Source organism: Brachycentrus maculatus, unplaced genomic scaffold (genome assembly GCF_059751285.1).
Source record: "Brachycentrus maculatus isolate JH-2025_06_01 unplaced genomic scaffold, ASM5975128v1 h1tg000317l, whole genome shotgun sequence".
Taxonomy (NCBI): domain Eukaryota; kingdom Metazoa; phylum Arthropoda; class Insecta; order Trichoptera; family Brachycentridae; genus Brachycentrus; species Brachycentrus maculatus.
In genome coordinates, this window is record NW_028281066.1 from 190,274 (window position 1) to 262,362 (window position 72,089).

A 72,089-nucleotide genomic window follows, 5' to 3' on the forward strand; every position below is an offset into this window, starting at 1 on the left:
TGTATCAGTCTGGAAAAAGAAGCGGCGAACTTCGAAAACGGTAGACATTATAATTATGTTCTAATAAAATATTTATAGTGATTTTAAAACAAAGTTTTATTTTAAGTAAAATTAAGTTGCTTTTTTTTTATTCAATTACCTGAAGTGAAAATTCGTTGTGTATTTCCGTATTTAATTTGTTTCCGTCGACAGTTGGAGGGATCTGCGGGTGCTCTGAAGCCAGCAAACTAATTATCGCTTGCTTAAATTTCAATTAAATATCTGAGGAACTTTCCATCCCCAGCCCTCTAGCGGGGTTTGTTGTTGTTTTCGTTTGTAGTTAGATTGAAAGGGGTTGGTGCCTATTCTATTTTTTGTTTAGGGTTGTTCATCTGTATATCTAAGCGATTCCCGTAAAACAACCACCTACGCTTCTTTAGGAGGCCCTCAAAATCCAAAGTATGAGAATTTCTTAGAGCACAAGGATGAAAGTTATTAATTTATAAACTTCATGATTAATTCAAGACTACAATTAAAGCTTTAGATTGAAAATATTTTTTTCAAATCGCAGAAGTTTAAACTCAAAAAATCATGTAAAACGTTGTGTGATAGATGTTCGAGTGGTGATATAAGGAAATAATGCAATTTACAACATTTTGAGTGTGTCCAAATACTTTTTCACAAATCTGATGAAAAAAATGAAAATGATTTTTTCTGGCGTTTCTCGTGTGCGTGATTATAATCAAGGATTCGGTACTCACATAGTAATTAAAGAGTTTCTGCCGAAGCTTCTTCTCATCTCACCAATAGATGTCTCTAGTGAAGTTCCAGTGATTCAAGAACAATGTTTTTAAATTGATTCATATAAACAGAACTTCCGAGAATTTGAGTGATGTGGTTGTCAATAATGGGTAGAATTGGTCAATGTTACACTGTGTAAAGTGATCACTTAAACCAGCCTATGACGGTCAGCCCTGTAAATGCCCAGACTTCCATATTCTTTTTCATCTTTGATGAGATGTCAAAAATAAAATGAAATAATGCAAAGCTAAGATAAGCATTACCGATTTTATTTTGTAAATCAAAAGCATTGTTACCTTTGTGGTATGGTAATATAACATTTTCCTTATCATTCATCGTTTATTTTTTGAAGTGGTATTACACACAATGAACGATGAATGATAGAGTGTTTCATTCTCGATTAAATTAAGAAAGGTGTATTGAAATGGTTTAGGCATGTAAATCGAATGAGTGAAGAAAGAATAGTAAAACAAGTTTATGTGGTGAATGTGGTTGGTTAGAAGCAAAGGAAGATCGGGGAATACTTAACTTTATCAAGAATTTAAAATACTTGAATGTCATCAGTTCAGGAGTAAAAAAAAATCGACTTAAGACCTGTCATGGTTGGTTGAGTGATCACTTAACGTACTTGTAACATTCACTATTCTACTCATGATTGACAAGCGCACTACTCAAATTTTGATAGTCATATAAACGAGATCTATCTTATGACTTTCCTTGATTAGATTCACAACAGTTGTGGTCCCGGGTTAGTGTCGCGGACTCTTAAGTCAGAGTTACCCGGTTCGAACCCCTCTACCACAATTTGATACCTATTTCTAATAATGAGTTGCTTAGCCTCACAGAAATAGTATGAAATTGAAATATTTGTACAAATAATAAAAACACAAATTTTTCTCTTTCTTTTTTTTAATTAAAAAAAAACAGCCATCTATGATTGGAATTAGAAAGCTTTTAAATAGTTTAATTGAAATCCATATCGTGTAAAAGTATTTTGACTTACTAAACATTGTGAAAGTAATAAGATTATATATACATATATATATATATATATATATATATATATATATATATATATATATATATATATATATATATATATATATATATATATATATATATAACCCTTATCTGCACCCAAATGGCGCATAGGGCACTGTCATATAAACGTAGTGTTATCTTGATCGTTTATACACGAAGGAAAAATGATCAGCCTTCCGCTTCAGGTACCAGTCCATGGTAATTTTGAATAAATATTACAGTGAAAAAATCACTAATATTTATTTTACCCCCCTTGGGAATCGAACCCGGAACCTCCAGAACGGTAGCCGAGTATGCTGACCATTACACTACGGAGGCGGACATAAGATTACATAAAACTTTATTTTTAAATGAGATAATGAAACCAAAATAAAACAGACGCGGAAAAATTCATTTTGTTGTTGTTTCATCCTTGAAATTTCCATTTAATAATTTCATTGCAAGTTCAAATTTCACAATTTAAAAAGCTTATTTATTCGTAAAGCAAAATTTCTTTTTGGCACACGTATATTTTTTAATACAGCAATTATGTGTCTACGACAGCTGACTTTCTAGCTTATGCGAAAGTAAAATACGATTCCAGCAAGATTATTTTAATTAAAAAGTTTCGAATGTTTTCAGGCATGCTGAAACTGGTTTTTAGATACTGAAAGATTGTTTCACTTGCGACAAGAAAAAGTTTCTTGAATTCAGTCAAGAACTGTAAAGATGTCATACTTAATTTTTAAATGAGAGAGAAAACAAAATTTTAACTTTACCGTTTGGTGTAGAAATTCCGAACCAAAATGACAAAATGACAAATAACTCGTTACGTTTTATTCGATTGACGTATCTGATGTTAGTCCTTTCGATTTTATGAAATAAATTATAATGACAATGAGCTGAACCTTAAAAATTACAAAACTTGAATAGTAGCTATTTTTTAATTAAACAATAACTTTTAACTTACTAACTAACCATCACTCAGTCTTTTCAAACATTCTTCGCCTCTTCCACATACAAAAATCGTTTCATACATAACTGCCTATTATTACGACTCCTGGCTGACCGGTTTCATGTATCTAATTTGGCATTCCTGATCATACCAAGTTTTTCTCGGTCATCTCCTGCTCCTTTTTATTGCTACATTCTCCTCATGAATTTGTTTTATCGTTATTTCCTCACTCATTTGTACACCATATCCATACATCTTAATTTTATAGATAATGCTTATCTCAGCCTTGCATTCTTTCCTAATTTCACAATTCGAACATCTATCATAAATCGTTTTGCCGCGCATAAGTCTAAGGGATCGCATTTTGACTCTATTCAGTCTACTTTTATCTTTCTTTTGCCGACTCTCTGTTTCGCTTCCATACATTGCATAGAAACAATAAATACCACTTTCGAAATTCGAGTAGTGTGGTTGTCAATCATTGGTAGAATAGTGAATGTTTCATTTGTATAAAGTATCCACTTACACCAGCCTTCTACGTTATCCCTGTAAATGCGCATACTTCACTATATATCGGTAGTGTAAAAGCAAAGGGGTATATTTGTTTCAGACAAAATTTTACAGGAGAGCGAAAACAAACTTGTGAAATTAAATAACTCATTTGTTTTATGTATTTTTATATGTGCATATCTTAATAAAACTAAATAAGTATTGCAACTACAGCTATATCCTTTTGCCAGATTATGGAATGCACTATTTAAGACATTTTGTGGAACAAACTTAGAAAATGAAAAATTTGACAGATATACCCCTTTGCCTTTACACTACCGATATCTTTATCTGTGTTGAGATCTTAATAAATGTCTTGATAAATATAACTACTCAATGGAGCTTTACTCAGATTTTGTGAACAAAAATTAGGATACAATAAAAATATTGTGATTTTTTTAACGCGTTTAGCGTTCATGTACTCTATGGCAAGCTTTATTTGTGGAGCTTTCATAGCTGACTTTAATGTATGAAACGCGATTCCGGGCTTTTTTTCAATTTCCGCTACGTCCCGGAAATAGGATTAGTGGTGAGGTCAGGTGTGTTGGATGAGGGAGGACGGAGATCAGTAAAAAATGAAATTGGAATGTTTAATTGAGTGGGGAAATTATATCTCGCAAATCGGATATCCGACTTTCCCAACTATTGAAGCGTTATTGGAGATTTTTAATTGAGATATCAGATATTGGGTTATTATCGAATTTCCACTTATTACAAAATCTTGTAATAACAATGTTATTAGCAAGTCATACATATTGAGAATCTGTATTGAAAATCAAAGAACGGTGGTATGGTTATGTAATTCTCAAAAATTTGACTGATTAATACTATTATTAGCATTAATCAGTCTTGATAAAGAAGCGGTTAGCTTCGATACTGGTAGACATTATTAAGTTATAATAAAATATTTGTTGTGATTTTGAAACAAAGTTACATTTTAATTATAAAATGGAAAATCACAAAATTAATGTTTCAAATATAAATTATAAAATTAAAATCTCACAAATGTGTTTTACTAAAACAAATGTGTGAAAATTTTTGTTTACATGTACTTTTAGGGAGATCTTTGATATTATTTCGACATGGAAAAATCACAAAATTAATGCTTCAAATATGAATTATAAAATTTGAATCTCAAAAATGTGCTGTATTCAAACGATTGTTTTAAAATTTTTGTTTACATGTACTTTTAGAGAGATCTTTGACGTTATTTCTACATCAAAAAAGTCAAAACAAATCGGATCGCATATTTGGTCACCATCCTTCTTTGAGAACGGATCAAATTCAGGGACCTTTCAATGACAAAGCATTCTGACCCTCCGTAATCAAAAAGCAAACTATACAAATAATTAAACGCCAGTTTCTTCGTCATTATTTTGATTAATGAATTTTGGGAGGCTGTAGAGCCGACAAACCCCAGGGAATTTCGGCACATGACAAGAAAACCAAAACATGTTGTCAGATGAGTCGGAAAGGGGATGGGGGTGTGTAGCCCGAGGGTGAAAGTTGGGAGAAAAATAGGTCTGTGACATTTTTGAATCAATATAAAAAAATGTATTGATTTTTGTTGGGTAATTTATCCAAAATTAAACAAGGTTAATTGGATTGAATTCTACACATATTTATGTATATCGTAGTCATACAGAAGAAAGTGACCAAGTGCATTGTTTTACAAAAACTTGATCATTGACTATTTGATATCTTACTAGCTAAATATTACCCTGAAAAAATCCCAAAGGATTTTAAACTTGGAAGTATAATATATTGACTAGTTAAAAATGACTAACTGCATTGGTGTTTATTTTCTTGCCTAGCAATAGTGACTTAAATGGCCCTCCTGAACATTATACGTTTTGGTAGTTGGTCATTTTCTCGTATACGACTACGATATGTTAATACGTGACGCGTTTCGCCTTATGAATACATTATCAAACACACACATTGAGTGTTTGAAAATGTCTTAATAAGACGAAACGCGTCACGTAATAATATATACATAAATAAATGTAGAATTCAATCCAATAAACCTTGTTTAATTTTGGATATATTACCCAAAAAATTCAACATGAAATTCTACCAACTGTCTGCAGTTACAATAAATAATGTATTGGTTGCTTTCAGACTGATTTCTTATATTATTAAGAGCCGAGTAATCTAGAATGACATTATATTCAATTCACCCTTCAGTACTTTCAAATATTTCAAAGCCCATCATAATATATCGTACTCACCACATTTGACAGTAGCTGTCAAGTTGCTGGAATTTCTTCGCTGAAAACGACAAGCATAATACAACATAATGTTGTTTGAAAGAAATATCGTTAGTTTTTTAGACCATAGATGGCGTATTATGTGAACAGTTTTTTGACAGATCCGCACCCAAGAAGTATAACATTTAAATATGCTTTCTTTTGAACTCATAAATACTTGACTTTATGTGTTTATGCTCTTGCCTTATCGATTATTGTGAAGAAAATGTGACTGAAAAAATATTATGAATTTTGCGTATTGTCCCCCTCAAATATTGGATTGTGCATCGCATTTAGTCGACAGGATATTAAATTGCTTAAGAAGAGTTGATTAGTTCTTTGCTCCGAAGTCTTGGAATGATAAATGTTCCATATACTTCTTCATGTATGTTGAGATATAAAAAAAAATGAATTCAATAAAGATTAACGCTTTGAGAATCGAGCCCGAAACATTCACCCAGAAAGTGGTTTAGCACTTCTCTACTAACGCGGTAAAAAGAAAGAAAAATTTGTAAAAAATGTTTTAAAATACATATATATCAACATTTTGAGTATGTCCAGATACTTGTTCACAAAATCTGGATTATCTCCAATTACAGGAGTTATTTTCATTTTATTTTTTGACATTTCATCAAAGATGAAGAAGAATATGGAATTCAGACTTATTCGTTAGACAGACAGATTATTTATTAGACAGACCATATTCTTCTTTATCTTTGATGAGATGTCAAAAAAATATTTTAAAAATAACTCTTGTAATCGGAGATAATCCAGAATTTGTGAACAAGTATTTGGACACACTCAAAATGTTGTAAATAAATAATCTGGTCAAATAATAAGCTTGAATAATAAAAATGAAAATGATATTTTCTGGTGTTTCTCATGTGTGTGATTACAATCCAGGATTCGGACCTCACATACTAATTAAAGAGTTTCTGCTCAATAAAAAGCTTCTTTCCATCTAACCAATAAATGTCTCTAGTGAAGTTCTAGTGATTCAAGAATAATAATGTTGTAAAATTGGCTCATATATATAGAACTTCCAAGAATTTGAGTGGTGTGGTTGTCAATAATAAGTAGAATTGGTGAATGTTACACGTGTGTAAATTGATCACTTTAACCAGCCTATGACGTCGTCAGCCTCGTAAATGCCCAGACTTCCATATTCTTGTTCATCTTTGATAAGATGTAAGAAAATAATACATATATATCAGTTTAAAATTAAAATAAGTTTCATTTAAAGTGTAAATCTCAATGTCGATACATTGTGTACCTTGTAAAGTTGAATTCATGTCTCCTGAAATCTGAAAATGCCCCTGAATAATCCATCCCCTCGGCCCTCACTGTTAGACCTATAAAGTGAATTGGTGCGCAAATAATCGCAAATGAGTTTTTTCATCCCCTGCCTCGGGCTACTCACCGCTCACGGTGGCGGTGCAACCCTCGCAGTACTCCCACCGCTTACTTGCGGCATTATTCTCATCACACACTCGACTTTACAGCCTGCAATCCTCTTTTTGTTGTCTGCAGAGCTTTACACGAATCCGTACAAACGATTGAAAAAATTGAATATTACAAGTGTAAAATGATTTTTTGTGCTTATATTGAATATATATGTAATGTTTCATCTCAAGTTGACACACCTAGGCTTGTTTGGAAAATGCCTCATGGGCTTGTTTGGAAAATAAGCGACGATGTGTGTACAGTGAACCTCCTTATAACGTTGACATAGGTACCGTGTTATCAAAGTGATGCTACAGGGGTTTGTTATTTTAAAATTGTATTTTAATTATAAGGGACTCGTTTTTGGTGAAAATAGTCAAAATGTAAAAAAAAAAATCCTCCTTTTAACGTGCCCTCCGAAACCGCGGTACCTATCTCAAAGTTTTAGGGGGGATTACTGTATTTTGTATACTTTTTCAAAATTCTGGGCCATAAATTTGAGTAGAAATATTATAAAGAATAATGTCACGAGACCCCACGTGCTCGTAAGGATTCTTCATTTGAATATTTAATGTGTTGTTGTCCTGTTGATGTCTCACGAAGTTAATGGCCTCCGAAGCTGGCGCCAGAAAGACGAACTCCTTGATAAATGTTTCAAACACAGCTTTCGAGGATTCGTGGCCTTTTTGGAATTTCACTTCATCATATATTATGCCATAGAGATGACGTTTATTATGCACGACTTCATTCATTTTTCTCCGTTATATATATATATATATATATATATATATATATATATATATATATATATATATATATATATATATATATATATATATATATGTAATAAAATAACTAGGTACCTACCTATACATTTTATTAAGTACTTACAAAAAGTACCTACATAAAACAGTTCTACCACCAGATGCCGCATGCGTCGCACAGAATTAAACAAAAGAGATCCGATAGGAAAAAATAACTGTCAGAATCAGATAGATAGATAGATAGATAGATATAAAAATTATTATAAAGATAAATTAAGAATAAACTTTAATTACAAAGCAACACATTGTTTATTTTATTATTATACACCCACTTTACATATTATTTACACTTAATTTTCAAAAGGAAAATATTACCACGTTATAAAACGACAATTTTGTTAATTGGAAATGGATTATGAAACATTAGATGTATTAAAACAATTACTACAATATGTTCGAAGTGAGAGAGAAAAATCAGAAGATGATCAAAGAAAACGATTAGAAGATAATCAAAGAAGACATGGAAATTTAAGAACTAGTGATAAAATTAAAAATAAAAATCATGTGAAAAAAATTTCTACAAAATATAAAATAAAATATACTCCAGAAAAGAAGAATTTCGAAGCAGATTTTATGAGCAGGAATCCAGTATTAGAATCGAAGGAAAATGCAAATGAACAATTAAAAGTTGTAAATTTGGTTAAATTAGAAGATATTTTAAAAGATCAGAATAAAAATGAAGACATACAAATAACACAAAAACAGTGCTTGAAAAATGAAAATAAAAATAAAGTAGAAAAAACTTCTACGAAAGATAAAATAAAATATACTCCAGGAAAGAAGAATTTAGAAGTAGATTGTCTAAGCAGGAATCCAGTATTAAAATCGAATGAAAATGCAGATGAACAATTAAAAGTTGTAAATTTGGTTAAATTAGAAGATATTTCAAAAGATCAGAATAAAAATGAAGACATACAAATAACACAGAAACAGTGCTTGAAAAATGAAAATAAAAATAAAGTAGAAAAAACTTCTACGAAAGATGAAATAAAATATACTCCAGGAAAGAAGAATTTAGAAGTAGATTGTCTAAGCCGGAATCCAGTTTTAGAATCGAATAAAAATGCAGATGAACAATTAAAAGTTGTACATTTGGTTATATTAGAAGATACTTTAAGAGATCTGAATAAAAATGAAGGAATTCAAAAGAAAAAAACAAATGGATTGAGAAAAACTGTGTCTACTTTAAAAGGGTCAAGAAAAAAAAAATACAAAAAAAGAAAGAAAGAAAAAAGAACGGAAAAAAAGAAAGAAAGAAAAAAAAAACAAGAAAGAAAAAAAAAAAAAAAAAAAAGAAGGAAAAAAAAGAAAGAAAGAAAAAAAAAAAAAACTTTATCATATCACTAAACTTATACCAGTCCCTTCACTACAAGAAGATGATCCGGAGGACGAGTGAAAATTTTACTATGAATTTTCATCCCCAAGGGGGGAGATGTAATAAAATAACTAGGTACCTACCTATACATTTTATTAAGTACTTACAAAAAGTACCTACATAAAACAGTTCTACCACCAGATGCCGCATGCGTCGCACAGAATTAAACAAAAGAGATCCGATAGGAAAAAATAACTGTCAGAATCAGATAGATAGATAGATAGATAGATATAAAAATTATTATAAAGATAAATTAAGAATAAACTTTAATTACAAAGCAACACATTGTTTATTTTATTATTATACACCCACTTTACATATTATTTACACTTAATTTTCAAAAGGAAAATATTACCACGTTATAAAAAAAATACAAAAAATTTTTATATATATTTATATATATATATATATATATATTTATATATATATATAAATATATATATAAATATATATATATATATATATATATATATATATATATATATATATATATTATATATATATATATATATATATATATATATATATATATATATATATATATATATTTATATATATATATATATATATATATATATATATATATATATATAGATATATATATATATATATATATATATATATATATATATATATATATATATATATATATATATATATATATATATATATATATATATGTACATGTAAAAAGAAAATTTATGTTCAGTAAAAATTCTCCTTTATAACGATGTGCCTTCGATAAATATTTATCCGAATTATCAAAAAGATTTACTGAAATTCCTTATCAAGTCGCGAGAGTGATGGAAAATGCCTGAAAAACATCATTAGATATCCACGAAATTGGTACTGCCATGTTTTCGAATCTAATTTCATCTCTCGCGAAATATTCGCAAGTTTAAAAGTGACTTATTGCTTACAGGGGCGAAAGTTTAAAATGAATTTTCGAAGAAAGCAAATCAATAGGAAACTTTCCCCTCACCAATATTTACTGGGTTTCTATTCAACTTCCTAATAAATTTCTTCAATTGTGATCAATTCAATGAAATCAGAACATTGATTGACTGGGTATACAAGACAATTTACATTTAGCTTATGTTAAATTAAGAAAATACATCAAACCAAATACAAATTTGAAGCACCCGTTTTTTATTCATTGATTTAGCTTTTTTCATCTTTCCATTTTTTATAAACATTTTACTATAACAATATAACAAGGCGTGTTTTGATGCATTTAGCGTTATTATCAAACATCGTGTTTCTTCGTGTAACTATGTATGAGACTAGTACTACAGTGGAACGACTCTCCTAAACTGTTAAGCCAGGTCCTTTTGTTTTGCTCCGTTTACCTTACCACTATATCTAACTAGACATTGGATTATTCATCCGACATCTTGATATTAAACGTGTCCCAACTTGAGATGAATCTATTGAATTATTACGCACATGTGAATGGGATCCGGATAATTACATATACTCGTATACAAATTTTAAAAACAAATGCTTCTTTATACAATAGATGCTCAATAATGGTGAAAATTATACAAGTGCATAAAATGATCACTTAAGCTAACCACATACCAGGTCGTTTGTCCTAAAATGCTCATACTTCCATCTTCTTTTATATAAAAATGATAGATCTTTTATCTCAAATTGAGTCACCTCTATTACAAATTATATCGACATGTTTCTTGAATGTTTTCCGTAGATACTTTGTGGCACATTTTATAAACTTTTTAAAATTAAACAACTTTATATTTAATGTTTTTTAATGATTTAGCATTTAATACACCCTGGTGATGACAAGGTTTTTGTCGAAACCGGTAGGTTAAATCTTATTAATAAAAAAGTAGTTAAAACAAAGTTGTTTAATTTTATAAAGTTTATATCGACGCGGTTTAAATCTCTTTAAAGATCAGGCGATCTTAATAGCTTTATTCATAAAAATATTCAATTATCAGAATGTAGCATAGTTTACTTAAATTAAAACTACGTCAAATTATTCCTTGAAAACTCACCAAGGGATGACCGTTTGAATCAATCAGACAAATAACAGGACGTGTTTCAATTAATCTCGTATTCAAACATTTCAAATTCAAACGAATACTTAGAAAGATATTTATCCTATTTAGACTCGCTCTAAATAAATTGTATAATTGGCGGCACTCGCCCCATACCCGGCCGACCACCCTAGGGGGATGTTTTCCTGTAAATTAAGTAGAATGATAGTTTCCCTGGAAGGTTAGTACTTTGGGTGACCCTGCCCTTTCAAACGGTATTATTAAATCACAGAAGAGATTTATCCATTTCATATTCTAATTATTGACGGTGTTTGAAACCTTAAATGATATTGTTGGAAATAAACATTAACTTTGTTCATAAATGATACGTCTATACTTTTTTTTATAATTATTGACCTTGTTTGAAACCTTAAACGAAATTGTTGGAAATATACATTTCTACAACTTTGTTCATAAAGAATACCTCTGTAAATTTTTTTTATTCTAGTTATTGACTTTGAACCTTGGATTATATATTTGGAAATATACATTTCTACAAAATTATTCATTAATGATAGCTCCGTACTTTTTTCCTAATTATCGACCTTGTTTGAAACCTTAAACGAAATTGTTGGAAATATACATTTCTACAACTTTGTTCATAAATGATACCGCTATACTTTTTGTTCTAGTTATTGACTTTGAACCTTGAATTTTATTGTTGGCAATGTACATTTCTACAACATTGTTCATGAATGATACCTCTGTACTTTTTATATTCTAATTATTGACCGTGTTTGAAACCATAAATGACATTGTTGGAAATATACATTTATTCAACATTGTTTATTGATGATACCTCTGCACTTTCTATATTCTAATTATTGACCCAGTTTAAACCTTAAATGATATCGTTGGAAATATACGTTTCTACAACTTTGTTCATAAATGATACCGCTATACTTTTTGTTCTAGTTATTGACTTTGAACCTTGAATTTTATTGTTGGCAATATACATTTCTACAACATTGTTCATGAATGATACCTCTGTACTTTTTATATTCTAATTATTGATCTTGTTTGAAACCATAAATGACATTGTTGGAAATATACATTTATTCAACATTGTTTATGAATGATACCTCTGCACTTTTTGAATTCTAATTATTGACCTAGTTCAAACCTTAAATGATATTGTTGGAAATATACATTTCTACAACTTTGTTTCTGGATGATACCTCTTTACTTTTGTATATTCTAATTATTTACTTTGTTTGGAACCTTAAATGATATTGTTGAAAAAATACACTCGACAACTTTGTTCATAGTGATGCCTCTTTACTCCATTTAACACAAAAACGTCAATGGGCAAAATGAAAGAGTACGTTATATAAACATATATGAGTGTATATGTGCATACTGTATGCTTATCGGTAGGACCAATAACTGTTTTATACAAACCAATATATATTGTACCTACGTGAATGGTATTGAAATATAATTTGAGTATTATCTTTCAAAACAGTATAATTTATAACATGTGCATAGAATGAGTGAAGAATGAATAGAGAACAAATTTATGAGGCGATTTCGGTTGTTAATAGAAGCAGAGGAAACCGAGTAAACTTGGCATGATTAAGTATTCCAAAATTTTGAAAGTGGTCAGGTATTTATGAGGTGATGCATGAATGTGGAAGAGGTGAAAAAAATTCGTATAGACAGATTGGTGTGGCGTTCTAGTACGTCTAGCTCCTTTTTCACTTATATGGAGAACACGCCCCTACATCCAAGAATTCAAACAGCTTCCTATTTTTCTTATTCACCTTACTAAGAATTTCTCACTGTTTCAAGTTTAGTACATATCCATTCCTGAAGATGACAAGGTTTCTGCCGAAATCATTTGATGAAATGAACAAAAAACAAAAGTGGTTAAAAATAATGTTTTAGTTTTATTTTATTAAGTTTTATAAAATGTGTCACAAGTCACAAAGTATCTGCAAAAAACGTTCAAGAAACCAATTTATAGTTTAAATTCAATAAAAAAATCTAAATTTTATTTTTTTATTGAAATAAATTGAATTTTTGAAATGATTAACACTTGTTTTTTAACACAGTTAATATTTACACCTGAAGATGGAAGCAGAGCTTCCGAAATTAGTCGTTATAATAAAATTAACTCAGCTGGTAAAAAATAAGTTTTTCTTTTAAAATTTCGTCATGTCTTACCACAAAGTGAATGCCGAATAACATATAAAATTTTAATTTAATTTAACGATGGAAAAGATTGAGGATAGCCCCACTATATTGAAAATTGTACTATCTAGTACATTAGGAAAATAGATAATATTATTTACTATCTTAATTATAATTTTATGAGTATTGATTTAAGCGTTCTTTATTACCTTTTTTATCTCTGCAAAACTTATCTACAGATGTTATAATATAATCAATTAATGGAATAATATCGTTAGAGATAGCATTAATATCTGTATTTAATTCACTTAGAAAATTTCGTGGCGGAAAAATAGTAGTATATCACGTATGTACGAAACAATCCTTCATGCTGATGTTGATCTGGCTTGAAATATTAAAAATAATATTCATTTACTAAATTGGTAAGTTACCATATTGTTTTATTTTAACATTTATTTTATTTTATTGTAAGTTTTATAAATTAATAATGTCAATTGAAAAATAAATGTTTTTAATTTTTCGGATACGAGTATGCTTTAAGAGAAGTGTTATTTATAAACATAAGAAAAAGAAAACACATAAAAACTCAATGAAATAATAATAACTTATACTCGTAAAATAAGAAATCGCAATGTGGTTAAATGGCTCAAATTAAAATAATAATACAAAAAAAAATACCTGTGTAAGAGACTACTTATGGGTTTATTAATGTAAACACGACTAGTTTCGAGAACTACATATGTTCTAATCAACAGATAAAAATACAAACTGAACTTTACAAACACTTTACAATTGTATTATTTTTACATTTAAATCATCATTTTGTTCTATAAGTCAATTAATTTTGATGTGATCTGACTTAAATTTGACATGATTATTTTCGAGACTAGTTAGAACTTTAGGTGTTCTAATCAACAGATAAAAATACAAACTGAACTTTACAAACACTTTACAATTGTATTATTTTTACATTTAAATCATCATTTTGTTCTATAAGTCAAGTAATTTTGATGTGATCTGACTTAAATTTGACATGATTATTTTCGAGACTAGTTAGAACTTTAGGTGTTCTAATCAACAGATAAAAATACAAACTGAACTTTACAAACACTTTACAATTGTATTATTTTTACATTTAAATCATCATTTTGTTCTATAAGTCAAGTAATTTTGATGTGATCTGACTTAAATTTGACATGATTATTTTCGAGACTAGTTAGAACTTTAGGTGTTCTAATCAACAGATAAAAATACAAACTGTACTTTACAAACACTTAACAATTTGATTATTTTTACATTTAAATCATCATTTTGTTCTATAAGTCAAGTAATTTTAATGTGATCTGACTTAAATTTGACATGATTATTTTCGAGACTAGTTAGAACTTTAGATGTTCTAATCAACAGATAAAAATACAAACTGAACTTTACAAACACTTTACAATTGTATTATTTTTACATTTAAATCATCATTTTGTTCTATAAGTCAAGTAATTTTAATGTGATCTGACTTAAATTTGACATGATTATTTCAATGTAAAAATAAAACACTTGTGTAGTATTTATTAAGTACAGTTTGTATTTTCACCTGTTGATGAAGAAGAACATCTATAGTTCTCGAAACTAGTCGTGTGTATGTATTAATAAAAATAAAATTGCTCTTACACAAGTGTTTTATATTCATGTTGAAATCTTAATATTTTGAACTACTAACATTGTGGTTTCCCAATTTAAAACGTTACTGAATAAAGTTACTTTTTTTGGTTGTTTTTTTCTAATATTTATATTCACATCTTATAACCCATATCCGCACTCAATGGTGTATAAGGCACTACATCACCAATGTAATAGTGATTCAATTGTTTCATATATAATGGTGAAGCGATAGTAAAAAATATTAAATAATTTTCATTATAAATTGAAGTTTTCCTTGGTAAATATCACTATCTCTCATATTTTTATGATGACACTAGTTTCCATGCATGATTATATGATGCGAAATGTATCGAAATATGTTTCACAATAGATTTTAAGAAAAAGTAGTATATACCAAGTAAAACATAACTTAAAAATGGATAGATTTTACCACAAAGTGACTGCCAAATCAATTAATGAAATTAAAGCATTTTCGTTGGATATATAATATGTTTAAATGTCGTTCGATGTAAGAAAATATACACAATGGTTTTAATATATTTTTTTTAAATACATATATGATATTGGTAATTGAATAAGAGAAGTGAATTTAAACTTTTTTAACTTTTTTTAATCACTGGTAGGATTATTTTTATTACATACTACCAGCATTATTATCAAAATCACTTGTTTATTTTCTCATACCGATTTTATTATCGTCCTTAGATCTTAAAGGAGAGAAAATGGCGAATAATAAATCAAAATTTAAGTTGACGTACTTCAGTATGAAGGGTTGGGCGGAGTCAATTCGCTACATTTTTGCATACGCCGGAGTTGAGTTTGAAGATGTGCGGATATGCCAACACGAGTGGCTTGCTGTCAAGAAAAGTGAGTGGCCTATTATATTATCTTGACACCTTGCATACAAATAAAAGGATCTCTGCCACATTAAAATTTTTGTCAATCTAACATAGATGACTGCTGTGGACTCAAATGTATTGTGTAATGAGATTGATCAGTCGGGTTGTGGTCCCGTGGTTATAGTCGCAGACTCTTGAGTCAGAGTTTCTGGGTTCGAACCCACTCTACTACAATTAGATACCTACTTTTCAAAATGAGCCGCTCAGGTAGACAGAAAAAGTATGAAATTGAAGTTTTTTTGTAAATAATAAAAACATAAATATTTCTCTGTCATCTAAAATGAAAAATAAATAAAAACATATCTAGGAGTCCCGAAAATTTTAGTAGTTTCAATGATACGTAGAATGGTGAATGTTGCACGTGTGCATTGTGATCACTTAACCAGCCAATGACAGATCATAAGCCCTGTAAATACCCAAACTTTTAATACAAGATGTCAAAAAAAAAAATATCATTCATTAATATGTTGAATTCTGTTATTTCTGAAACATACGAAATTTGTACATGATTTTTTTATGAAAAATTCTGTTTACTTAGAATATTACATAAGATATGAAAAATTGGATCAAAAGTCATTTATCGTAGAGGCACCTACCTCCACTTTGTTTTAAACTAACTTCTAAACTTAAATAATTATGTTTTCAGCATTTCCATATCATCAATTACCGGTACTTGAAGTAGATGGAAAAATTCTAAACCAATCCACAGCTATTGCAAGGTACCTGGGGAAAAGGTTCGGATTGGTCTCAGACGATCCCTTCAAAGAAGCTCTTTTAGAAGCTTTAATTGACAATCTTAAAGACATATATGGAAGTAAGTGTGTACTGAACAATTTATCAAGTTTTTATATCTCATTTTATATCTCTTATTATCAAAAGAAAATCCAGTATTACAAAAAGTAATGAAGAAAACTAGCGTTTACAATAGGAGACGCTTAATGCAACTAAAACAAAACAACTTAGTTATGGGAATTTAAAATTGCCTACAAAATGATATTTTCTGGCGCTATGCATCCCGTGACGAAGCATTCGTAGTATTTTATTCACAAAACTTCATACAATCAGCACCAATACATATGCGCCCTTTTTGTAGAAGGAACTAACTGTCTCTTTCAGTTATACAAGTCTCAATATAGGGCGAGAAGGAGAAAACCACAAAGACGATGATTGTGTCGTCGTTTTCCCAACCCATGCTCTTTGTTTTTTCTTTATTTTTAAAAACAGATAATTTTCAATGAAAACGAGAACTGCATATATTTATTTTTAGTAACATAATTAGAATCGTGAAAAAAATATGTTTTTGGATAGATAGCTTTGTTGCGTATCATAGTTTAAATGCGCATTTTTTCAAAGGCATTCTTTGGTTATAATAAATATTATTACATTTACCATCCTCACTTATACTGCTAAAAAATATATTACTTAATTCAGAATGTATCTCAGCTTTATCGAATTGAAAAAAGCTTTATACAACACAAATGTTTAAAAATTTTGAACTAATAAACGAAAGGAATCGAACAAAAGTAAAAATACCAGTAAACATTTTTTTTTAAATAATGTATCATGAACATTCTACAATGGGCAATATCATAAAAGTTACAGAAATATATAAAGTGATCACTGTAGCCAGCTTATTGACAGGTTTGCGGCCCTGGAATGTTCAGACTTCCATTTTCCTTCGTATAAAAAATAGATAGATGATTGTTCTCAGTTAGGATACCTTCAATATATGTACATACATATGTATATTCTTGTTTGTGCTTTTTTTAGTTTTACGAGAATCCTGGAGACTGAATACTCCAACAGCTCTGAAGGACAGGGAAGAAGCTGTTAAATTCGTCATGTCTAGATTTGAAGAAATTGCTTCGGAAGGATGTTTCTATGGATCTAAGGTTATAAATAGGCCAATTTTTCTAATCAATCCACATTTAAATCACTTTTAACTTCTAAGTATTTCCGTGTTAGTTTTTCGATCTCCAAATCACGGAAAACAAAGAATATGCGGATTTACTCAAAAATATCTTAAGTGCTTAAAAACAGCTTACAGTGTTAAAATATATCAAGTATATGAATTGATATCTCAACAGAAACAAAAAAAAACCTGTAGAAACATTTATTTACCACCTATCATTGACTAATTAAAGTGATTACTGTGCATAGTAATCACATTCACAGTTCTATAGCATGAAAATTGCAAAAAGGATTTTTCTGCCTTTTTTGTTATTTTATTCAGTTAAGAATCGCACCTTACTAATGGAAAGGGGTTTTACATACATAGATCTAATTGCTTTATGAAAAATTTCACAGATGGCGTCAAAAAGTTTACTCGCTTACAAAAAGACCCCAAATAATATGGTTTGATAGAATATTTCAGAAAATTAGTAGCATATATGTTCTCTTTCGGGTGAAATGCTGAACAGTGTTTAAATTAGTTACTATACTAACCAGTGACAGCTCGTAACCACTGCATTTTTCCCAAGACTTTAATATATATCACAACATTGTTAAAACCCCAAAAAAAATTACAACCCCTCGAGGGTTAAATCCAGCATTTGCGCTAAAAGATTGAGACGTATTCAAGATTTGAAAAACTTATTTTTTTTATTCTAAAAAACTGTTTTACATTGGACAATATAAACATAATTATTGTAAAATATCTATCAAGATTTCGTCATCATTGTATTTTTTTAGACAGTTTGATACAGAATGAATCGAACATTCATCGTTCACTTTGTGTAATACCATTTTAATCAATACAAAGTGAACGATGATTGATAAGGAGAGTGTTATATTACCATACCACAAAATTAACAATGCTTTTAAAATATACAAAAAATAAATAATGTTTGACGCCATGTGTGTAAATGAAAGTACCTAGTTAACGAGAATCCACTTTATTACTCTTAGAAAACTTTATTACTCTCTTTGCTTTTAATACATTTTTAAGGAAAATTCTATATAGATGTATCATGAAGTAATTATATTTTTTCCCACAGGTAACTTGGGTGGACATTTACTTCGCAGGATTTATAGATTTGGTGGATTCCATGTCTGGTGACATTCTTCGGCCATACCCAAACCTCTGTGCCCTCGTGGAAAATGTTAGAAGCAAGGAGAGTCTCCAGAAATACATAGCAAATAGACCAAAACCTGATGTTTGGGTTACCTAGACTGTTTAATTTAAATAATTAATAATAACCGTAATATAAAATGGATACATAGCAATGCACTGTTTGTTTTTTTTTCTTATACGATTTTTTCTTCGAAAACACAAGACACATTATGATATTGAAGGAAAATTAATACCATAGTACAAAAATAGTAAAGGACATAAACCAAGCTAGGACACAAAATACTGAACTCTCTTCTAGTGGAACGAAAGATCTGTTGACGACAGTCAACAGTCCACCTTCTCCTGATGAGTTTGACGTGGTTTTCTCCCAGCAATGAGCAAACGCTGAGAAGTTCTGATTGGCCCAGCTTAGATTATACCCCCTGTTCCCAACACAGCTTGAAATAAATTAATAAAAATTTATTTTGTATTTAAAAAGCATTGATAACTTTGTGTTATCGTAATAAAACAATCTACTTACCATCCATTGCTTACTTTGTGTAATACCACTTTTTTTAAACAATTATTTGTGACATTTTATTGGAAAATTATTCCATCATTAGGTCATTAAAATTAAAATTGAATTATTACGATTTTACATTTGTGTAAAAATAAAAAAAAAAAACAAAATGAAAAAGATAAAGACGACAAATGAATCACAGTGGGAATATTTTCGAAAGTGGACTCAAAGTTAAATTTATTTGGTTATTTATTATGAGTAAGTCTATTGATTGCTTTACTTATTTCAATTTTTCTAGATTATCTAAATAAAAATTAGTTAAAGGAAGTAAAAATCCACTTAATGATCTACATACAAACCTTGTACATAATAAGCAAGGTTAATAATAAATGCAAATCGTACTTTTGACTTGTTCAAATTATTTATTTGATCACTCAGTTTCATCACACTTTATGTGAAAAGTGATTATTTTTTCCGAATTTAAAATCTTAAAACATAAAATAACATCGGAAGATGCTCACAAAATCGGCGAAAAGACCTCGTCCAATCAGCAATTGTCATGAGACGGGATTCTATTCCTTGTGTTCCCATATACCGAAGGAGAGTGGGAATGAGACGTGAAAACCATCGCTCCCTCACCTATAGCGTTTTTTTTTATGGATATTCCTACGCCACACACTGGCAAATATAACATTATTTTTAACCCCTCATCAAAGATGAAGAAGAAAATGGGAGTTGGGGCATTTACGGGGCTGACGACCGTCATAGGCTGGTTTAAGTGATCACTTTACACACGTGTAACATTCACCAATTCTACACATTATTGACAAACACACTTCTCAAATTCTTGGAAGTTCTATATATATATATATATATATATATATATATATATATATATATATATATATATATATATATATATATATATATATATATATATATATATATATATATATATATATATATATATATATATATATATATATATATATATATATATATATATATATATATATATATATATATATATATATATATATATATATATATATATATATAAATATATATATATATATATATATATATATATATATATATATATATATTTATATATATATATATATATATAAATATATAAATATATATATATATATATATATATATATATATATATATATATATATATATATATATATATATATATATATATATATATATATATATATATATATTTATGTGAACCAATTTTGAAACATTGTTCTGAATCACTAAAACTTCACTAGAGACATCTATTGGTGAGATGAAAAGAAGCTTTTATTCAGCAGAAACTCTTTTATTAGTATGTGAGGTCCGAATCCTGGATTACATACCCAGACTTCCATATTCTTCTTCATCTTTGATGAGATGTTAAAAATAATTTGGAAATAACTCCTCTGATTGGAGATAATTCAGATTTTGTGAACAAGTATTTGGACACACTCAAAATGTTGTAGGCAAATATAATAGTTGATTTATATTGGTGACTTTATTCCTGATTTTCACAAAATATCTTTCGTGTGGCTGATAAGTGATAATCATTAAAAATATTTTTTTCATTCTATACATTCTAGAGGAATGCTTAAAATATGGACGCAGTATTTATTTTAATATTTAATAAGCAATGTGTTCCAGTTAAAAGGAAAGAAAATGTTAAAATTGTTTAAAGTTACCTACTTTCTAAAGTTGTTAAAGTCTTTAATATTGTACGTGAGATTGCTTTCAATTATATGGTTAGGGAACAACTAGTGGCACATATGTGTAAATGACACTAATTATTAAAAGACAAAAGCATTAACAAACAATCATTTAAATTTATCACAAAATAAATTTAATTTTTCAAATTGATCAACAAATAGGGAACTCCGAATCAATCAATAAAAAAATAAGTTATTTCAACCATGTCTAAATAAAAAGTTACTGCTTTGCCATTTCATAATAAAATATTGAATATTTAATAAACTTTTACTTTTAAAGTGTTATATTAACGTTATTTTTTATTTGCGTTTTATGGTTTGGTAAATAATTTTTAAAAAAAAACAGGTTTTCTTACAGATAGGTTCTAAAGCGTTGTCCTATGTAAAAATTTTAAAGTACTTACCTGAAGTGAGTGGAATCAATGAACCCAAAGTTCTACCAGAAATGCCTATATGTGGCAATGATGATCGAAAATTGGTTTTTACCTTTTGGATGACTGAACTTTTTTATCATTCAAAAAAATAAAAAGGCATTTTAAGTTGAATTTATTTTAATCAATTCAAAATAACATTATGTATTTGACTCAATCGTGATGAAATGGTATCTTCACTGGTCGCAGAATGGGCGCTTCTCCAAGTAGTTCTGGATGGAGGGCCTGGAGTTGATGGTCATCTTGATGTTGTTCAGGTTGGGGTAGTTGTCAAGAACTTCCTTCTTCATCCTGGTCTCCATGGTGTCGATGAACCCAGCAAAGTACGCGTCGGCCCATGTTGGCTAGAATACAAAAAATTAAATTGTTTTTCACAATTAAATATAAGATTGTAGGCATTTGATTTAGGTGCCATTGATTTTATTTAACCTACTCATCAAGAAACAATTAAATAAAAATGTATCAATTTTTTAATTTAATTATTGTTTCGGCATTAACTTTGTGGTAAGACATGTTACAATGATTAAAGAAAACACTTCGTTTTTTACCACTTGAGTTTTATTATAGACTACATGTTTCAGAAGTTAAACTTCCATCATTCAGGTCTGTATAATAACTAAAATATAAAATATAAAATTGTTCTATAAATAAGGAGAGGGGAAAATTGTTGTTCTTGTTAGCAATTATTTTTCGGAATTTGCAAATCATATAATAGATACTAATCACTCATTTCACTCTCATAAATTAAAATTATTACACCTTGTTCCATATAAAGGCCAAATTATGAATTATCTTGAAAATTTAGAAATACAAAAAAACCTGAATTCTAATAATAATTTATTAAATAATATATTGTTTCAAAAATCTACGCCATTGCTTTCAATTTTTCCTTTGTTTTCAAACTCCGTTCCTTGACTAACCCCTTCCCCTTACTTTCCCCTCTCCTTATTTATAGAACAATTTTATATTTTATATTTTAGTTATTATACAGACCTGAATTATGGAAGTTTAACTTCTGAAACATGTAGTCTATAATAAAACTCAAGTGGTAAAAAACGAAGGGTTTTCTTTAATCATTGTATCAATTTTTTAATGAGTCGGGAGTCCTTGCTCTCCGTCATGTGTCATCGACGAGTTTTTCAATATTTAGGAGACTTTTTCAAAGTTTTTCAAATAATAGCAAAGTTTATTACATTTTTAAACGCCACTTAGCATTGGTTTAAGACAACGAAGTGAGTTTTGCATTACATACCATTGGTCCATAGAAGAAACCTTCCTCAGCGATCATGTTGAACTTATTGAGGTAGAAAGCGAGGGTGCTGTGTTCAAAGTTGTCGGTTGATCCACCAGTTTGGGTAATCTGGTAAAGCTCTGCAAACGATTTTTATCATGTTTAAATTATATATGTTTTGTTAGTCGATCGTGGATAGAATGGGAAAGCTACACAGTGTATAAAGCGATCATTTAAACTAGCAGATGACAAGAGAAAGCCCTGTAAATACGCAGACTTCCATATTTTCATCTCAATAGAATATGTTTTGAGATATCTTGAAAATGCTAGTTAATACTTGTGTCCAAATACTTGTTCACAAATCTAGGATTTTTCCACTCCGTGGCTCGGATCTTAAACACATCCAAATAAAGGGTCTCTGCTAAATAAAAGCATTCTCAATCCAACATAGATGAATATTGTGAGCTCATATGTACTATCCTGAGATTGATCAATATATCAAGGTGTTCCAAAAACTTGAGTAGCGTGGTGGTCAATCACGTGTAAAATGGTGAAAGTTGTACGTGTATAAAGTGATCACTTAAAACATCAGATGACACGACAAAACCCTGTAACCCAAACTTCCATATTATCATCGAAATAGAATATATGTAGGTATTATGGTATCTTGAAAATGTTAGTTTTATTAGTATGTTTAAAAACCACTTACCAAAATTTTAGTATACCGGTTTTTAGGTATACCTAAGTCAACCAACACCACACCAGATACTCCTATGATGTGGTGTATAATATAATGTTTTTGGTGTGTAGTGGTTATCCTAATAGAGAAATGGTACTTGTTTGACTCGAAACCGATGGGGCAAACACTTGTGGTTTAAAGTTAAGTTTTTAGTGACGAAATATCAACATTTTGTGAGTTACTTATTGATTTTTAAATTCTTCGATTACCAAAATCATGGATCTAAGTGCATAATATAATTAAATGAAAAGGCTCAAAAAAATTTTAAGTCTTTTTTTTTAGTAGGTACTCCGTATTTAATTCGTTTCGGGTTGTGGTCCTTTGGTTAGTGTTGCGGACTCTTGAGTCAGAGTCTCGATTATAACCCACTCTACAATTTGATACTTATTTTTAATAATAAACCGCTTAGGCACACAGAAATAAGTATCAAATTGAAGTATTTTTGTAAATAATTGAAAAAAACACAAATATAAATCTTTTTTTAAATAATAAAAACTTTGGAGGATATATATTTTTATTTGTCTTGTTTATGAAATATACGACATGGCATTGGCAAGTTTAGTGATCACTTTATACACTATGCAACCTTCTCATTCATTTGTAAAGAATAATGCACATGTGGAAATTAATCTGTTCATTAGCCATGGGAATGTGTCAAATCAAGTGAAACTTAATGTGTATGTTCTCAAATAATGTATAAAAGAAAGTGTAATTCAACACTCTCCTTATCATTCATCGTACACAAAGTGAACGATGAATGATAAGGAGGGTATTATATTACCACACCACAAAGTTAACAATGCTTTTAATGTACATAAAATAGTGTTTAAAAGTATCGTGAAATTAGGAAATATAATATTATGACGTGTGTACACGTCACTAATATGTATAAAATTGGTCCTTTGTCTCAAATTCGCCAAAGTTTACATTTTGTCTGACACAATTTTTTGATAAATTTATTTATATCTGTATTGATTTAATCTTACTTTGGTGCAAGTCCATCATGTGAGCCACCAGGGCGTCCAGCTGGGCACACTTGACGTCGTCGTCAGGCATCAGGCCGAAGGTCTTCCCGAGGTACCTAGCGATGGCAGAGGACTGGGTGAGGAGGAAGGCGTCTCCGGTGTCCAGTACTGGCAGCTGGGCGAAGGGTTGTTCTGGAAGAAAAAATATGGCTCAAATATAATTTTTAAACAAAATGCTAGGTCTTATCTTGATAGTCCGCCTCCATCCACAGCGTAGTTGTTGGCGCGTTTAGCTACTGTGCTGGAGGTCCCGAATTCAATTCCCATGGTGTCGAAATAATTATGAGATATTTAACTATTATGTTTATTTAATACTACATGCATGAAGTGAAATGAAAATTTTATATTCTAACATTATTATAATGATTCTCATTGTCATAAAAGCCAAATAAATCGTTTTTAAATTACCCAATAGTTCTGTACTGGGAACAGTGTGAATGGTGCACTGAAATCAGTTTTAACAAATAAAAACCTATCAGCAAAAACTAAACTGGCAGTACACAACGGAGTCCTGGTTTCAACTATTGTATGGAAGTGAAACACGGAGTTGGTAAAAGAAGGATGAAAGACTGAATGCAGTCGAAATGGAAGTCGCGACATTTTATTTTATTTGTTCGGGAATTGTACAGCTTTACATTAAAAAAAAGCATATAATAAACAATAGTTACATTAACAATAATAAACATTACATTACATTAAGAAAAAATTGTTTCATTAATACAAATAAAGCCAATTAAACAACTCCACATTTATTTTATAATAACTATTAAAAAACATTCAGAGATTTAAAAAAAAAGTATGGTATAAAAAAATAGATTTCGCAGGAAGGAGAAGGATATCAAAAACCATACGGTATTTAAAAATGATGCGGAATGCACAGTAGATTTTAAGAAATAGTGGTATTTACTTAGTAAAATTTAATTGAAAAGGGATAGGTTTTACTACAAAGTGCCAAATCAATGAATGATTATTTTATATATTTTTTTAAAGGAATAACCCGCAAAGCTTCTATTTTAGATGCTTGTCTGCATGTAGAATAGTAAAGATAGTGAAGGTAAATATGAAAAATGCATTTGCAAATACCCAGACCAATTGAAATTAAATCTTTCTTGAATTAATTTTGCACTTGGCGGGTCCGCGAATCGAATCCGCGATGTCAGTTTCGCAGTCGAGCGTCTACCCAACTACGCCACGGCGCCTGTCCATCATTAGTTATTATCAATCGTAAGTTTGATAACGTTCTCGTTTGACTGTGAAATATCTAATATGTAATGCATATACATACATACGTATATCAAACAGGTAAATATATGATAAGTTCTAGAACAAACATTTAGAAATGTGCCCAGTCACGGTGAATAGGGAATACAGAATAACGTATTTCATATGATGATGATTCACGTGTTCTACTCATACAATCTTCAGTAATTTTTCCTCAAAGCGTTCCTACTGCTGCCTATATCCTACATACACCATGAACTTTTATATAGGGTGTTTTTTTATAGAGGTTTGGTTTCCATACCCTGTCAATTCGGCAGTTGGCAGTTGATTTGTAGTCAGTACGTTTTGCCATTTCACCATGAATAGACTGAATGACCATTATTACGCATCGTAGGTTCGGTGAATGCGCCGAAAACAATAATCAGCTTGATCCTCTTTTTCAACACAAAATTTCGGTGTGCTTTATGGGCATCTGGAATCATTGGCCCATATTTTTTAAATTACGATGCAGGTCAGAATGTTACTGTCAATGAAGAGCGCTACAGAACCACGATTACTGACTTCTTTGTACCTCAGTTGATTGTCATAGATGTGACAGAGCTGTGGTTTCAACAAAATGGCGCAACATGCCACGCGGCAGGTGCCACCATCAATTATTTATATACCCCTAAAAAAACACTCTATACAACATTCATAGGTAGATAAACATGCTAGTCCTGAGTTAATGTTGTGCAATTTTTCAACTCGCACTCACGTACATCACACGACTGGTAATCAAGAATCTTGATTATCACTGTCGTCGCAGAAGCTCAACCTTTAAAGAAATATTTTTTGTAGTTTTTTTAAGTGGAACTTCAAGGATGTGTCACTTTTATATGGCACATTTCGTTACACGAAAGAGAAGAATGATGTCAAATAGAGAGAAAGCGAAAAGAGAGCTGGAGCGTATGGTCTAACGTTTGTGGCGTAGTTATTATTTCAAATTGATAACAAAAAATATTTTAAGGAATAACCCGCAAAGCCTTTACTTTTAGAAGCTTCTCTCTGTAGGTAGAATAGTAAGGATAGGCAAGGTAAATATGAAAAATACATCACATTTACCCAGACCAATTGAAAATAAATATTTTTTAAATTTATTTTGCACTTGGCGGGTCCGCGATGTCAGTTTCGCAGTCGATGCACAGTAAAAAGTTCAATAAGTCTCTTGATATTTATTTTTGATATATTGTATTATATTTTTAAACTTTAAAAGCGTTCTCCTGAAAAATCAAGTTTTTTGATTTATGATGTTCTTGAAAGGGGCGAACGAAATGTCTAGCAAATTAATTAAATTATTAAAAAGGACGTTAGTGATAATGAATAACTTTATGATTTTATTTCTTAAAAATACGTTGCCTAAATGTTGTGCACCCCTGGCTTGACTTGTTAAGCTATTTCGGTGGTATATAATAACGCACGAAATAACTCGATAATCAGTTTGTCAGAGCAGTCAGTGGCAGGTTGACGTCGTTTCAGTGTCACTTATTCAGTGAGTTCAGGTTCAAGGCCATTTATATTATTATGATTGTGTAACATGTTTTTGAATGAGTTATTTTTCATTTTCAAATAACATTTGTTATTCTTGCTTAGTAAAATCGATTGAAGCTCTGTTAAATCATTTGCCGTTAAAATGTCAATCATTTCAACTTTTTTATTTATTTAAGAGCTCGGAAAATTCGGTGCCTGGTTAAGAATCAAAAATCCATATCGTCAAATATTCAGGAGACACAAATATATATATTTATTTTTTAATTAATCAATATATTTTCAGCATTTTCTTACTTTTTTTATTGAAACATTTATTTGCTAACTCTGTATACACATATATAATACATACATATATACACTCATTAAAAAAACCTAAACATTGTTGACATTTTTTGCAGACATTTGTCACCAAGCCACACCTTATGTGTTTGTCGGTAGAGACAAATCGTCAATTTTTTTTAAATTTATCATCAAGCATGTTTTATCATTCATTTGTTAAACTGGACATTCGACTGTTTTGATCCATGATTTTTTATTTTGCGCATACTAATTGATCAGTAAATAATTTCAATTATTCTGTGAAATTTATTTTAATTTTCATGGCGTTTTAATACAAACGTGTTTGAATATCATATTCATGATATCCAAATAATTTTATTTTGCTCACGGTTTCGCTATAAAATTGGTGACATCCGGTCATAAGATTGCCTGAGAATTTCGTTAATTTGGTTTTAAAAGGATGTGTTGTTTGGCTAATGAAGCAGGATGCTCAATTCTAGAAAAAATACAACTTCAAGGTTTTAAAACATTATTATAATACCTGTGTATCTATAACTATGTAATTAAACACTTGTAAAAGTTTTATTTTATTACACGAAAATTTCACGAAAATTACACGAAAGTTTCGAAAATCACAGATGTTTTTATCTGCAGGTGAAAACATCTGTAGTTTTCTAAACTAGTTGTGTGTAATGAAATAAAACTCATTATGTGGTATTGTACAAGGGTTAATTTTTTTTTAAATAATCAACATGTTTTTCCACAAAGTTAAAACTATGTTTGTCATAACTTTGATATTTATTTCGTTTTTAAGATTTTTTTGCGGAATGTTTTGTAAAAATTCTCATTTTTATTCCCATTTTAGGCACGAAGTCAAATTAATTTGCAATCATGGCCGATTCAAAATACAAGTTAACGTACTTCAAACTGAAGGGTTTGGCAGAGTCCATCAGGATGGTCCTTTCATATGCAAATGTGGAATTTGAGGACGTTCGTCTTTCTCACGATGATTGGCCAGCGTTGAAGCATTGTTAGTATATGACTTTTTATCTGATTCTTTTATTTTATTTCTTCAATGGCACCAACGAAATAATACGTCTAGTATTTTTGTTAACTATTTCATACTTGGCTATTTGGTTAGCTATATTTTGCTTTATAGCAATATGACTGACAACGTACTATTATAAAGATATATGTAATAACTTTGCAAGCGCAAAGGCTCTCATGATTTCTTGATTATTTGAAATTAACTTGATCAAATAAATTAATAACAAAAGGTAATAATTAAGCATAAATTATATGGCGTCATTATCATAAAGCCATTATTTATAAATTATTTAGAGTTTTTAACATTCTATGCACGCGATTTAGATTATTGCGTTTTGTAAACTGATGAGTCAATATTTTTTTTGGTTTTCATTTTATTTTTGTTGTTGCTGTCATAGTTTGAAAATTGATATTACTTTATTTCCAAATTTCTAAAAATACTTTCGAAGAATAAATGCATACAGTACCTGGTTATTTGACTGACTTTTAATACAAAAGCACTGAAAGGTCGGCGATTTTATAAAATAATAAGATTATACGATTACGAATGGCTCTTCAACCATTTTTTGTAATATTTCTTTAAATATTTTATATCTTTATTCTTTGCTCATGTTTTTTTCGTCTTATTAAACGTATATCGCACACTCCTTGCGAGAACGTCATAAATCAAAAATCGTCAATTTTTAGTTGTGCATGTTTTCGGAATGCCCAAAAATATACTATATCCCAGCAAAAGAGGCATATTTTTAACATAATATTTACCCGCTACAGGGCAAAAAGTGTTGTTTTTGCATTTTGAAGAAAAGGTATTGCTTAATATATATTTTTTTACTTACTAAATATTTCTCAAAAGGAGAAAAAACAACCAGGTTTTACGTAAAAAGATCTGTTGCACAATAACAAGTTCCATAAATGGCTTGATATTTATTTATAATACATTGTGTTGAATTTTAAACTTTAAAAACGTTCTCCTAAAAAATCAAGTTTTTTTTATTTATGACGTTCTTAAAATGAGTGAGCGATATATGAAATTCGATATGTGAAATCTTTCCGTCGTTTTTTATGGTTATGTTGGACTAACATATATATGATGTGTTCTCAGCTTATCCAAACCAAAAGCTTCCCTGCCTGGAAGTCGACGGGAAGAAGCTAAACCAGTCCGTGGCTATCTGCCGATTTCTGGGCAAGAGGTTCGGCTTGATTGCCAATGATGCCTTCACAGAAGCCCTTCAGGATGCTCTCGTAGACGATCTTTCGGACTTCCGCGATAGTAAGCCGTATTTAAATATAACTTTAAAATCACTTGGTAAATATCACTATTTATTAAAATCTATTACGCATGTTCCATGCGTTTTGCATCATTTTCAAACAGTTGTTTAACGTACCAAGGACACATTTCTAAAATTTACACTATACGCTATTTAAAAATGATGCAGAATGCATCAAAACACGTGTCACAATAGATATTAAGAAATGGTGATATTAACCAAGAGAAATTTAAATGAGAAATGGATTTATACTACCATAAAGTGACTGCCAAATATATTTTTTTTAAATTTAAATTTAAAATCCATTTTTTCATTAATTGATTTGGCAGTCGCTTTGTGGTGAAATCTATCCATTTTTAATTAATTTTTTACTTAGTAACTACCACTATTGTTTATGGTACGGTTTCCGGTTAAATGATGGGGAATGCATCGAAACACGTGTCACAGCAGATTTTAAGAAATTGTGGTATTTACTAAATAAAACATTAATTAAAAATTAAAAATTCAAGTTTGCCAAGTAAAAATCTGTTTCATAAAATTATTATAATATAAATTTATGTAAGAGATAAACCATTTGAAATGAAAAACAAAACACTTGAAATGTATTTTTTAATCATTTAGATTTTAGATGATCTATTTGATTTTTGTGTTATCAGATTGCTTTACTGCGTTAATTGATTATATCCATATCTGAATTCAAATCAATCATTTTTGAAAATTTGAAGAATTAAACATTCTTATAAATAAATATAATATTGATAAAAAAAAATACAAAATCACTGTGATATTATAATAAATTATTTGTATTGTATATAAGAGCATATATATATATATATATATATATATATATATATATATATATATATATATATATATATATATATATATATATATATATATATATATATATATATATATATATATATATATATATATATATATATATATATATATATATGTATATATATATATATATATATATATATATATATATATATATATATATATATATATATATATATATATACATATATATATATATATCTATATATTTATTTATTAATGCTTATTGGTTTCAAATTGTTTTTTTTAGAAATGAAGTCACATATGACACTAAAGACACCAGAATCCGAGAAAGAAATGAACGATGGTTTAGATTTGTATTTCAAGAATGCTGAAAAGGCGGCAACCGATGGTTGTTTATATGGATCTAAGGTATGTACATAAATATAATAAAGAAACATATTTTTCTTCGTTATAAACACGTTCGTTATATTCATACATATCCTTCCCTACAGACGTGAAATAACGTCTATTGTTTAAATCCGTATTCATAAATCCAGTTAAGCTTTGACCTCGGAACGAAATTTCCTTACAAAAACATTAAGACGATCGCTACTCCGTATATCCTACCCTCATCATGTTTAAACCTTAATTTTAGTGTAAATTACTATCCCAATTGCAACTCATTTCGTTACTGTTATCTGATATACTGTAAACTATTAATTGAAATGTCAGTTGGTAAATACCACTTTTTCTTAAAATCTAATGTGACACGTGTTTCTATGCATTCCGTATCATTTTCAAACACCGTATGTGAAGCTAAGTCTGAATTTTAGAGTTGTTTTCTTGGGACGTTGAAGGATGAAGAGGGGATAAGAGATGTATGTTTTTTTAATAGTGGTAAGATGGACAATAGGGGGGAGGATTTTTTGTCATTATCGTTTTGTTCCTTTTAAAGGTTTATATTAATTTTTAACTAACTTATCATCTTGCTGGCAGAGAGAAAAGATCATCACACCTATCTGTCTTTGCACACAAATTATTATTTCTATTTTGCCATGAAAATAATTATTAATTTCAATAAACTGTTTAATTTTTGCGTATTTGCTCAATAAATTTCACATTTACAGTTAGCTTTTGTAAGGAGTGCAAGTAGTTTTTTAAATGTGTAAATGAAAATTGTTTTTCATTATTGATTTAATGATTTTATTTGCAGGTTACCTGGGTGCATATTTACTTGACTTCAATGATCGAAGTCCTGCCAGCATATCTTAACAAGACCGACTTCCTGAAGCCGTATCCCAAACTGGCCGCTCTTACTGAGAAGGTGAGGAGCAAAGACAGTCTCAAGAAGTGGATTGAAACCAGACCTGCTGATGACCACAAACCCCACCAGAAGTAACATCGTACTGCCAATAAGTGTCAATTAAATATAAAAATAAACAAATTAAAATTTAAACAATTTTTTTATTTTTATTTCAAATCCTCTTTGTTTCCTTGATACGAATTAAATAGCCGAAATTTTAATCATATAATCTTGAACATAATCTACAGCCGAAGATACATTTCGTAGTCATACAGGAGAAAGTGACTAAGTGCATTTTTTTACAAAAACGTGATCATTAACTATTTGATATCTTGCTAGCTTAATGTTGCCCTGAAAAAATCCCAAAGGATTTTAAACGTGGAAGTATAATAAATTGACTAGTCAAAAATGACTAAATACATTGATTTTTATTTTTTTCCCAAGCAAAGGTGACTTAAATGGCCCCTCCTGAACATTTTATGTATTGTCAGTTGGTCACTTTCTCCTGTACGACTACGATATGGTAATAATAGAAAGATCTATAGTCAGCGTGTTATGTCAATACCTTTATACGGAGTTTAATCATGGACCCTCAATATCAGCACTATGAACCGATTAGAGTTATTCATCTTTACATCGCAGAATGTTCTTATTCCATGGACCGATATGGTCAGCAACGCAAATGTGCTCCAAAGAGCAAAAGCAAAGAGACAGTTGCTGACTGATATCAAGGTCTGGAAGGTGTCCTATCTGAGGCATGTGCTTAGAGGAAGCAAGTACGAGCTATTGCACCTAATCACAAAAGGTAACATTGAAGGTCGACGAGGTGTGAGCAGAAGACAGATCTCATGGCTCCGGAATAAATGAGATTAGACTTGTGCCTTTAATAATTGTGTAATGGACTTCCTATTACATGCTTTAAAAAGGTCTTTAATATCCAATTGAATATCCTCACAAAGAGCATTAAACTAAAAAATACCGTAAAAACCAATAAAAAAAATTATCCGGGTGTGTTCAAAATTAAAAAATTAAACTCATTATTCAAAAAATATTAATAATAATAAAAATACATGTACTCTGAAGCCTCAAATAATACTCATACTCAAATAAGGATGAAAGAAATTGCTCACATGAAAAATCTGGATTTGATAATTTGACAAAAAAAATCATTAAAAAGAACATATCAAATCAAAAAATGAAACTTTATGAACTGATAGGCATCTTTAGTTAAACGCTCGTAAAAATCCGGAGAGATATACAAGTTACATACAAAATCTCATAAAATCAGTTGAATTAATCCATTTAAATGCAAACTTTAAAATATTCTCCGAACCCATCCTAATAAGGTTCAGAGAATTTCAAACATTAAAGTTATTTGAATACACACACATACATATACACAAATATATATATATATGTATATTTATATACATATATTATATATATATATATATATATATATATATATATATATATATATATATATATATATATATATATATATATATATATATATATATATATATATATATATATATTTAAAATTGGCTTGCCTTGGCGGAAAAAATATACATATTAATGCCCGGTCAATAATTAAAAAATATATCTTCTGGGAACTTTGACTCTTCACCCGGAAAAAAATATATATCACGCTAACCTGGCTAGTTATTTAAAAAAATGTTCAATTTATGTCATTCAAAAAACAGTATAATATACTAGGTTTTTCTTTAAAAAAAAAGATATTGCCTTATTAATGCAAAATTTATTAAGCTGATTTTATAATTATTTTATTTTTTAGGAATTCCGATGTAAACAATTGCTTTGGTTTAGTAAAGTGAAAATGTTAATGTTAAATTAAATAATTGTTGTGTTTTATTGTGAAACATAAATTAAAATCCTAAAATATGAAATTTTGATGAAGTGGAACACAAATAACTGATCTAAGGGGTAGATTTTCGGGATATTCATAAAAGTGGAAATATCTCGAAAATTAAGGCATTTTTATGGAGGTCATATTATTATTATTTGGTGAGTCTTAACCTGGCCTAACATCCTTAAATGGAATACGTTGGATTATGGGACACCCTGCATATATATTATATATTATAAAGCGGTTGATTGAAACCCTTGAGGTGATTTTTCACGAAAAGTGTGCTATAAAAGGTGTCCAGTAATTCATATATTTATAAATATATTAAAGAAGTTTCATAGGCCCTGATTTCCCATCGGAAGGTAAAATCATACATTTCTATACGTAATAATATTTCAATCGAATTATTTTTTCCAATAAGTATCCAATATTAAATCGATAAATAATTACTACCGGGCATGCTGTAGCAATTATTATAATAGTTCATTATAATAGAGTTAATTCAATTTACATATTTAATAAAGAAATATTATTTGTCGAACAACATTCGGCATCGTCCGAGTTCATCCATTATTTAAAATCGTATTAAATTATACCCCTGCCCCTGCATATCCAAACATAATATCGGAGTAATTGATTTTAGTACCCACCCCTAATGACGAGTATTAAAATCAACAAAGCGACATGCGTCACAAATTGTGGTAAGAACCGACATGGGTTCCAAACTATTTTACGACTAATAATTTCATACACTTTTACCAATGTTTTTACTATTAAATAACAACATACCATATACCATAAGTCGGCAAAGTATGGCTCCGGAACATCATGTGGCTCTTTGATCTATCAAGGGCTCCGGTACAAATATCCGCGAGAAGGCTCTTCGACTGTATTCACGCGAACAATATTTGTTAAGCATGAACCTTATTAAAAGCAAGCTGAGAAATCATCTTATTGATGACAACCTGGAAACGTGCTTAAAATTAAAAATAACAACTTCCAAACCCGACTGCATCAAACTTTGAAAGGAGAGGCAAGGACATTGGCGTTCTTATGGAAACCTTACTTTCAAAAGGTTTTTCGTCATTGAATAAAATGTTAAAATGTGTGAAATCAAATTTTATTGAGTGAACCCGTAATTTAAAAATGTCTTTAAATTATAATGAAGGTTTATTAAAATTTTAAACAGTTTTTTTTTATTCATTTAATATATTTAGATTTTTATTTATAACATAATAACATTTGATTCATTTATACATATGGAGAACTTTTATATTTCGATTCGCTGTGCCTCTCCATAAAAGAGTCTGTGCTCTTGTGCTTGGAAAGGGACTTACACTCGTGGTTTAATGTTATATAATAAAATATATAATAGTTTTTTTTTTATATATATATTTTTTAAAGATTTAAATGTATAGAGCTTTAATTTTTTTCTTAAGGATTTTTATATCTTCTATTTTTTTTATTTCTTTATGGAGTTTATTGAAATGTTTGATTGCCAAATATTTGAAGTTTTGCTGAAATTGCTTGGTGTTGCATTTTGGAGTAGAAAAATCGTTTGAGAATCTCGATGATAATTTTTTTGTTAAATTTAAATAGTTGTCACCCTTTAGTATTTGAAAAACTGCGGTTTTTTATAAATGGATTCTATATTTGGGACTTGAAATTTGGAGATTTGACTCTCATTTTTTTTAAATAGTTGTTATGTGCATATTTGGTTATTTGGCTAATAAGTTTGCACTGCACTATACTTAATCATTTTATTTTACTATGATATATATATATATATGTATATATATATATATATATATATATATATATATATATATATATATATATATATATATATATATATATATATATATATATATATATATATGTATTTATTCAATACTAACCTGGACTGGTATCTGAAGTGGAAGGCTGATCACCTTTCCTTCATGTTAATGATCAAGATAACACTGCATTTATATGATGCAGTGCCCTATGCACCATTGAGGTGCGGATAAGGGTTTGAATTAATGAAGGAATATATAAATATATATATATATATATATTATATATATATATATATATATATATATATATATATATATATATATATATATATATATATATATATATATATATATATATATATATATATATATATATATATATATATGCATACAAATTATTCTGAAACATATCAACAAAATGTTTGTGACGCCATTTGTCATTAGGAACCAAGAATGTCAATACATATATACCTTTATAACTACATTATATAAATACACCGACTGAAGCACATATTCAAATCAATACCTCTGCGGCGTTCTTTCAGTAAGGAAGAAGCAGTAGAAAAACAACTGATTTTGTTTATTAATCCGGTTGCAACACTCTTCGTGTGCTAAAATGGCGTGCTCCAAATATAGGCTCACGTATTTCTCCATCAAAGGAAGGGCGGAGTCCATCCGGTACATTTTCGCCTATGCAGGCGTTGATTTCGATGACGTCAGAATATCCTCAGCCGATTGGCCCACCCTCAAGGACTGTAAGATTCTAATTTACCAAAACTACTAATATTTTTGTTTTTTATCTACCATTATCATTATCATTCTATTATTATCTAAGTCTTTATAAGCGAATTGTTGGGTAATATATCCAAAATTGAACAAGGTTTATTGGATTGAATTCTACATTTATTTATGTATATGTTAATACGTGACGCTTTTTGTCTTATTAAGATATTATCAAACACTCTAATAAGACGAAACGCGTCACGTATTAACATGTACATTAATAAATGTAGAATTCAATCCAATAAACCTTACAACATTTTGAGTGTGTCCAAATACTTGTTCACACAATCTGGATTATCTCCAATTACAGGAGTTATTTTCATATTATTTTTTGACAATATTAGAGTTTCTGCTTAATAAAAAGCTTCTTTACATCTCACCAATAGATGTCTCTAGTGAAGTTCTAGTGAATCAAGAACAGGTTTCTAAATTGGTTCATATATATAGAACTTTCAAGAATTTGAGTAGTGTGGTTGTCAATAATGGGTAGAATTGAGGAATGTTACACGTGTGTAAAGTGATCACTTAAACCAGCCTATGACAGTCGTCAGCCCCGAAATGCCCAGACTTCCATATTCTTCTTCATCATTGATGAAATGCCAATAAACCTTGTTTAATTTTGGACATATTACCCAACAATTCAAATGGAATTCTACCAACTGTCTGCAGTTACAATAAAAAATCTTTATAAGCGCCTTGAGGTTGTATTTTACGAAAATGGCGATTTACAAATTAACCAAATATATTATTATTATTATTATTACTACCATCACGCCACTTCTGCAACTCTGCAGGGGTAGGCAGAAATGATGGAACGCCACTCTCTTATGTCCTGACGAATACGTAAATTCATATCCCTTGTAAACTCACAAGTAAGATCATGGAACTAAAATCATACGCCTACGTCATACTTCATTACTAACTTAAAATATTTGTGAGAAATTTCCAAATACTTGTTCACAAATCTGGATTATCTCCGATTATAGGAGTTCTTTTTTTTCACATCTCAACAAAGTTGAAGAAGAATATAGAAGTCTAGGCATTTATGTAAATGCCCAGACTTCCATATTCTTCTTCAACTATGTTGAAATGTCAAAAAAAAAATACTTAAGATCATTGAATTGCTTAAAATCATACCTTTAACTATATGGTGAGTATTTTTGTCTAGAATTTTCACTCATGAATCACATGAAATCAAAGTAACTTTAAATAGGAATAAACTTTGAAACTTATAAAGTTGAAGCGTAAGTAGGGCCATGATAAGCGGTGCTGTATAAGCCGTAGCTAGATTTTAGAATCACCTGGACGTTAGATAATTTTAAAAAATCCTGAAATACACTCATACCGTTCTCTATATCCACACATCTAGTCATACATATCAAGACATGTATGACTGTATGTGTGGACTTTGATACGACCAGATTTCAGGTTCGGATTCGGCCGTGTCAAGTCTTTTTAGGCCACCCTTGTTCTGTTCATCCATTCCCATTTGACGAATATACTCTCCTTTACTTTATAAGGTTCCTACTTTACTTTATAAGGTTCACTAAGGTGTTTAGAAAAAAAATAGTGGGAAAAATAAACGATGTCTGAAATTGATCTGAATTCTGAAATTCCAAGAGTTTACGTCATAATAGAAGACCATTTTGAAACATTTTAGGGGTTAAGGAAGCATTTTTAGCGCGAGAAAAGTCCATTTCCTGTTTGTTCCTGGAAATTTGTGTTATATTACTCGAATTAGTGGCGTTAATAACGTCACATTTCATTGCCATGTGCATTTTTTTCTTTTTTTTAACGAATTTATTTCAGATAATTCAATTACTTATTTTTTCCAATCATACGTTTTTTGCGCAGCTTATCCGTTCCATCAATTGCCTCTCCTCGAGGCCGATGGAAGGAAGCTGAACCAATCTGTCGCCATCTGCAGATATCTCGGTAAGAGATTTGGGCTGGTGGCCGAATGTCCCTTCAACGAAGCTCTGCAGGAAGCCTTTGTTGACAATCTCAAGGATGTTCAAGTCAGTAAGTGAAAATAATAATAAACAGATTTTAATACCTTTTTCTCAATAATTAAATGTCACCTTTGGGTGTGCAACCAGTTAATTCAATAAACCTTTTGTGTTTTTTGTTACTTATTATCATTTTTTGGTGTCCATTTAAGTCCATTTTTTTACAAAAACCTGATTATTGACTATTTGACATCTTAATAGCTTAATATTGCCCTGAAAAAATCCCCAAGCGATTTTAAACTTGGAATAATGATATATTGACTTGTTAAAAATGACTAACTATATTGATGTTTATTTTCTTGCCAAGCAAAGGTGAATTAAATGTCCCTCCTGAACATTTTACGTTTTGTTAGTTAGTCACTTTCTCCTGTACAACTACGATATTTTAAACATAAACCAAAAATCCCACGTTGGCAAAGCCTATACGTGGATAGACAATATATATATGTACAATAAACGATTTAAAACGAATCTTATTATTATGTGTGATTTAAAATAAAAATAAATAAGTTTGTACAAAAAAATAGAAGAATAAAAAAAAACAGACATACTAATGAATAGATGCTAAATCGTAAGAAAATCACAGATCAATATGAATATCTTTAAGAAAATCACTCATACGCTGGATAACTCATCGAACATAAATCGATGATATCTTCCTTCAACGCATAAAGTAGTTAATCGACAGGATAATTGATTGATGAACCTCTTTTAATATTGGTTTTTCTTGTCAAATGTATTCAAACCCCCAAAACTTAATGCAACAGATAATTCTTCAGTTTTTGAACTGATTTGAATTTCATTTATTGAAAAACAAATTTGATCCGATAACACTGGATATAACGGAAAATTAATATTTAGAAGAAAAACATATATAATACGAAATAAAATCTCCTTATCTCTTTTTCAAATGCACATTTAGCAGGCTATTTCACAGAAAACTACATAGGTGCATAATCTTTGTTGGTAAACTGCTATATAATAATTACATTTTAAGAATGCAAAAAGGATTTGGATTTTAAAACAAAATACATATTTCTTTTTTTAATAGAAGTAACTGCAGCATTGACAGCAAATACTACCGAAGCTAAAAATGAAATGAAAGAAGCTTTGGAGTACTTTTTGGTTAAAGCTGAAGAAGCTGCATTGAAAGGATGCATATACGGATGCAAGGTACTGTCATGTTGACGTTTTATAATTGTTATTATTAATTGAATTTTAATGTTTTTTTTATCGATCATCGTGACGATATGAATTCATCATCTCGTAGGAAAATATAACTGCCCTACGCCAAGATTCTAACCAGGGTCTTTTGATGTCCTGCCAAACACTTTTACCCCTAAGCTAAGAAAACACTTGTATGAACAAAGAATATTAACGAAATCTTACAATCAAAGGGAAGTAATACCCTCTAACATCAATTTAATGAAACCCGCCCGTCTTACCGAGATGAAAGCTTTACAATCGACTATAGAGGGGCACGAAATTTGTTCGATATCTCGATACGTTGAAATAATAAAATCGAGAATAAAACGCAGCTTATAGGTTAAAGACATCAGAGTGCCGTGTTTCAAATTCTGGGGCAACAAAGTATATTTTCCTGTCATAAACATTGTTTATTTTATAATAATAGTTACTTTTCTCTCCGTTTATTAACCAGCTGCCAGTTTATCCCGAACGTAACTCGGGCAAGGAGTTTGTATTGCATTGATGAGTCCTAGTGATTGTTTTTATTGACTAACCCGAGAAGTGTTAAGGTAGTCCTGTTTTGAGTTGTTTGGTGATGATTTCCTGCACCGACGAATTTTCTCGCCAAAATCCGACTGTAAGGTGGTTAAATGTTAAGTGTTTCCTCGTTCTCATGTGAATTTTGTTACATTTTTAAAATAACGATAGTTGATTACTTATGATCAATCCTTCTTGATATACAATATTTTGCAAGGACAAAAAAACTATCGAAATCGTGTTGGTAAGCTCACTTTATTTCAACTACTGAGGGATTTAAAATCGATTATCTATACTTCTTTTCATCAAGTTAACGTTGCTGTACCGATATCGATACTATCGTGATTTGTGTTATACCCTTGAGAAGAATTTGAATTTCTTCAAATTCCCTTTGCCAGCTCGTTGATGCTTCAAATGGACCAGAGAGACAAGACAGCCCATTTTCAAATCACTGCATATTTTTGTTTCTTTCCAGATCACTTGGGTGGATCTAATCTTTTTGGGAACCACCGAATACATGGAAAGTAAAATTGGAGAGTTTCTTCTCCCATATCCTCATCTCACCTCTCTCGTCGACAGAATTAAGAACAACGACAATGTCAAGAAGTGGATAGAGAGCCGCCCAGAAGATGTATTTTAAATGATTTGAAACAAAGAAATAAAATATTGATTTATCAACAAACCGTGTGAATGTAACCTGTTGATTTCTCTACATCGAAACATTTAAATAAATGTCTAAAATAGCTTTGGATGTGATTGTTTTTTTTTAAATACAGTTTATAATAAAGGCACCTACTTATTTACTTTAATATCGACGCAGACATCATTTGATGGTCACACCATTAAATAAAAAATATATGTGGGTTCAACCGAATCCATCCTAATTTCCCATTTTAATTTACCGGTTATAAGACGTATCCTCTAATTCTGTTAAAATTTTAACGGTAGCGAAAAATCCAACACAAGATATGCAGCTAAGTATGAAAATAGGTTCTTAAAAGTACCTACTTAAAATCCGCTGCCACATAAACCAGTTAACAAAATACAAGTAGGTACCTATTTAGTATAAACCTAAGTAGGCGGTAGATATATATTTAAAAAATATAATTAGGTGCCTACATCGTCATATTTTCGTCTGTATGGTTAATTCATTAGCAACAGCTCGCAATCTGTACAAAGTATTTTTTTAAGTCGGCGATGACTCATTTTAATTATCATCGCATTAAAACTATAATAACCTATGTCCACAATTCGTTGTCAGAACTCATTCCTAACAAGTATAATTATTAAAGTGTTCACACATTCCAGAGATAGAAGAACAACTTGCAAAATTATTTGTAATATTTGCATTAATAATCATTGATTTATTTATCAATTATAAACCAAACCGATCGGATTGCGTCTGAATTGATTTGTTGTGGTACAAATTAGCGGTAACGTTCCGTATATCCATTTTTGTTTGGGATTTTCGTTACAAAGTCATGCTTTTATTTGGGAATTAGTTCATCGAAACGCCTTAATGATAAAGGTAAGTTGAAAATATTCTTTCTTCTGACACTAATCCACACCTTATAGTGCATAAGATGCTACATCGAATCAACGCGGTGTTGATTTAATCATTAATCTCATAAAGGCGTAGTCATCAGCTCTGCTCTTCGAGTGGGTATTAGTTGAGTATACTAAATTAATGTTTCAGAGAATAAGTCCGTTATAACTATATTTCACCTTAAGAATCGATCTTGAGACCTACAGAACGGATATTAATTTAATGTTTGAGGGAAGAAACCAGCTTCATCTTTTCTCTTCATCTTCAGCTTCATCTTCACCAGACATTTTTTTCACCCTAATAATCGATCTCGGGACCTTCAGAACGGTAGCACCCTCATCACAAAACTACATTTACTCGTAAGTAGGCAGACTAAGTTGGGAATTTTAATTAGGTAAGTAAATTGTGAAAAGTAAAAAATAAATCTTTTGCATTTCTTCTCTTCTTGTTATAAGTATTAGTTAACGGTTTTCTAAATACGAGGATAATGGATCATTATCAGACGTGAGGAATATCTAATTTAACACACTCAACTCATAAAGAATTGTATTATACTCGTTTTATGTTTATAACAGTCGATATAATCATTTTTTTGTGGAAAATTTGCCCTCGTAAATATGTTGTTTTCGTACGTTGGTAATGAATGACGTCACAGAAACGATGGACTTATTGTAATATTGGTAACATTGCTAAATTATTGGCAGCTCTATTGATATTTATGGAAAACCCACCCCCTCTCCCCCTTTCCTCATATTTGTATAACACAAATGGTAGTGTAGTGGTAAACGAACAATCCACACTACTACTTTTACATTTCTATAAACCATAGACAATAAACCATATGACGTCATAAAACGTTCGATGACGGAAATTTGATGATGTATGCGAACGCACGTTTTTTATTTTATTCAAATATCTTCATCTTCTTCTTTTTGTAGATCCTAGGGATCTGTTTGTGCCTCTTCTTCTCTACAGATTTTAATAAGAATGTTATCGATAGTCTTGTGATTTTTCATATTAATTTATTAGCTAATAAACCAACATCGTAACTAAAATCTATTTGTACATCTATATTTATCCCTTTCAAATATTTCCGAGTGATAGATAATGGACATAATACTCTATAACTCCAATCCGTAGTTACACTATTGACGTGAAGTTGGTTGCTAGTTGCGAGTGACGTTCCGTAATTTTTCTGTTTCGGGCGGGTAAACTAGAAGTTTCTACAAGTAAAAATAAGGTAAGTTGAATTTCCTCATTCGATACGGAGAATTTGGATACAATCAGAATATCAATATATGTTAGAATTAGAATGAAAATTTAACATATTCGCGCTAATTTCTTGTCAAATAAACTATGAGAGCGTTGCCGGCTCGCACGGTAGTAAGAGGTGATTACACGACGAAGCTTGTTTACTTATTCGGATGTTTATCCGATGGATTATGGATTATGGAATGCTCAGACGCTATAAAAAGAATGACCGGTTCATCCTCGGAGTCGGAATTATTTTATTGCCCAACTTTGAATTTGTGACCGGTGTTTTTACGACAAAATTATGCACCAAAATAACATGTGAACCCTGTCATTTTATTATTGCTTTAAAAAATAACATAAAAATAAGTCATTACCTACCTACTCAACAACACATAGCACTTTAAAAAAAACCATATTCTCTTTTTACATGATTTTTTAAAACTTCATCTTTGATTTAATCTAATATTTATTAAAAGAATATCGATTTATTCTTGTTATATTTTGTAAATGAGTATTGTATGCTGTGTTATCGTATATATATGTAGTATTATAATAATTAAGAATTAATTCTGTATTTCCTGTCATACACTTGAAAGTGCAATTAACACCAGTTTAACCATCCTTTTTAATATATTTTTCTTAAAACATACTTCTATTTACATTGTGTTTTGTAAAAGTTAGATATATTCATTAATTTAAGTGACAAGGTTTATTAGATTCTTAGATAAGGGGCAAGTCCATAGTTGCATGAATTTAGAAGTATCAAAATCAATACTGTAGAACGGGGCTTGAACTTTGATGTGTTACTTCAGCCCAGTACAAAAAAGAGATTTAGATCTGTATTTGGTCTACAATAATGAACGTATCGACATGATTCATTGTTTCCCTGACAGGTGACACTTCGCGCACTCCTTTCAAGAACGTCATAAATCAAAAAACTTGATTTTTCAAGAGAACGTTTTTAAAGTTTAAAAAGAAATCACAATGTATTAAAAATAAACATCAAGCCACTTATTGAACTTTTTACTGTGCAACAGATCTTTTTAGGTAAAACCTGAAGGTTTTTTCTCCATTTGAAAAATATTTAGTATATTTAAAAAAATAATTAAACAATACCTTTTCATCAAAATGCAAAAACAACATTTTCCGCCCTGTAGCGGGTAAATATTAAGTTAAAAATATGCCGCTTTTTCTGGTATATAGTACATTTTCTGGGCATTCCGAAAACACGCACAACTCAAAATTCACGATTTTTGATTTATGACGTTCTTGAAAGGAGTGAGCGACTTGTCACGATACATTCATTATTGAAGACCAAATACACCCGTTCTACTGTATATAAAATGGTGAAGGCATTGTGTGAATTTATGATTTATATTGCATTATAGATACATTTCAAAATGGCCGACTCCAAAATGAAACTGACATATTTCAACGTAAAAGGGCTAGCAGAATCCATTAGGTTCATATTTGCCTACGCAGATGTTGAATTCGAAGATAATCGGATTACAAAAGCTGATTGGCCATCTTTGAAAGAATGTAAGCATTGCACATCAAATTATTAGTAAAATATTTGTTAAAAAAATATAAATGTGTTATGACTGTATTGTCAAAACTAACAAAAAGAATAAATCAAAATAAAATGATTCCCTGAATGTTTTTCGCAGATACTTTTTGGCACATTTTATAAACTTAATAAAATAAACTATTTAGTTTTTAACCACTTTTTATTGGTACTATTCTCCAACCACTTTATCATCATCAGGATCAAACATGTACTCCTGTTTAACCCTGGTGATAACAAGGTACTTGTAGAAACCGGTTGGAGAAAAGTACCAATAAAAAGTGGTTAAAAACAAAGTAGTATTATTTTATAAAGTTTTTAAAAATGAAATGAGTCGATACCAAATACACATTACCAAATACATCATTAGTTCCGAATTATTAGTAATGTAATATTCAAAACATGGTTTGCTATTTTTCATAATTTGTTTATTTTTATGACAACTGCCAGGTATACATATTTTAGAATGTACTTTTTTTAGTAGTAAATATAGATGAATTATTCTACTAACTAATAAGGAGTAAAATAAAGTATATTTTAATCTGGTAAGATTTTTTTAAATAAAGTAAATATTTTTGTTAATACATCAAAAACCCAATCAGTTGCGATATTTTTAAAATTTTAGGTTTTAATCATTATTTTACAAACTTACCACTTTTGATAAAAGTTTATAAAATGAGCCACAAATCATTAACAAAAAATATATTTTTTAATATTGTCACTGACTTTATTTATTATAATTACCAATATGTAATTAAATTACAAACTATTATCATAAAACATTATATGTTTAACCTTTAAAAAGATTGAACAAACATTTTTACTGTGCGTCTCTTTCACTCTCGGATACCTACAAGTACTCAAGTCATATGGCGATACATGGCTTGAGCGAGATGCAGGTATATTTGTCTAACTAACCCGATCACCAAGATCTTATTTTGTCATCAACTTTTTAAAAAGATATTTTCTTTTTGAATATTTTCACAGATGTCGTAGTGTAAAGAATGAAGATAAACCAATTTTTAGCAAAAAATCATTAGAATATCAAAACTCGGTACAGAAAAATAGAGGTTTGAATCTTAGGTATGGCGCTGTTGGAAACTGGCCATTATTGTAGGTGTATCAAGTGTCGGTAATCAGTAGATTGACATTTTTTCACATATTTAAAAATAGAATTTTAAAATTAATTTATTGCAATGGCTTTTTAAATAACACTTTTTTAAAGGATTAACCCACAAAGCCCTATTTTAGAAGACTGTCTGCTAGTAGGGTAATAACAATCTTATCTTCAATCCCTCATCCACACCCGATGGTGCATAGGGCACTGCATCATATATACGCTGTGTTATCTTGATTTTTAAGGAAAGGTGATCAGCCCTCTGCTTCAGGTACCAGTCCAGGGTAATATTGAATAAATATTAAAGTGAAAAAATCACTTATATTTATTTGACCCCCCTCCCCCGGGAATCGAACCCGAGACCTCCAGTACGGTAGCCAAGCGTGCTGACCATCGCTATACGGAGGGGGACATAATAAGGATAGGGAAGATAGATTTAAAAAGTACATCATAAACATGTAGATGTTTACAAAAAAATCTCGAATTCATTTTACAATTGTCAAGCGTCTACCCAACCCGGCTACTCTAATGTGCAAAGACAAATAGCCGCAAGTTAAAAACAGTCGTTTTAAGATAAACGAGTTTATAATCAACTTAAAATGATGCTTTTTGCCAAAACATGTATCAAATTAATACAATTTTGCGGCTATTTGGATAATGAATATCTCGTTAAAGGAAAGAGATAGAGAAAAATCTGTGATTGTATATGATAGAGGCCAATTATAAGAATGCTTTGGCCGTGTTAAGCCAAACAGCCGCCTCTTTAGTTACAGCTAGTTGCCTTTACACATTAGTATAGCGCCTGTTAAACGTTGTCACTATAGCCTGGGATAATCTAAGCATACTTTAAATTTTACATATTTGACAGTTTTAACTGGGTAAAAATTTTCCAGCATATCCATTCCACAAGCTGCCAGTTTTGGAAGTGGACGGGAAGGTCCTCAACCAGTCGGTAGCCATTGCCAGATATCTTGGAAAGAAGTTCAAGCTGGTTACGGAAGACCCATTCAAGGAAGCTCTTCTCGAAGCCCTGATTGATAATCTTAGGGACCTTCAAGGAAGTATGTATTCTTGGATCAAAGATATTTGACGCAAAGCATCGATAAAAAATTATTGATGTTGAATTATTGTGTGACGGATTTCCTTTTTTATCAGAAGAATTAGTTAAATGAAATGAAAGTTTTTTTTCAAAACGTCATACACACACCTTGTTTCATTTATGTACTTTAATTTATGTTGTATTATTTGTAATTCCAAGAAATATACGAATACACCTTATGGAAACGTATATAATGTATATAGAACTACAAAATCCAAAACACAGAAAAACATCAAACAAAACCTAACACATATGTACTGTAGAACGGGGCTACTTGAACTTTGATGTGTTACTTGAGCCCAGTACAAAAAAAAATTAAATCATTATTTGGTCTACAATAATGAACGTATCGACATGATTCATTGTTTCCCTGACAGGTGACACTTATTGTCACGATACTTCGATAAATACCACGATCTAAATAAAAAAAATTGTACTGGGCTCAAGTAACACATCAAAGTTCAAGCAGCCCCGTTCTACAGTACTTCTTTTGGTCAAAAGAACTTTGATTATTATGCGATAAAGCTGTACAACTTCCATTATCCATAGTCATTGAATAACAAAACTAAGTATAAAAGAGATATTCATAAATGGATAATGGAGGTGGGTAGATCTGAAATAGATCACATCATTCGCCCGTGTTGTATTTGATTTCATATCATTAACAATTTTCTTTACATGAAATTTTATAAATAAGTATTTTAAAATGTACCCTGGACACAGTAAAACGAAGTGTTTTCTTTAATCACAGTAAAACCCAGTGTGGGCACATTTTTGTAATTGTAGTTTGCAATTATGTGTATGAAAAGTAAATACAAATATTTTTTGCCATGTAAATAAATATCTTGTCAAAAATTTTGTTTAGTAAGACATTCATCAAAAAATAACAACAAGTTATAAATTAATATCAATATGAATATTCTATCAAATTCCAATATTTAGCATAATCTAATTACTATGTTTTTAGAATTCCGTGATTTGATGCAATTGAAGACCGCAGAGGCTAAGAAAGACTGTGACGAAGCACTGGATTTCTTTTTGAATAGAATTGAGCCTGTTGCTTCTGAAGGATATTTCTATGGATCCACAGTAAGTTAATGAATGTAAAATATGTAAAAAAAAAAAAAAAAAACTTATAATTGAGGCCTTCTCATATGAGAATATAATCTACATAAAACTGAGTATATACTCTGTTTTTTTTTTGTTGATATGAACTAACAAATTCTCGTGACTGATTGTGTTGTTTACTTCACCGTATGTAACTATGAAATTTATGTTTTTCACATTTTTACTTGAATTTTGTAGGGAGATTTAAAATACTGGCATATATTACATATTTACACAACGGATTTATGACTTGCACCTGCTTTTCACACATTTGTGAATGAAGCATGTAATTTTTTTGTGAATGGCGGTCATTGAATAAAAGATTGTCAATTTATATTTGATGTTTTCCCATTTTTGGATTCCAAAATTTAAAACAATTATAAAATGTACTGAATATACTCAACATTTACACTTGGATTAAAATGCGCATTTGATAGTATATAGATGATGTAAGTAAAGAATCCGCCTCCCTAGTGTAATGGTCAGCACGCTCGGCTACCGTTCTGGAGGTCCCGGGTTCGATTCCCAGGGGGGGTCAAATAAATAAAAGTGATTTTTTCACTGTAATATTTACCCTGGACTGGTACCTGAAGCGGAGGGCTGATCACCTTTCCTTCATGTGTTAACGATCAAGATAACACTGTGTTTATATAATGCATTGCCCTATGCACCATTGGGGTGCGGATAAGGGTTTGAATTTAATTTAATTGAATTGTAAGTAAAGAATAAGGTGAAGACTATAACTGTTATAACGAAAAGGTTAATGCAGGAAAGAGAGTAGGTGGGTAAAATAGAATAGTACTAGGATAATAGGCTAGGATACTTCAGGTTGCATACCCGTACTCATACAATTTTGTGTGAATTGCCCACCTGTATTGTGTCCTTAAAGGGGTAATGATCTTCTGTATCCCATAAAATATGCCATTTCACTCCAAAAATCTGGAGCACATACTATTCACCTTGCCTTGAAATAATTCATAACATTACGTTGATCCTTTGTTGTGCCGCATGCATTGCTTGAAATGCATTGTATTGGCTCTTGCATTCCACTGGAAACTAGTCCTTTTTTATACTACATACTTATTAAATCAAATTAATTCACATGTAAACAAAATTCTTATTTGCAGTCTAACCTTTGCTGCTCCAAATAGTACAAAGGGCATTGCACCCTATTAAAATTAATTAACCCATCGCAACACAAAGCCGGCAAATCGTCGGCCAATGTCAATTTGTCACTGACTCACAAAGCCAGCGATTCGCCTGCTTTGTCTTTGAAGTAATTTCTTTAAATTAAAACTGATTGACAATAACTTTCACAACTCTGAACTGAACACACTCTTCCAAAACTACTTGGGGATGAGCCATAATGATCTAGCTTGCGAACATCAACAAAATCATGCTTTTATATTTTACCATTTTTTATTTGTGTGTAATTTAGTCTTAATCTTATAGTAATTTAAACATGTGTCAAAATTAAATACATAGTGTGTTGTATGAACAAATTATGTCATCTTTATTAGTGGTGCAATGAGTTAATGAAGGCAAGGTGATCAGTACAGCACTTACGGAGTCCTAAAAATCTCCCCAAAAATATGTGTTTTTGTATTTTCCCTCGTTTTTAATTTGATATATTTCTTCCTCAGCCAACCTGGGTGGACGTTTACTTTGCCGGATTTTACGACACGGTAGAATCGTTTATCGGGGAATTCCTGAAACCGTTCCCCAATCTGACGTCTCTTGTCAATAAAGTGAAGAGTAAAGACAGCGTGAAGAGTTACTTGGAAAAGCGACCGGAAACGGTGATGCCAGGAAACTAATTGCATCATCTGCGCTTATTATCATTAAGGATTATTATACTCATGTCACAAAACACATCTATGGATCAAATTTACATAGGTCGATAATTCATCCTAAATTAGTATTAATATGAATAAGCAAACAAGGCCCTCAAGATGAGAATTTTTAACTCAAATGATAAATTTAAATGTATTAGGGTAGGATTAAGGAGGTAAAGATCTAGGCTAGATGTCTGGATCTTTCGTTACAAAGTTAAACTTTTAACAGGCATACTGCTGAAATACTATTGTATATCTAACAATTTTAGAATAATTGTCTGTCAGTTCAGTAACACATTAAAAAATTGTATTTTATCAGAACTAAGTTATCTAAGATATTGGAACGGCTTGTATAATGAATCTCAGCACTATCTATCGTACTAGCTACTATAAAAAAAAGCTATAGTTTTATGTACTTGTCTAGACAGATGACACTTTCACCTGTTTGGAGATGTCTTCAGACCAGCTTTTAGTCAGATGAATAGGAATATCAATTTGCTTGTAAAAAAGTGCCTGGTAATCAAATGGAATTGAGAATACTAAAATACTAAGTAAACGGGCATTTTCTTTGCACTCATGATATTTATAATTTTCTTGCTTTATTATCTTATAAATTAAATATTTATTTTTATGTACACACAAAGCAGAGATTTATTTTTACAGTTATCAGGGTAATATTGCAAATGCGTCAACTACTTAATGTTAGTAAGATCACCTTCATTTCTGATTTTTTAAATGACTTTGGCATCAAACGAAGATTCACAAGTATGTTCTTTTTGTACAAAATAAAAGCGAAAATCAAATAAACTACATACTTGAGCGTTTGTAATTGACACCCTGTTTATGTATGTAATATTTTAAGCTAAATAAATTACTTTATTCCCAATTGAGGTATTTGTTATTCATGTTTTTATGTCTCTTTAATTATTCAATAGACTATACTCCTTACCATAACTCCGTAACTCAAGAGAACGAATGTTGTACGACAGATGTTTGACGCTGCATGATGACGCATCTCATGTGAACACCTGATCGCAATTATGCTTATCTCAAGACTCAAGATGCAAAACAAGTATGCATCTTTTAGTGAACGTCTTGTAGATGCAAACATACGTCAGCTAGACCCATAACAGTTGCTTGTATTGTGTATGGAATCTAAATTACCGTAAACCACCTGTTCTATGAATACCGTGTATTTATTGACCTCTTTGGCATTTTTATTATCTTTAAATACTCTTAAGGTATGAATGTAATCTTGCAAATACATTTTTTTATTTATTAAACTTTTCTCCAGAATGTACATACATTGGCAGAGTTGTTGCTGTGAAGCAATATCTTCCAACCAATCCTCTAACAGCCACCATTACTTAAATTTTACCAAAAAAAATGTTAATACATATATTAATGATAAAATTTAAAAAAAAAAATATATAAAAACAGTACACAGATATACTGCTGGTTATTCTTGAAATATTTCATACAAAATATAGAAAAATTACTTATCACTCTTATATCAAATGTGACTCGGTATCGTATTGACGCCAACTCCGATGTTGAGTTTGGCTAGACATTATATAGTGTAATTTCTCAAATAATAAATAATAATTCACACTACAAAATTCCATTATAAAACATATATTAGACCCCCGTTTTATCTAAAATGTTTAGTAAATCAAATGAGCATTTGGCACTAGGTAAAAAAAAAATATTCACTGCTTTGTCTGTTTTTGAATTACCTAACGTCCAAGTGACTGAAATCTAGCTACGGCTTATGCAATATTGCTCATCATGGCCCTACTTAGGCTTCAACTATTTAAGTTTTATAGCCTATACTCGTGAGTGGATTTACTCTTTATATTTAAGGAACCTTTAATTTCTTGTAATTGATGAGTAAAAAATTTAGGCAAAAACACTCGCGTCACTGCTTTGGCATGTTGTTAACAAAATATATATAAATTACTTTGAAAACATCACCTACAAAACATCAGTTAATATGATGAAAAACTGGTAAAAAAAAATATCAAAATATTTTTCGACATTTGGTCGCTCCAATTTCGATTTAATGAGTTATTTCTATCGCAATTTGTTATTCTTCACTCAAATTGCTTTGATTGATTTCAAAATTACATATCGCTCACCCTTTTCAAGAACGTCATAAATCAAAATTCGACAATTTTCAGTTGTGCATGTTTTCGGAATGCCCAGAAAATGTACTATATCCCAGCAAAAGAGGCATATTTTTAACTTAATATTTACCCGCTACAGGGCAGAAAGTGTTGTTCTTGCATTTTGAAGAAAAGGTATTGTTTAATTGTTTTTTTAAATGTACTATATATTTTTCAGATGGAGAAAAAACCTTCAGGTTTTACCTAAAAAGATCTGTTGCACAGTAAAAAGCTCAATAAGTGGCTTGATATTTATTTTTAATGCATTGTATTATATTTTTAAACTTTAAAAACGTTTTCCCGAAAAATCAAGTTTTTTGATTTATGACGTTCTTGAAAGGAGTGAGCGATATGTATATCATACTGTAACTATGTAACACGTCATATTCGACATTACTTAAAAATGTCAAGGTATTTGGTTGTGTGTACGATTTTGTAGCTATGGTAATCCATTTGTTACATACAAAACTTGAGTTCACGTGTGTAGTGTGTATACGAGTACATACATAAATGTCCTTCATTCTATTATCATCCTATTCCACCTAATGGTTATTTGATTACTTACAAAAATAAGGTTTTACGTAATAAATTATGTTGTAACGTTTATTGATTTTTTTATATGATTTTCAATTCTGACCCTTGTTTCCACTGAATGGTGCATAGGGTACTGCATAAGGTCGACCCAATGTTAATTTTATCCTTAACTTCACGAAGACAAGGTGATCAGTCCTACGTTTCAGGTACCAGTCTAGAGTACTTATTTATTGACTTGGCGTTTAATTTGTAGAACTCCATTTTAATTTATGTATTCATTTTAAATCAAACATTCGTTTGATAATGCCCTAACAAGGCGAAACAATTGTCACAATATAATTTTTTATGTGTTTTTTGTTAATAAAATACTACTTAGTAGACTCAAAAAATCTGTGTTTGATTTAAAATTAATACATAGAGTACTTATTATTAAAATTTAATGAATAAAATAAAAAAATTTAATAAAATCAATATTTGCATTTTTTATGTTTTATACAATATGGAGCGCTCTAAAGCCGCTTGTGCACTACACGGAATTTCACCGTCTGGCAGTCCGGTTTTGAAAAATAAAAGCGTCAGTTACGTTAAAAGACTACGACGTGTTCACGCACCGATCAAGAGCACCGAACCGAAGAAAGATGGACAAAAGCACAAGCCGATCCAAGCTTATCATCGTTTTATCACGCAAACTGAAGTGCCGGACGGAAAATTCCGTATAGTGCACAAACGCCCTTACATGGAAAAAACCCCCCCTACCCTGATTAAAAACTCAGTGCACGCCACTGCTCGCAACATATGATAAAGTGTGCTTGAAACTGGTGGATTACTTATTTAAACAAATGATACGAGACTTGGTAACTGATAAAAACATTTATTAATATTTTTAAGTACCCTAGCAACAATTTTTATTTACGTCCCAAAAATTGGTATCTTATCAAATCAAGTATATACAACAAGTTAAACTTATTGATACTTTAATCCACTTGTTTTTTCTGACATATCACCGGTTTCGTCGTTCCAGTGACATTATCAGACTGCCAGGGCTTACAAAAAAGTCAAATGTTTGAAGAGGTGAGTCTGATGTTGAGTGTGTGAAAGTTAAGATTAGCAATAATTCATTTCTTAAGAAAAAATGCTTTTATTTTGTAAATTAAGTATCAAATAAAATGACAATTTTAAGAGAGGATTAACAGAATTATCTATGGAGAAATCGCACACTCCTTTCAAGAACGTCATAAATCAAAAATCGTCAATTTTCAGTTGTGCATGTTTTCGGAATGCCTAGAAAATGTACTATATCCCAGCAAAAGGGGCATATTTTTTATGAAATACTTACTTAAATAAAAACGACTACGGCAGTTAAGCGTGATGGAATTTACGCGCAACGTGTTCACGCACCGATCAAGAGCTCCGATCCGAAGAAAAGTGGGCAAAAGCACAAGCCAATCCAAGCCAATCATCATTTAAAAACGCTAACTGACGTACTGGACGGTAACATTCCGTTTAATTCCGTGTAGTGGACAAACGCCCTTACGCCTTACTAGTCGTTAGCAACTTATATTATTTTAATTTTATTGACGTACTCTTATTTTCTTCTTCTTGGTTTACTAAAAGTTTATTTATTTATCTTAAATTACCTGTCTTCATTATTAAGTTTTTATTTTATTATTCTTCCATACGTTGTTAAGTTATCCATAGCGTATTTTTTACTAAAAAAATATTGCTCAACTTTGTAAAGACAGATTGGTGTGGTCTTATATTCTCTCTGTCTACTCCTGCGGAAGCGGCGCGATAGTTCGTTAGTTAGTTAATTTAAATATTATTCAATTAAGTAGATTCTACTTAGTACAAAAATGCAAAAAAACATACCACTAAAAATGTCCCTTACTGTGTTTTGAGTTTGGACAGCCGAGTTAATGTCATCGCAAAACGACGTATCGAGAGGTAACGTAAAACGGGGTATTTCCAAATGTTTACCACAATTTATTTATAAGGCATAAAATCGCTTACCATTCTTCTGCGACATCCATTCTTCCTTGGAAATCCTGATGTCTTCAAACTCCACGCCGGCGAATGCGAAAATGTACCTTATGGGCTCGGAGAGTCCCTTGACGTTGAAGTACTTGAGCTTGTAGGTAGGCATGGTGACACTTTAGGGAGGTAGAACTACCGTGGCGGACGAAATTCTAGATCAGACTAGACTTACTAATAAATTTAGTTGGCAGGTTTGTATAGATAAAGGAGATATATATATTTTTTACGAAGATAAGATACCAAGTGTGGGTTACATTTAATTCCATTTTTTTACGAAATCGATACAAATTTTTAGGGTGCGTTCGTGCCAGAAATTATCCATACATTGTTGGGTAATATCTAAAATTAAACATGTTTATTGGATTGAATTCTACTTTTATTTACATAATTATTATATTTATATATATATATATATATATATATATATATATATATATATATATATATATATATATAAATATATATATATATATATAATATATATATATATATATATATATATATATATATATATATATATATATATATATATATATATATATATATATATATGTGTGTAAATAAAAGTAGAATTCAATCCAATAAACGTATTTATATTTTCATATATGACGCGTTTCGTCTTATTAAGATATTATCAAACATGATGTGTTTGATAGTGTTTTATAATGTCATAATAAGACGAAACGCACATATTATCATAAAAGTATATGTAAATAAAGTAGAATTCAATCATAAAAACGTGTTTAATTTTTGGATATATTACCCAACAATTCAAAATGGAATTCTACCAATAGCAATTGCAATTCTACCTAGCCATCTGAATCACCTTCTCTTGACGACAGTTGTAACAAAGAGTTGCTGCGTCCTACGTCTTATCTTTTCATTCCTTACTAAGTCAAACTAAGTCCCCACCGCACGCCTAAAATCCTATACAGTCGTATAAGAGAATAGGTGTAATGCAGGCATTGTATAGGTGACATTTGGTCTTCACCGAGTGTAAATCCGATCTCCAGACAGCCTTCATACTGTCGAATGCGGACCCTGCGAGTCCTAAACGCACTCCCAATTCCCTTTGAAGGCTGGTATTGAAACATAAAAGTAAACATACTTGAAATAAAGATATCGATCCGTTTGAAAAATAACGTGATTGGAAAATGAAAGAGGTTAAAATAATTTTCAAGCATAAAAAGAGATTAAGATTTTGTGATAAGATTTGTATAAATCAACGGATTTTACAAAAATCATATTTATTTGAGTAAATTTAAGCTTTTAATGTAAATTATCTTTCCAAGATTATCGCGATAAGGATATCCTCGTTACGGTCGATTTTTTACTAAATTTTATTTGTCGGTTTACCGTGTTAATCATATATATTTGCTTAGTAAAATAAATATACCAGAACTTTAGGTGAGCTTTGTTGACATTGATAAGATAAGAGTGTAGCCGGTAATTGATTGCGGAATATTTTTTTTACTTATTCGGGAAGTGTACAGCTTACTTATAAAAAATGATATAATAAACAATAGTTACATTAACAATAATAAACATCACATTACATTAACAAAAAATAGTTACGTTATAAAAAAACTCCAATTAAACAATTCCACATTCATTACCTTACACCACTAGTTCTGAACCTTTTCAGAGTCCGGGAGCACTTTTGACCATAAGGAAAATTTGCGGTACAACAATAAAGATTAATAATAAAGATTCAAAAAAACATCCAAAGATAACCAGACAAGTTAAAAATCACATTCATTAAAAAAATACATAAAAACTTCAATGAAACTTTTTGGGTCGTAAATTATTTAATGTGATACCTGAGCTTGTCAGCTTTTACAAATTTCAGCGATATTAGGTATAGTATTTATATAGCTACTCTCATTTCATCATCTTAATTGCTAAGCCTTTCGCGTTTCTTCGTTTTAATATTGATTAATGTCGAGAAACCTAGTCACACAAATATGAGGCTGAAAACTGTAGTAAAATTTTCAGTGCCCTTGTGGAGAGAGCTAGGTATTCGTCTTGAAAAAAATCCAAAACTCATCTAGGGATATTTCTGAGAATTATATTTTAATAGTACGACCTGTTGATGGACTAATTAATTGTTCTTCTTGATATTTGTAACTCAAACCCCACAGTAAATGAGCCAACATGAAATTTTGGCTTTGCACACTTGCAACAAGCTCGCGAAGCACCGGTTAAAAACTACTACCTAAGTATTTCAAATAAGCTCGTATTTCTAAAAGAAGAAATATGGCAAATCTAAACTCATATGTGTCATTTATTTTCTTATAAATTTGTAGTGTTTAATCTCCTTAATTCTCTGACGATTGCAATCTGAGCATGATGGTATCATACATGATAAAAATAGTCAAGGATTTTGGTACTATAAACCAAGCTAAGACACAAAATGCCAAACCCTCTTCTAGTGGAACGGAAGGTCTGCTGATGATAGTCAACAGTCCGCCGTCTTCTGAGAAGTTTTACGTGGTTTGCTCCTAGGAATGAGCAAATTCTTAAAAGTTCCTGATTGGCCCACACTAGATTATTCCTCCTGTTCCCAACACAGATTAAAATAAAACATTTTTTTAGTTAAAAGAAACAAATATCCATTTAATGATATATAAACCTTGAACATAATAAGCAAAGTTAATAATAAATGCAATTCATATCTTAAATAAACAAAAAATTTTAAAAAATGTGAGTATGAAAATTGTACGACACAAAATGTATTAATTGTTTCTTTAAGGCGGGATAATCGATAGCCCTCATCTTAATTTTCTTTAAACCCAGGTAACATTTAACGTTATTGCATTTTTTGCTTAAAAAAATATTTTTGTATTGAAACAAAAAAAAATTTCTTCGAAATAAATATATGGTTTTGAAAGAAAAGAGTTATTGAAAGGTAAGGAGTTATAAAAATGATTAAAATGTTTTCTCTACATATTGTAATAACTAAATTCAAATACACTCCTAGATTTATGGTATTATATTATAAAAAAATGTGCGCGGACAAGCCCCTGGCTCTTCGCACAGCCGGTCGCGTACTGAATTGTATGTTAGCGAGTACACCCTTAAGAGAAGATTAGCATCATTATTTACCAAAAAATATTTGACAAAATATTTAAGAAATTACTAAGTTAAACTTTCAAATTCGTATTTAAAATTGTATTTACTAAATAAAACTTAAAAATAATAGGAAATTGATTATGATATGAAATCACATGCGACAATACCAAATACCAAATAACTATCTTTTTCAGATCTACCCACTTTCATTATCAAGTTATGACTGTCTCTTTTTATATCTAGTTTCGAGTTTTAATGACTTTATAGGTAATTGAAGCGTTTGTACAACTTTATTGCATAACAATCAAAGTTCTTTTGAACAAATGGGGTATGTGTTTGAAGTGTGTCTTGGATCTTACAGTTTTATGTACGTTACCACAAAGTGCATAAATTGTAGTATAAGTTTCAGAAAATTTTCCTTATACGAAAAAACTTTAAATGGATAACGTAATGAGAGGTTTTACTGTAAGTACATTACAGTCAGATTAAATTTCAATTATTCATGAATATATTTAATTTTAGTTTGATGTGTTTCTCCGTTTTGGAACTTTTAATTCTATACTACGTTACCACAAAGTATGTTAACTGTGGTATGAGCCTTCAATAGTTTCCTTATATCGAAACAACTTTAAATGGGAAGACGTAATGAGAGGTTTCACTATAAGCACATTTCAGTCAGATTAAAAACCAATGATTCATGAATATATTTAATTTTAGTTTTAAACTTACTTTGCGTTTAATAAATAAAATATTGATAACAAAATAAATCTGTTTTCGTTATTAGTTCACTTGACAACTATGGAAAAAATATTTAATCATATCAGGTTATTGATTTTTTTTTTTAATTGTACCAATGTGTTATTTCCACGTATTTTAATGATTAAAAAAATATCAAAGAGTCAAATGCTACATTTATATTTATCCACCAATATTATTGTCAATAACTTGATAATTATTTTATAAATAGTTTTTTATGAACTACTTATTGGAAAATACATAATAATATTACTGAAAATTCAAAAAATATTGTATAGTATCGAACAGATTAATTGAAACAAAACTTTTTTTGTTGTATTTTCGTAAAAAGTTTTATAAAATCTTTTGTTTAAATTTCACAGATTAATATTTAATATGATTAAAATATTTTACTCTTTTTGGCATCTATTATATAAGGTTTTGCACGTGGATGCCATTTTTTCGTCTTGAAACCATACCTGACAAAATAAGCTTTTCCATCGTAGTGCAATCAATTTTGGAGAGCCGATTCTTACAGATTGCCGGTAGGTTTTCAATTAGGTTTATGTCTGGCAAAATTCTTGACCAGTCCAACACAGTTCATTGTTTTAGTGTGAAATATTCATTCATTTTTTTGATTTGTGGCAGGGTGTTAAATCGTGCTGAAATATTCCATTACCATTTGACCTTCATTTTTGTATCTCTGATAGTATCTTTTCCAGTAGAATTGGGTGATACTTCTCGCTATTCATCATCTCAGTCACTGAATGAAGCAGCCCTGGTCCATAATACGAGGAACACCCCCAAAACATTTTTTAGAGGGTGTTGAAAATACGAAAAAAAAAGTTGATGATGAAAGTTGGTTACGACGAAATCCAGTAGCTGCTCAAATAAAATTAATGTGGAAAAAATTACATAGTTGTTATTTTATTCTATAAAAGCAAAAAGTGTTCAAGCCTATTTCAAAATGGCGTTACTTCGAGTTTTTCATCCTCATTTTCAGTCTCAATATTTCGTCTCTGACGCCGAACTAACCACTAAACTGCGGCTATTCTTCACTCTCCCGTCTCCCCTGTTCGCCTGACAGATCTCCCGATAGCATTACGGCCCCACGTGACTTTCTGAGTTGGGTCCCTTTAAAACGTCATATTTCATTGCTGATATCTCCTCCAAGATCCAAAAGAAAACAAATGAAACCCGTCCCCTCGTTTGTTTTCGTTTTTAGACAGGAGAAGACAGGCCCGATCTAGGAGAAAAATTGGATTAAAAAAATAGTGTTTCATATCCCTTTTCAGAATTTCTATTACATTTAATCAAATATTTAAATAAAACACTCCTTATCATCCATTGTTCACTTTGTGTAATACCACTTTTATTAACACTTATTCATGATTACCGTGGTAATACACAAAGTAAACGATGAATGACAAGGTGTTTTATTACCATAACAAAAAGTTATCAATGTTTTAATATACAAAATTTAATATTTGTATAATACAATTAGAATATAACTTTGTTTTAAAATTACGATAAATATTTTATAATTACTTAAGTATTAATCAGTCTTGATAAAGAAGAAGAAAACATCATAATTAAGTTATAATTAAATATTTAAAGTGATTTAAAAACAAAGTTACATTTTAATAGTAAATATTAACAATTCTAGATGTAATTCCATTATTGATTCGGCAGTCACTTTGAGGTTAAATCTATACATTTTTAATTTAAGTTTTACCTAGTAAATACCATCTCCGTAGTGTAATGGTCAGCACGCTCGGCTACCGTTCTGGAGGTCCTAGGTTCGATTCCCAGGGGGGGTCAAATAAATAAAAGTGAATTTTTCACTGAAATATTTATTCACTATTACCTGAAGCGGAAGGCTACTCACCTTTCCTTCATGTTTAACGACCATTATGACACTGCGTTTATATGACGCAGTGCCCTATGCACCATTGGGGTGCGGATAAGGGTTTTATTATTTAATATTATTAGTAAGATTAGCATAAGTATTCCCAAGAATTAACAATAAATATGGGAGTCGAACAGTGCAATATATCGTTCCAAACATTTTTTATTTGTTGCCGACGGATGTTAGAGGTCAAAATAAAATATGGAACAAAGGCAAAATAACGGAATGGGTAAATGATCAAGTGTTAATTTTATGAAAATTGTAAAATGTTTATGTTTTTATTTTTTTCTCTTTTTTGTGTCTATATTAGGTTAAAATCGTTAAAAACAATAAAAATGTATTAAAAAAGAACTCCACCGACAAGACACACAAACACACAAGGCTTGGTGGGTATCTGCAAAAAAATATTCTAAATATGTATAAATTGTGATTTAAATAAATGTATACAAATAAAAAATAAAATAAAAAAATTTTAAATTGAATTTTTTTTTTTTAATTTAAAAAAATACCATTATTAAGAAATAATAATACTTACCAAGTAAAAATGTTATTAAATATTTAATATGTTTTTTTAATTGACTAGATCGGGCCCTGGTATAAGGGCTCCGGAAGATTGTAGAAAGATAAGTCTTGCGTCACACATTCTCATCAAGTCATCACACGGAGAGTGTGGCAACTTTCCACCGACGGACGAGTTATCAGCCATGTTGACAAATCGACGCACAGCCAGGGACGGAGGGATGAACGGAGGGTGCTCTTTGTATTAAGAGACAGCTAAAGTGATGGGGACATTAGAAATACTATGAGAGCTCATATTTTTCATGTGAGAATTTCGAATTTATCATCCAGCCAAAAAATTCACATAATTGGCTCTATGGCTAGTGGTCCAATGTGGATGCCTCATTAGATGAATACAGAGTTACTTTTTTTTTTCATTTAACCTTCCCTTCCCGGTGTTGTGTAGCTGGTACACATTGCTTCTAATAACCATAATAACTTTATAAACATAGCAAATACAAGGCTAAGATTTTAGGTATTCCTCCATTACATATTTACGCATTGATTTAAAAAATAATATTAATAAAAATCAGAATTAATCGGGTACATCGTAGGTATTTTGTGAATGTCGGAAACAAATTTGAGAAAAATCAAATTTGGAACTAGAGTGCACGGGAAACGCAACTATATTCGCATCTCACTCTTTCATACTTACACTGTGCAAGCGTGAGGAGCTCAAAGCTCAATGTTCTCTGGCTCTGGCTTGCTAGTGAAGTAGCGGGCAGTAGCTCTTGAGCTTTTGACAAGAGTGGACCTATGCTTGTTCCGTGAGCGTTGCCAGATGGTTTTTTAATGATTTTCAGCAATTAAATCAAAATTATTATAATTTTTTACTACATTTATAATTAATTAAGGGGATTAGCTATGAATTTCCGTATTTTTCCGATTTAAAATCACTAACTTTTTGTTGTGAAGTGACTACCCAACACCGGGACTTGCGTTTTATTTGCACCGGAAGGGAAAGGTTAATAATATTTTTGTACTTATGTGACTGATAGCTAACTGCTACTTCTTCGGTTGGAATGGTATTCTTTATTTTTTTTTATATTAATATGTAAGAGGGCTGTTCAATTAATACGTAGACTGACATCATAAAATAGAATGAACTTAATTTAGAAATTACATGTCTGGGTATACTTCAAAGTGGTCACCTCCCTGACGCACACACTTATCTCAACAGTGTTTCCACTTTTAGAAACAGTCCTGGAACGCTTTTGCCTTAATCTCGTCTCAAATCTTTTTCCTTTCAAAAGATTTTTGAGTTTGGAGAACAAGGAGAAGTCAGAAAGAGCGAGATCAGGTGAGTAGGGTGGGTGGCGATGAACAGTGATTGAGCGTTTGGCCAAAAAACTCAGGAGTTCCGAAACCTGAATGGGCTGAAGCATTGTCTCAACAAAAAGTTGAAGAAGTCTAGTGAAAAAGGTATATGGACGTCATATGACCAGTCGTTTCTCGGTTGAAGGTGACGCTAAATGTTTTGTGATGAATACTTAAAAATAGTTCATGAGTTGGATTGACTTTGTTTTCAGTCATGTCGATAAAACAAACAAAAAACATAATTGAAAAAATTAAACACAAAAATGAATTCCAGAAATTTATTACGATTTTTTTTTGTCTAATTTGAAATTGAACAACAAATGAAACCTGTATCATGACCAAAAGACTGTCTTTTTACCAAAATCAGAGACAACGTGTGATGTAAAATTATGTTATACATTATTTGTTTTCGTTGGCAACAGTTTTTTCTCTCTCCTGTGTAAACTAGCAGACGTATTTTACATTTCAGAAATATAAAGCACAATAATTCGTATATATGCATGTTTTGAACCTCCAAATGTAATAAACAAGAAAACGTATTACAATTGATGGTATACGTAAATATATGAAAATATACATAAGTATATATAAATATTGGACAAAAACTGAGTTTGTAACCGTCTATGTCTATATATATATACATATATATATATATATACATATATATATATATATATATATATATATATATATATATAAATATATATATATATATAAATATATATATATATATATATATATATATATATATATATATATATATATATATATATATATATATATATATATATATATATATATATATATATATATATATATATATATATATATATATATATATATATATATATATATATATATACAGTTCTTTACATTGTGTAAGAGTACATTTAGTTCTGACGTATTTGTGTCTATTTGATCAAGTTAATATTTGATAGTCGGTCGTTATGTTAGGTTCTTATTTAGGCGGCAAGCGGTGTCTTTTAAGCCTTGTATAATCTCGTCGTCAGCAATTAATGGTCGTAGTCTGGCCTCTTGGTGATGTAGGCCTTGATGGCTGGAAGGCTCTGAATCTTCTGCATGAGCTGGTACAAGTGGACGTACTTGCCCTGGAGGAAGTCGACTCCCCACATGGCGATGGTGGATTCGACGATGCCAACGAAAAAGAAGTCAATCCAGGTAAGCTGGAAGAAAAGGAAGCTTTTAGATTCCACGATGTCAAAAAAAGACAGTGAAGCTCCTAAGCTTTTTAACACACTTTTATTTCATCCATATCACATGTAGTTGAAAGTACAATCAAGAATACAGGAAATGATCTAAAGAGTTCAAAGATCTTCAGTAAAATAAACCCCTTGACTGAAGAATTTGAGAGAATGGCACCAAAAGAAGATGAAGTGAGGTATGAAGTATTTTTTAATGATTTAACACAAAATAGGTAACAAAAAAAGGTTGAGCAAAAAAAACGAATTTGTGTATATAATAAGACCTAAAAATAGGAATGCTAGTGTTTTGTACTAGCAAAACAAAGAACTCATAGCATAAAATATTTTATTTTGGAAACATTAGAAAAAACTAGAACTTGATACAGAAACGTAAATCGCTAAAAAAACCAAATGGTAAATGATATGCTATGGCTAATATTACTGGAAGGGAGTGACTGAAGTAAGGCCAAAACCGTAAGGAGTGGAGTGCAACGAAGGAAACATTCACCCTAAGTAGAAACGGATTGTAAGATTTTAGTTTGAAATTTACAAACTCATGTTGGTCGTTCGAACCAGAAAAGACTTTAGGGCGTTCGAAAAATAATACACGAGCATTAAAATGTAACAAAGGTTAAATATTGGAAAAAACAACAGACATAGAAAACTGTCTCATTAAATCAATCTAAATATTCATTAGGGATAATAAACCCGTTTTACAGCGAAAACAAAAAGAAAGAAAGAAGGGAAATATCTCAATTCAATGGATGATATTCAGATAGACTTAAAATATGTAATCTCTCGTCTCAAAAATGTGCAATCGTCTACTGCGGGAGATCAGGGCCTTCAGGTTAGGGAAGGACACTTTCTAACTTAAGTAGTGTAATTGAATTAAATATTTTAATTTGCTCTTACCTTTCCAAAGAAATATCCACTGTTAGACTCCACCATTTTCTCCATACGGGTCAGGTAGATGGGACAAATTTCGGTTTCCAGAGCCTTTCTGTATTGGAGTTTCCTGGTGGTGTCAGTCTCACGGTAGTATTCGAAAACCTCTGTTTATGAAAAAAAAAAACATTTTGAAATACTCCGCAATTGAATCACGACAACGTTACTTACAATTTATTTGTCAAACTAGAAAATGATTGCTGTTTTTTTTTATTGTACATCAAAAAATCTCTTGCAGACGACAAATGACCAAATCAGTTTTCAATTATTGTATCAATTTTTTAGACTAATTTCAACTAATTTAGTTTTAGATTTGAATATTTTTATTTCAGTATTAAAATAAATTTATGAATCATGTACCAAAACTTTTTACACCCAAAAATATGGTATTCTCTATATTTGATATTTATTAGTAAATATCAAAAGTTGGACATCAACATTAGTTTGATCGAGTTCTGAGCAGAGAATTAGGAATATACGAGATTGGACGGGGATCAGAACCATCGAGACACTGTTTAGAGCTGCCAGGCCAAGGACAATTACTCTCAAGAGACACTCGCACTCACAGAAGCAAGACCAAAGATCAACAGTAGTTTAGTCGATCTCTGAGCGGTCATTTAATTCAAGCGAAAAAATAAGCATTAATATTATTTACGAAATTATTGGCTTCTTTTTAGCATGCAATTCGACTTACTGTGCCAGAACTCATAGATGGTCTCAGCAACGGTATCCATCTGCGCGTTGGTGATATCATCAGTGCCGAAGAGGTTTAACTTCTTTCCCAAGAAGCGAGCGATGGCAAGAGGCTGGTTCAGCACTTTACCGTCATACTCCAGCATGGGCAGCTTTTGGAATGGCACGTCTGGAAGTACAAGAAATGACATCTACCATGATGTTTGTCTTAGGATTGAGGCTAAGTGCTTCCTCGATAAAACCATAAGTTCTAAAAGCAATAGAATGCCTCTTTAGTCATTGTTGCTCTCGCTTAATCTGGATGTCTTGTACGTTTATCCATCTGACAAAACATCATCCGTTTGTGTCTAGACAACATTTCAATTAAGTCAAAAACTTGGGAACAAGAATGACATCAATTATTTCAACTAATACAATTTTTCAATAATCATTTGAAAAAATACACGATTATTCAAGATTTGAAATAGAAATCTTATTCTGTACCAAAAAACAGTAAGTTTGGCAATTATTGTGTTATGGTTTAAAACAGAAATCGAAGCAAACAATGAGATACTTATTTTGTAATAAAAATATTATAACAAATATTATAACTTCTGTATCTCTCTTTTATAGTTCATAATTAATGCTACTATTTACGAACATTCGGATTCGATTCAAAGTTGTATACATATTTCAACAATGAACTAAAACAACATTTTACAATGTAACAACTAAGTCTAATGAATAAACAAAGAAAAATACGGTAGGTAAAAAGATACATATTTGTAGAACAGTTAGAATATTGGATTAATTTTTCTGAATTTTTGAAGAACCCTGAAAGTCTCTGGGAGCTTACAAGAAGAAATTTATGCCAGGACTTAATGAAATAAAAATAACATTATTTTAAAGAAAAAAAATATTCTTACTCAGCTTCACTGTCGGCCAGGTGGTCTTGTAGTTCACGATAACGTTTTCAAAGTTGACTCCTCCATAGGTAAGCATGTACCGGATGGATTCGGAGGTTCCCATGAAGTCATAGTAAGTGAACTTGTAGACTGGAGCCATTTTGAAGATTCGGGTTTACAAATAGTTCTAGAAGATCAGAGCTGTTGAATTAATGGTCTTCCACTAACTAAAGATTCACTCTGCGCGTCCACTATTTATATCGGCGAATAATCGCAACTTCCGCCGAATTATCAATTTATTTCCATTTTATTGATATGCCTTTTGTTCAATAACAAGTATTGGTGTATCTGTTGGCGATTTATTTGACCTCTGAAGGCAGAAAACAGAATTTTATTGAACAATGCAGATAGTACAATCTAAACAGTATGAAATTAATTCATTTTACCTTTTTCCGTCGTTAAATATTTTGCAATAAACGTACTTACTTAGTATAATGTTGACGCCTTAAAAAAATCATCCGATACCACACAATTTCACGTGACAACTCAGATTCATACATAACAATTAAATTATCTGAAATATAATTATGCTACTTTGACACCGTTGACATTGAAATAAGACATTCAACTGATTATTTGTTAAATTATACGTTAAAAAATAGATTTAATTCTAACAAGAATAATTACAGCATTCTCTCTTTTCGTAAAATTCTCTACAGTCTCTTGTTGAGAGGTTCATTTATTTTTTCTGATCATAGTCATTCTTCGTTCTTCCCAAGGAAGATCACTTTCCATTCCTCGCCATAACACATCATTCTTGAGTAATTCCTTCTCTGTCCAATCGGCCAGACTATGGAATGAATTACCGCTCCGCGTAAAAAATGCACCTTCTCTAATGATTTTTATGAAACGTCTGAGACATAACTATTTATCATTAGAATCCTAACTGTCCATCAAACCTCCTCCCTTAGTTTTTTTCCCTCTGCCTCCCTAAACTCCCTTTTTCCTTTGCCTTTCTTATTATCATCTTTTGTAATCTGTGTTTTTTAAATGTCAATTTGTAATTTATGTTTTTTTTTTTAAATGTTCAAATACGATCTAACCTCTGATTGCAAACAGCTATATTTGGTATCAAACTTTTTGATCAATATCACTAGTCTATGTTTGGATATTTGGGAGATATTGCTTTTTAGTAATAATCCCGCCAATGTACTTATTCATTTTCTGTACACGAAGTTTAAATAAATAAATAAATAAATAAGCTTATTCACTTCTTAGGAGACATTTTCCATCATTCTACATTACACACTATTTTTCAGCCATTCTACTATGAAAAACTACATTCAAACTTTGAAATAAATTACAGAACCTCCTGAAAAATGCACCTTCTTTGTACACCTTCAACAGACTTCTTCTTCTTCCTGGCTCCATCCCAACTTATCGTCTTTGTAGACTGTTTGTGAAGCATCCGTGAATTTTTTGTTTTTTTGACATCTCATCAAAGATGATGAAGAATATGGAAGTCTGGGCATTTATGGGGCTGACGACCGTCATAGGCTGTAATTGGAGATAATCCAGATTTTGTGAACAAGTATTCTGTAAATGGAGATAATCCAGATTTTGTGAACAAGTATTCTATAATTGGAGATAATCCAGATTTTGTGAACAAGTATTCAGCCTATGACGGTCGTCAGCCCCGTAAATGCCCAGACTTCCATATTCCTCTTCATCTTTGATGAGATGTAAAAAAAATTGAAAATAACTCCTGTAATTGGAGATAATCCAGATTTTGTGAACAAGTATTTGGATACACTTAAAATATTGTACATCCATGAATTTGTTAGTCTTTGGTCGTTTGGTGTGACTAGATATATGGATGTAAAGGAAGCGCGGAGAGTATGTCAGGACAGAAGAGAATGGCGTTTTATCATCTCTGCCAACCCCCACGGGGGCGTGACGTTAGTAGAACATAGTAGTAGTATATATTAATAATGACCCACTAACCTTGCACCTTGTTCTAATAAATACGTAAATACTATATATAGCATCCTGGTAATACAATAATCCCGTTAGATACTGAAGGAAATATTGGATTACAATGTACTTTACAAATTATATGTGATTCCGTGTGAATGTAATCCACTTAGGTACGTATTGAACATTTACCAAAGGTATTCCGTACCACAGTATGAACAATATACCATTTGATTTGGTTTCCCTTGCATCTACGTATGCAGATCCAAATCTTTGGATGCACTTTGTCTGAATGCATGATGAAAACATATGACGATCTATGTATTGTATGTGGAATATCAAGAAAACTCGTACAAATAGGATTTTCAACATTCCAAATCCCTATAGTGAAAACCATTTTCTTAAAAAAAAACAGCAATTCTTCAAGAATTTTAGGGTAACAAATATTTGAACTTAAAGAAAAGTTTATGTTTGAGATTCCAAAATGATTTTACAATAGCAAAATGCAATACCAAACAATTTCAACAGACATTCGTTTGAAAAAGCCATAACTAGGCGAAACAATTATCACAATATGTTTTTTGTGTTTTTGTGAATAAAATACAACTTAGTAGACTCAAAAAAATCTGGGTTTGATTTAAAAATTAATACATAAATTTCAACAGAACTTCAAATATTTGGGAACCAAATTAAATAACCTTCCTACAGATATAAAAAATAGGAGATATTAAAATTCTTAAATTAAATTAATTCATTTTATACAATGTGAACAGATCGGAAAAAACGCACAAAATAAATAATACAAAGAAAAAAAAACATTATATCATAAATAAGTATAAACAATAAACAATGAGGGTATGTTCCTCTCCAAGCACAAGAGCTTAGTCTTTTTATTGGAGAGGAACAGCGTAACTAGTATTTCATATATTCAAAGTAGAAATGTCTAGAAAATTATTTAAATTATAATATTTTTGTAACTATATTAAATAAATAAATAAAATAATAATAGGTCGTCGTAAATATCGTAACTCAATACATCTTGACTACATATAAGCATCTTTTACATGTGAGGCAATCCAAAATTCGTAAATGAGTTCTCTTAATAATTTAGTAGTATTTTCTTTTGATAATTTAAATTCATAATTTATTTAAGTTAAAAACTTTTTGCGCAACAAAATCGGTGACATAAAGAACATAATACATTATTGTAAACAAAATTGACCTGTACGCAACGTAATTATGTAATGTAATACTGTTTTAATCAACAGTGCAAAAGTTAATATTCTTAAGAAAAAATCATCGTGGCTTAGAAAATTATTAAACTTTATTAATTAAAACAACTTTGCATTCGCTGCGCAATGCTCAATTAAAAGCAACATTTTGGAGTTTTTCCCGTTTTTTTAAATGACATTTTCATATGGTGTACGGAGTGCGTGGAGGTTTTTGGTATTGTAAGGGACGGGTACTAAAACCTAACTATGAGTATTTCAATATTTTAGAATCAGTACATAAACCCTGAGGATGACAAGGTTCTTGTCGAAACCGGTTGGAAAATATATAAGTATTAATAAAACGTAGTTAAAACAAAGTTATTTTATAAAATGTGCCAAAGTCTCTGCGAAAAACATTCAAGAAATAGAAAACTATTATCTATTGTCGAAAATTCTTCATAACCAGCAACATGAACTTCTAATCAAAATTTATTTTATTTCGAACTACTCAAAATTTACTGTGACAATTACGTGACATATCGTCCCAATTTATTTATTTCAGTTAAATCTTTTCATAGCAATATCAGTAGCATAAAAAACGCAATATATTAACATAAACAAAATCGCCTTGCATGCGGTATAATTTTTTAATACTGTACTGTTTCAAACAAGAGTGCAAAGAATTAGACAAGTATACATTATTTTAAAGGTGTGACCCGCCTGTTTTTAGAGGTTTGTCTGCAGGTAAGATAGCACGAAGATGCAGGTGAGGATACGGAAGGTTGATACAAAATACATCCCAAACACCCAGACCAAAAGAAAAAAAAATCTCTAAAAAAAAATCAATTTGCGATTGGCGGGAATCAAACCCTCTACGCCAGTTTCGTAGTCGAGCGTCTACCCAACTACGCCACAGCACCACTTCGTAATATAAAAAATAGATATTTTCAATTATTAGCAGGCGTTCCATCATTATTGTCTATCTCTGTAGGGAAACGGCTTAATTATGGCAGTAGTAAAGAATTATGTTAATAAAAACGACGAATAAAATAATTTAATTTTCAGACATTTGTTTTAAAAAAATATATATATATACATAGAGTATGTTATCATAAATACGATACCCTTCCCAAGTTCAAGTAAACTTTTAATCAACATTAAGTCATTTGTGATTAAATTCTAATCACAGGTAATTAAAAATGGGATAATATGACCTCTTAAGGCCGATATGTGGTTCCAGGTCAACTTAATAAAAATAATTTTAAATATTGCTTCATTCAAAACAATATTCAATGTCAATGTCAACTGTCTTAGTAACAAGAAACGTACGATAGCCTGACACTGATAACATAATGAAACACACTTAGGTACATATGGCCGGAGTTGAGCAATACAGAACCAAGCAGCTTTTTTTCAATATTTATATTTATATACACACTCAAAATGTTGTAAATAAATTATCTGGTCAAATCATAAGCTTAAATAATAAAAATGGAAATTATATTTTCTGGCGTTTCTCGTGTATGTGATTATAATGCAGGATTCGGACCTCACATACTGATATAAGAGTTTCTGCTCAGCAAAAAGCTTCTTTTCATCTCACCAATAGATGTCTCTAGTAAAGTTCTAGTGATTCAATAACAATGTTTCTGAATTGGTTCATATATATAGAACTTCTAAGAATTTGAGTGGTGTGGTTGTCAATAATGAGTAGAATTGGTGAATGTTACACGTGTGTAAAATGATTACTTAAACCAGCCTATAACGGTCGTCAGCCCCGTAAATGCCCAGACTTCCATATTCTTCTTCATCTTTGATGAGATGTCAAAAAATAATACTCCAATATTTATTTAATACTACGCTGGACTGGTCCCTGAAGTGCAGAAGTGCTCACCTTACCTTCATGTAAGTATCGATCGAGATAGCACAACTTTGACACGATGCAGTGCTCTATGCACCATTGGATGCGGATAAGGGTTACAAGAAAAATTCATTCGGCAGTCACTTTTTGTATCTATCCATTTTAAAAATTATAATTTATTTAGTATCTACATACATGCCACTGAAATGAAACAAATTGTTTTTTTAATAGATTTATATTATCCACTGACACTTCGTGATGGAATTGCATTTTTAATTTATTATTAGATTAAAACCAATATTTTTAGCTTTTCCACTTTTTTTATTTGACCAGCGACCGGGTTTCGTCGTTACCGACATCATCAGACTGGTGATGACAGACCAGTCTGATGATGTCGGTAACGACGAAACCCGGTCGCTGGTCAAATAAAAAAATTGGAAAAGCTAAAAATATTGGTTTTAATCTAATAATAAATTAGAAACAAATTGTTTCAAAAAATTATTACCTTTTCACACTTGGTTTTATTTCGCTTAACAGCGTTCCATATTGTATGTATTTTTACATTGTTCTCTGTCGATTCTCAGAAAAAAACAAATATTAGCTGATACGCAAACACTATTACATCTGTAAATAATTCAATTTCTTCAATACTGTTTGTTGTTCATGTAAATTGCAAGACTTGTGTGCATTGCGAGTGTTGCAAGAATGAGTTCTGAAGAACAGAAAGTTGGCAACCATGGAGCCGCCGAGAGCATCAGGATGCTGCTGCATTATGGAGGAGACAAGTTGGGAAAGTTGAAGAAGTCGGTCGAAAAATGGCTAGAAGAAGAAGGTAAAATTAACCTGATATTACCTTATGAAACTGTATTTTTTTTTATTTACAAATGCATAATTGATCCTCACGAAATGGTTGTTATCAAGATTATATTGGTACCTTTATAATCTTGATAATATACCTATAGAATCATCGTCAAATACATCTGAAGATATTATTGAAATCAGAATATGGAAGACTTTTTTATTGATTTTGGTTAAAACATCCGTATTTATTTATTGTCCGCCTCCGTAGTGCAATGGTCAGCGGGCTCGGCTACCGTTCAAGAGGTCCCGGGTTCGATTCCCAGGGGGGATCAAATAAATGTAAGTGATTTTTTCACTCTATTATTTATTCAATATTACCCTGGACAGGTACCTGAAGCTGAG

The 72,089-nt window shown here is 30.5% G+C and overlaps 4 protein-coding genes across 4 annotated transcripts in view; 3 read left to right on the plus strand and 1 right to left on the minus strand.

Moving 5' to 3' along the window:
- The first annotated feature begins 13,712 nt into the window (after positions 1–13,712).
- LOC148304438 (uncharacterized) lies at positions 13,713–32,246 on the plus strand. Its single transcript, XM_088268302.1, has 11 exons — positions 13,713–13,810; positions 15,750–15,911; positions 16,590–16,757; positions 17,714–17,835; positions 18,940–19,104; positions 21,937–22,018; positions 24,647–24,800; positions 28,583–28,731; positions 29,851–30,018; positions 31,110–31,231; positions 32,016–32,246. The coding sequence occupies exons 2-11, from the start codon at positions 15,767–15,769 to the stop codon at positions 32,199–32,201; spliced, it is 1,461 nt and encodes a 486-aa protein (XP_088124428.1). The 5' UTR covers positions 13,713–13,810; positions 15,750–15,766; the 3' UTR covers positions 32,202–32,246.
- A 4,097-nt stretch (positions 32,247–36,343) lies between these two features.
- On the plus strand, positions 36,344–50,599 carry LOC148304439 (uncharacterized). The gene is made up of 8 exons (XM_088268303.1): positions 36,344–36,508; positions 38,391–38,558; positions 39,597–39,718; positions 40,746–40,901; positions 44,459–44,609; positions 46,645–46,812; positions 47,818–47,939; positions 49,601–50,599. The coding sequence occupies exons 1-8, from the start codon at positions 36,370–36,372 to the stop codon at positions 49,772–49,774; spliced, it is 1,200 nt and encodes a 399-aa protein (XP_088124429.1). The 5' UTR covers positions 36,344–36,369; the 3' UTR covers positions 49,775–50,599.
- A 12,391-nt stretch (positions 50,600–62,990) lies between these two features.
- Positions 62,991–66,073, minus strand: LOC148304440 (glutathione S-transferase-like). Its single transcript, XM_088268304.1, has 4 exons — positions 65,862–66,073; positions 64,958–65,125; positions 64,231–64,370; positions 62,991–63,300 (listed from the first exon to the last, which is right to left on the minus strand). The coding sequence occupies exons 1-4, from the start codon at positions 65,998–66,000 to the stop codon at positions 63,130–63,132; spliced, it is 618 nt and encodes a 205-aa protein (XP_088124430.1). The 5' UTR covers positions 66,001–66,073; the 3' UTR covers positions 62,991–63,129.
- Positions 66,074–71,446: 5,373 nt separating this feature from the next.
- LOC148304441 (glutathione S-transferase-like) overlaps positions 71,447–72,089 on the plus strand; it is a 5,060-nt gene continuing 4,417 nt past the window's right edge. Inside the window, exon 1 of the mRNA XM_088268306.1 lies at positions 71,447–71,718. Within this exon, the coding sequence (XP_088124432.1) occupies positions 71,592–71,718 (127 nt within the window). The 5' untranslated portion in view covers positions 71,447–71,591. The remainder of the gene's footprint in view (positions 71,719–72,089) is intronic.

Bases quoted from the DNA above. Each gene is read 5' to 3' on its own strand.
- LOC148304438 (XM_088268302.1), top strand. From the start codon at position 15,767: ATGGCGAATAATAAATCAAAATTTAAGTTGACGTACTTCAGTATGAAG. The intron at 19,105-21,936 runs GTTACCTAGACT...GATGTTGTTCAG, and splicing joins GACCAAAACCTGATGTTTGG to GTTGGGGTAGTTGTCAAGAA. The intron at 28,732-29,850 runs GTTAGTATATGA...ATGTGTTCTCAG, and splicing joins TTGGCCAGCGTTGAAGCATT to CTTATCCAAACCAAAAGCTT.
- LOC148304439 (XM_088268303.1), top strand. From the start codon at position 36,370: ATGGCGTGCTCCAAATATAGGCTCACGTATTTCTCCATCAAAGGAAGG. The intron at 36,509-38,390 runs GTAAGATTCTAA...TTTTTTGCGCAG, and splicing joins TTGGCCCACCCTCAAGGACT to CTTATCCGTTCCATCAATTG. The intron at 44,610-46,644 runs GTAAGCATTGCA...AAAATTTTCCAG, and splicing joins TTGGCCATCTTTGAAAGAAT to CATATCCATTCCACAAGCTG.
- LOC148304440 (XM_088268304.1), bottom strand. From the start codon at position 66,000: ATGGCTCCAGTCTACAAGTTCACTTACTATGACTTCATGGGAACCTCC. The intron at 65,126-65,861 runs GTAAGAATATTT...TTGTACTTCCAG, and splicing joins CTGGCCGACAGTGAAGCTGA to ACGTGCCATTCCAAAAGCTG. The intron at 64,371-64,957 runs GTAAGTCGAATT...TTTCATAAACAG, and splicing joins CATCTATGAGTTCTGGCACA to AGGTTTTCGAATACTACCGT.